This window comes from Dipodomys merriami, unplaced genomic scaffold (genome assembly GCF_024711535.1).
Source record: "Dipodomys merriami isolate MVZ:Mamm:240054 unplaced genomic scaffold, mDipMer1.0.p SCAF_2270, whole genome shotgun sequence".
Taxonomy (NCBI): domain Eukaryota; kingdom Metazoa; phylum Chordata; class Mammalia; order Rodentia; family Heteromyidae; genus Dipodomys; species Dipodomys merriami.
In genome coordinates, this window is record NW_027203683.1 from 1 (window position 1) to 60,777 (window position 60,777).

A 60,777-nucleotide genomic window follows, 5' to 3' on the forward strand; every position below is an offset into this window, starting at 1 on the left:
AGTCTGCACGCCCCTCGTTCTGTGTGTGTGTGAGTCCCCTCGTTCTGTGTGTGTGTGTCTGCACGCCCCTGGTTCTGTGTGTGTGTGAGTCTGCATGCCCCTCGTGTGTGTGTGTGTGTGAGTCTGCACGCCCCTCATTCTGTGTGTGTGAGTCTGCACGCCCCTCATTCTGTGTGTGTGAGTCTGCACGCCCCTCGTTCTGTGTGTGTGTGAGTCTGCACGCCCCTGGTTCTGTGTGTGTGTGTCTGCACGCCCCTCGTCTCTGTGTGTGAGTCTGCACGCCCCTCGTTCTGTGTGTGTGTGAGTCTGCACGCCCCTCGTCTGTGTGTGTGTGAGTCTGCACACCCTCGCTTCTGTGTGTGTGTCTGCACGCCCCTGGTTCTGTGTGTGTGTGAGTCTGCACGCCCCTCGTCTGTGTGTGTGAGTCTGCACGCCCCTCGTTCTGTGTGTGTGAGTCTGCACGCCCCCTCGTGTGTGTGTGTGTGTGAGTCTGCACGCCCCGGTTCTGTGTGTGTGTGAGTCTGCACGCCCCTGGTTCTGTGTGTGTGAGTCTGCACGCCCCTCGTTCTGTGTGTGTGTGAGTCTGCACGCCCTTCGTTCTGTGTGTGTGTGAGTCTGCACGCCCCTCGTTCTGTGTGTGTGTGAGTCTGCACGCCCTTCGTTCTGTGTGTGTGTGAGTCTGCACGCCCCTCGTCTGTGTGTGTCTGCACGCCCCTCGTCTGTGTGTGAGTCCTGCACGCCCCTCGTCTGTGTGTGAGTCTGCACGCCCCTCGTGTGTGTGTGTGAGAGTCTGCACGCCCCTCGTCTGTGTGTGTGTGAGTCTGCACGCCCCTCGTCTGTGTGTGTCTGCACGCCCCTCGTCTGTGTGTGAGTCTGCACGCCCCTCGTGTGTGTGTGTGAGAGTCTGCACGCCCCTCGTCTGTGTGTGTGTGAGTCTGCACGCCCCTCGTCTGTGTGTGTCTGCACGCCCCTCGTCTGTGTGTGAGTCTGCACGCCCCTCGTGTGTGTGAATGTGTCTGCACGCCCCTCGTCTGTGTGTGTGTGTCTGCACGCCCCTCATTCTGTGTGTGTGAGAGTCTGCACGCCCCTCGTTCTGTGGTATGTGTCTGCACGCCCCTGGTTCTGTGTGTGTGTGTCTGCACGCCCCTCGTTCTGTGTGTGTGTGTGAGTCTGCACGCCCCTCGTTCTGTGTGTGTGTGAGAGTCTGCACGCCCCTCGTTCTGTGTATGTGTCTGCACGCCCCTGGTTCTGTGTGTGTGTGTCTGCACGCCCCCTCGTTCTGTGAGTGTGGTGTCTGCACGCCCCTCGTTCTGTGTGTGTGTGAGTCTGCACGCCCCTCGTTCTGTGTGTGTGTCTGCACGCCCCTGGTTCTGCTGTGTGTGTGAGTCCTGCACGCCCCTCGTTCTGTGTGTGTGTGAGTCTGCACGCCCCTCGTTCTGTGTGTGTGTCCTGCACGCCCCTGGTTCTGTGTGTGTGTGTTGTCTGCACGCACCCTCGTTCTGTGTGTGTGTGAGTCTGCACGCCCCCTCGTTCTGTGTGTGTGTCTGCACGCCCCTGGTTCTGTGTGTGTGTGAGTCTGCACGCCCCCTGGTTCTGTGTGTGTGTGAGTCTGCACGCCCCTCGTGTGTGTGTGTGAGTCTGCACGCCCCTCGTGTGTGTGTGTGAGAGTCTGCAACGCCCCTGTCTCAGTGTATGTGTCTGCACGCCCCTCGTCTCTGTGTGTGTGAGAGTCTGCACGCCCCTCGTTCTGTGTGTGTGTCTGCACGCCCCTGGTTCTGTGTGTGTGTGAGTCTGCACGCCCCTGGTTCTGTGTGTGTGTGAGTCTGCACGCCCCTGGTTCTGTGTGTGTGTGAGTCTGCACGCCCCTGGTTCTGTGTGTGTGTGAGTCCTGCACGCCCCCTCATTCTGTGTGTGCCTGTACCGGGATGGTGCGTTGGCATGCTGTGAACACACACCTGTGTTAATGTGTGCACAGATGACTTGTGTGATCACATGTGTAACACAGCACACACGTGTGTCTTGTACACGCATGTCTGCCTGCCCGCATCTCCATGTCTTCACGCGTGTGTGTGCATGCACAGGCAGCGTGCTGTACCACGCCCAGACCAGCTGAGGAGCATCAGAGGACTGTGTGTGGCGGGTGTGGGGGTTTCCAGTAGGGCAGCCCCCTCTCGGCGTACCTGGGGAGCAGCGTGTGAGCAGACAGACCCCGCCCCGAGCCTCAGTCCCGGGATGGGCTGGTCCTGGCAGGCCGATGCACACTGGGTTTCCTGTTGCCTTGCTACCCACAGGCCAGGGCTTGCAGGAAAGCCTGAGCGCAGCCTGAGCTGTCCGGTCTACAGACGTTCAGGCCCAGGCAGTGGTCCGAAAGCCCGGAGGCCACAGCAGTCGGCCAGACAGAGGTCAGTGCAGCCCCAGTGTGCCCAGCAGGCCTGGGTGCTGGGTGGACTGCAGCACGTGGCTTCCTCCCATGCCTGTGTGCTGAGAGCGCCGGGTGCCGGGGCCCTGGGAACAGACCGGGGAGAGTTCCCAGCTCCTTTCCAGCCTGTTCCCTCTGAGGATGAGGAGCACAGCGCTGGGCGTCGGCCTCCCGTGATTCTGCGGCCTGAGGGCTCACTCCCCTCCCCAACCCTCAGCAGTGACCCCAGGGGAACCCCCACCCCATTGTTCCCACCATGCTGCCCCCTTCCCACCACACAGCACTCCTTTTTTTTTCTTTTTCTTGCCAGTCCTGGGGGTTTAACTCAGGGCCTGGACACGGTCCCTGAGCTTCCTTTGCTCAAGGCTAGCGCTCTACCACTTGACCCACAGTGCCACTTCCCACTTTTTCTTTTTATGTGGTACTGGGGAATCGAACCCAGGGCTTCATGCATGCTAGGCCAGCACTCTATTGCTAAGCCACCCTCCCAGCCCCACAGCAGTCCCTCTTTAAACTTTTATTACAATTTTTTTTTTTTTTTGTCAGTCGTGGGGCTTGAACTCTGGGCTTGGGCGCTGTCCCTGAGCTCTTCAGCTCAAGGTGAGCGCTCTACTGCTTGAGCCACAGCATCACTTCTGGTTTTCTGGTGGTTTATTGGAGATAAGAGTTTCTCGGTCTTTCCTGCCTGGGCTGGCTTTAAACCGAGATCCTCAGATCTCAGCCTCCTGAATAGCTAGGATGACAGGCGTGAGCCACCCACGCCCGGCTCCTCTTTAAACTTTTAAAAGCAGATGGGCTTATCTGCTTTCTGTGAGGATGGTGAGTGACAGGGACTGGAATGAATAAGGTAGAGGAGTCCTATAAGCGTAGCTGGAGAAGAGAGCGTGGCAGGGGAACAGCATGTACAAAGGCCCTGTGGTGTCACCTCCCAAAGACCTTCACATGCACTGCTCTGGACTTGAAAACTGCAGGGCCAGGGCGAGGCCACCCACAGGTCCATGGGCCATCCATTGCACAAGAAAACCAGGGTAAGAAACCCAGCCATTTGCCACCCACACCTGCCTGGGGTGAGGAGCCCCTTTTCCCAAGAGTTTGTCTACCTTTCACAAAGGCATAGTATGGTCAGGTTCTGGCGGCCGCTGGGCTGGCGGGAACACACACCACGTGCATCGGGAAGGGCACGCTTGCCGTAGTACAAGCTGCCCTAACCTGGCCATGTGCGATGGCGGGTCTCCGTGGCTGCAGGGCTCTGGGCCGTCCTTGTCCCGGATGCTGGCCACAGTGAACAGAGAACACACGCACTCACATCTCGCTGTACACACAGGGCGCCCGGCCAGGCCTAACCCTCTGGCCCAGACCGCTCTCCCCAAGGGAGGGACGGATGGTATCTGGGGGTCAGTGCCATTCCCACAGACGACACCCCCCACCGCGGGTGGGCACAGGACTGGAGGGAGAGGGACACACGGTGCAGCCAGGCCACAGCCCACACTTGCAAACAAAAGTTTCCATCCAGTGTGCCTCGGGCGGCACCCGGGGCTGAGATAAAGACGCGTTGAGAGGCATGAGGAAGACAGAATGTTCTGGTGGCAGTGTGGAAGCCAGGAAGGGCACGCTGTGACAATGTGCCAACAACAAGCACCTGGTAAGCCTTCCACACCGGGGGGGGGGGTCCACACGGGGGGGGGGGGGGAGGAGTCCACACGGGGGGGTCCACACTCGGGGGGGCGTCCACACTCGGGGGGGAGGAGTCCACACGGGGGGGTCCACACTTGGGGGGGAGTCCACACTGGGGGGGAGGAGTCCACACTCGGGGGGGAGGCGTCCACACTCGGGGGGGAGGAGTCCACACTCGGGGGGGAGGAGTCCACACTCGGGGGGGGGAGGCGTAAGCCTTCCACACACGGGGGGGGGGAGGAGTCCACACTGGGGGGGGGAGGGGAGGGAGGTGTAAGCCTTCCACACATGGGGGGGGGGGAGGGGAGGGAGGTGTAAGCCTTCCACACACGGGGGCGGGGGGGGCGGAGGGGAGGGAGGTGTAAGCCTTCCACACACAGGGGGGGAGGAGTCCACACTCGGGGGGGGGGAGGCGTAAGCCTTCCACACACGGGGGGGGGGGGGCGGAGGGGAGGGAGGTGTAAGCCTTCCACACACGGGGGGGGGGGGGGGCGGAGGGGAGGGAGGTGTAAGCCTTCCACACACGGGGGCGGGGGGGGGGGGGGCGTCTCCAGACCTCAGGATGCCGCCCTGTTTGGAAGTGGTGTCTTCACAGATGTCACTAGTAAGATGTGGCCACACGCCAGTCAGGCGGCTTGAACCTGGCACAGAGGGAAGTCACAGCAAGCCGAGGCCACGCGCCCAGAGTTCCCGAGACCCCTGGAGCCAGGAGGAGTCAGAGGATCTTCCTGGAAGGACCTGGGCCCTGTCCACACCTCAGCACCTGAATCACCTCCTGACTAGGGGAATGAACACCTACATCAAAGACATCAGGCTTGGGGCACGTGATGATGACCCCAGACACACTAACTAACTAACGTGCAGTAGCCACTCCTCAGCAGTTAGGACGGGGTGAAGAGCTTTGAATTCAGTCCAGTGTGCTTATGTAAATTAACGTTAATTAGTACTTCAGAACAAAGTCCGTGAAAGAGAAAGGAGTTTACAGCTCTTCTCCCTGGTGTGGGATGCAGCTCCCGGCAAAGCTCTTTGCCTAGCAAGCGCAACATCTCGGGTTCAATCCCCAGAACCAAAAAAGAAAACACTGAAAGAAAAAAAAATACAGTTTTGCAGAGCAAAACTACTCAGAAGGCTGAGATCTGAGGATTGCTGCTCAAAGCCAGTCTGGGCAGAAAAGTCCCCTTGAGACTCTTGTCTCCAACTATCTACTCAAAAACCTCTAACCACTCAAAAAAGCTCTGCGGCTCAAGTGGTAGAGCGCTAGCCTTGAGCACAAAGAGGCTCAGGGACAGCGCCCGGGCCCTGAGTTCTAGCCCCACAACTGACAAGAAAAAGAAATTGTACTCCCCAGAACGTCATTACTAAAAATAAAAACACAGAGTTTATCGTGTTGAAGGTGGAGTCTGAGTCCTGACGCCCGGAGAGGCAGGGCTGCCGGGGCTCAGACCCCAGGCTGGAGAGGAGGGGAGGAGAGGCAGGGCTGCCGGGGCTCAGACCCCAGGCTGGAGAGGAGGGGAGGAGAGGCAGGGCTGCCGGGACTCAGACCCCAGGCTGGAGAGGAGGGGAGGAGAGGCAGGGCTGCCGGGGCTCAGACCCCAGGCTGGAGAGGAGGGGAGGAGAGGCAGGGCTGCCGGGACTCAGACCCCAGGCTGGAGAGGAGGGGAGGAGAGGCAGGGCTGCCGGGACTCAGACCCCAGGCTGGAGAGGCTGAGACCCTCTTGTCACAGGTGCTTCAAGGCTGCTTTTGCCAAGAAGCACTGACTCCTTCCTCACCTGGCCCACGGAGAACAGAAGGCAGGACACTTTGGCCTCCAGCGCACCTGTGCTCTTTTTTTTTTTTTTTTTTAAATAAAAAAAATTGTATTTACTTAGAAGCATTCAGAATGTCAACAAAACAGCTGCAACTTTTTTTTTTTTTTGCAATTACAGAGTGGTATTCAGTTAACAGAACAATTATTTCGTATAAGCTGCGTCAGACAACTGAAGATGAAAAAACTACCGTCCCCATATATAACTAATTTGTGCTGTGCACCAACAAGAACCTGCTTTAAATTTCCATGCCAATTTACAACCCCCATACTGTACCAGGCAAGGTTAGTGGCTATTGAAAATACCACCAGGACAGGGCTATCTAAAGACACATTCGGTAGTGTGTTAACTATACAAAAAAAGACACTGTACAGTTTAAAAACAAATCTTACACAGCCTTACATTTCAATTTTGTTTCTTTAAAAGGAGTGAGTTGTGTACAGGGGGGTTAAATGCTTTATAGACAAGAAAAAAAAACTGCGCTAGAACCAACTTATTCATCATCATCCTCTTCATCTTCATCCTCATCCTCTTCATCTTCCTCCTCTTCTTCGTCCTCTTCATCTTCCTCATCTTCCTCCTCTTCCTTCTTCTTCTTGCTCTTTTCAGCCTTCACAACTCCTTTTTTTGCTGCATCAGGCTTTCCTTTAGCTCGGTAGGCAGCAATATCCTTTTCATATTTTTCCTTCAGCTTCGCAGCCTTCTTTTCATAAGGCTGCTTGTCATCTGCAGCAGTGTTGTTCCACATCTCTCCCAGTTTTTTTGCAACATCACCAATAGACAGGCCAGGATGTTCCCCTTTGATTTTAGGGCGATACTCAGAACAGAACAAGAAGAAGGCCGAAGGAGGCCTCTTGGGTGCATTGGGATCCTTGAACTTCTTTTTTGTTTCCCCTTTAGGAGGGATGTAGGTTTTCATTTCTCTTTCATAACGGGCCTTGTCTGCCTTGGCCATATCTTCAAATTTCCCTTTCTCTTTAGCAGACATAGTCTTCCACCTCTCTGAACACTTCTTAGAAAACTCTGAGAAGTTGACGGAAGCATCTGGGTGCTTCTTCTTGTGCTCCTCCCGGCAAGTTTGCACAAAGAATGCATATGATGACATTTTGCCTCTCGGCTTCTTAGGATCTCCTTTGCCCATGTTTAGTTTTTCCTCCGCGAGGCACAGAGTCGCTCGGTGCCCGTCCGGCTCTCACTTGCCCCTGCGCTGTCTCTATGGAGCTCAATGTACTGCAATGGCTGTGAGAGCGGGAGCCAGACGCAGCCTCCTCACTCTCTCCGCTCTGTCGCACCTGTGCTCTTAACCGGCCTCCCTGCAGCCACCTCAGGATCCAGGACGGACAGGACTTCCTGATGATTGTACAGACCTCTCTCCCCAAGCCGGGGGCCCCAGGTTAACACTGCACACCTGCCAATCTCCCCCTCTCCCTGCTGCCCCGCCTTACTGCTCTCTGACCACCTTCAGGGCCTCAACCTGTCAACAAAGACATTCAGGGATCCAGTGTCTGTAAACCGGGAGATACACCGGCCTGGGTCATGCACTCCTTCACGTAACTTATAGCTGAGCCCCGGATTTCCCCCTGTGGACATTTCTCTGACAGAGCCTTCAGCCTTCAGGTATGTGGGGCTCCCTGCCCTCTTCTTGGCCCAGGCCCACAAGTAAGAGCAGGATAAAGCAAGCAGCCCTACCTGCATTTTTCATGTTTCCTTTTGCTCTGAGTATCTCCCCTCCTGGGATTCTGGGGATGGTAGAATCAGACGGAATGACTGAAACTACTTTCATGTTTCCTTTTGCTCTGAGTATCTCCCCTCCTGGGATTCTGGGGATGGTAGAATCAGACGGAATGACTGAAACTACTTTCAAGGAGCCACAGAGCCTTGGGGGCAGACCCTCTTCACCCACATGAGGCCAATGACTTATCGTCTCCCGGGGGGGTTGCTGCCCCCTGGAGCTGGACCCATAATCCAGTTCAATCTGATCAACCAGATTGCTCCCCTCAAGTGATGAGGGGATCCTTTGGTAGAACCAGAATGGAGATCATTATTAACCTGGCCACAGGTTGCCTTGGCATTGCTGGATTATGTGTGCCTCTCGCTCCACACCACCATTCTTCCCCTATCTAAAGCTAAGGCCAGCACCCTGAAGGTGGGCTGACAAACTTTCCCCCCTCTTGCCAATCAATCTGTTTTTTGCCCTTGGTCCCCACGCCACTCTTTCCTTGGAGGACTGAGTCACGAGGCCCTTGTCTCAACCAGGCCAGGCCTGTGTCCTAGGACACTGGTTAAACAGAAGCCCCGCTCTCTCTGAACAGTCTGCCTCCTAGTCCACCCAAGGGACCACCTGGCAGCCTGGACGTCTCCCGCCTCTGACTCTGCCTGTTTGAGATACCGTATGTAAACAGACCCACACGGCGTGCGGACTCTGAACCTCACAGGTTTCCGGGCTCATCCCCAGGAGGAATGTGTCAGAACTCCCTTCCGTCTCATGCCGAGTCTGATTGTCCTGGGGAGACCAGCCAGGAATCGCCATTCACCCAGGCCGGGCACCTGGGGCATCTCTCCTTTGGGCCACGGTGCTGAGGCTCCTCTTTGCACACAGCCTTCATTCCTCACCCACCCCAGGAGTGTCTTCTCTCAGCCTGAAGCATGTTTCTTCCATCCAGTGCCTTGCTGAGCCTCCCAATTAAGAAGGCCTTGGGAGCTTCCTGCCTCTGTGTCTTTGTCCCCAGCTCCCCATCCCTTCTGCCTCCGCGGGGCCATCCTCAATCACCACGCTTGAGAACAAAGCCGATTGCTTTCTTACTGTACATCTAGTACAGCAAATGCTAAGTCATATGCGGTAGCACTTTTGGCAGGAGTGTGTTCTCAGCGATCCGATTTCACGAGGCCTCCCTGGCCACTGTCCCTCCTGTGGCTTTGAGTGTGGGATTATACCAACCTTCAAGACATTATCTCTGGGAACAGCAGGTTGGCACTTCAAAACACCCGACCAACCCCCAAAAGCTCCGGCCCCAGAGGGCCTACAGACTTGTCCTGGTCAACATCACAAAGGTAAAGCTTGCCGAAGCTACTGCACAATGTCTCCTTCCCGACGCAGCCTCTGGGGGCCGGTTAAGTCCCAGGAGTGTGGCTACAAAACCAGACCTGGGGACCACAGAGCATCAACTGCCCACAGCACCTGGTGGGGAGGGCAGATGAGTAACCAACGTTTGCTTCTGGGTTTTGTCTGTTTTCTGACACAGGGCCTCATTTTATAGGCCAGGCCAGCCTGGGACTGACATCCTGCTTCAGCCTTCCACGTGTTGGGCTTGAAGGGCTTCGAAACCGGGCACCAGGCAGGTTCTGTCACCAAGGCGGGGGTGGCCAGCTGCTTAGGCACAGGAGGCAGCCCAGCCTCCTGGAGGAGGCCCCCAGGGAAGCCAAAACAAGTAATGCCCAGGAAGATGTAAACAAAACCTTTCCTGTGTTTCTTGCCTTGCTGGAGGCTGGAGGTCTAAGGCTACAGGGGTCAGGGCTGGTTTCCCGAGACTACCACGCCTCCCTTGCGCTGTCATCCCAGAGCACTGGGGTCTGCCTGGTGCTGCCCCAGCGTGGGCACCCTGGATGTCCCCGGTGACCACAGGAGAGCTCCACTCACCCTCTAGGACCCCAGAGCCAGAGATGAGGCTCTGCCCCTTCTCTGCCTAAGGCACAGGCTCAACCAATAACCTCAACTGTTGAGACTGGACCCTGCCCTGCAGGAGGTGCGTGCTTCCGTGTCACTGCAAACCACCACAGAGCCCACGGCTGGTCCCCTCGGCCTGACTCCAGCTTTTCACACGGCCTAGCAGAATGGTGGTAGATGGCAGTCTAGACAGGAGAGGAGCTTACCCTAGTCAGATTCCTGAACACATATTCCCCTTGCTTCTCTCTCTCTCTCCGTCTCTCTGTCTCTCTCTCTGTCTCTCTCTGTCTCTCTCTCTCTCTGTCTCTCTGTCTCTCTCTCCCTCTCTCCCTCTCTCTGTCTCTCTGTCTCTCTCTGTCTCTCTCTGTCTCTCTCTCCCTCTCTCTGTCTCTCTCTGTCTCTCTCTCCCTCTCTGTCTCTCTCTGTCTCTCTCTCTCCCTCTCTCTGTCTCTCTCTGTCTCTCTCTCTCCCTCTCTCTGTCTCTCTCTGTCTCTCTCTCCCTCTCTCTGTCTCTCTCTGTCTCTGGTCTGGCTCACTGAGCTGGAAGAGGCTAGTTCTGTCCTCATTCCCTGACTTTGGTGTTTATTGAGCATTGGGCTTCAGCTGTGTGCCAAGCCGTCACCAGTGAGTTTCATGAGAGACTGTCATTGGTGTCTGAGGCGAACACACAAATGTTCAGCATCCTGGGGAAGTGCTCCTGGCTCAGGAGGGATGACAAGGGGCCGTCTCTGAGGACATTTCTTCTCTGAGAGCTGGAGTGTCCTTCCTTCCTTCCTTCCTTCCTCTCTCTTTCTCTCTTTCTCTCTCTCCCTTCCTTCCTTCCTTTCTTCCTTCCTTCCTTCCTTCCTTCCTTCCTTCCTTCCTTTCTTTCTTTTTTCTTTCTTTCTTTCTTTCCTGGTCCTAGAGCTTGAACTCAGGCCTGGGTGCTGTCCCTGAGCTTTTCTGCTCAAGACTGGTACTCTCCCATTTGAGCCACAGCTCTACTTCCAGCTTTTTTTAAATAGCTAATTGGAGCTAAGAGTATCATAGACTTTCCTGTCTGGGCTGGCTTTGAACTAGGATCCCGGATCTCATCCTCCTGAGTAGCTAGGATAACAGGTGGGCCTATTGGCACTCAGCTGGATGCATAAACACATACTCCCCTTCCTTCTCATCTTCCTACTGCCACATGACTGCTAAGGGACAAACAGCAGGAGACTTCAGAGGCCTGACAGGAGTAGTCATGGTTCTTGAGTTAGCAGGTACCTGACATGGGATTGGATCTGCCCGACTCGGCGGAACTTAGCCAGCACTGTGGCTGCAGCCTTCTGTCTGTCCCCGTCTTGTCTTACTTACACCTCCTGAAACCAGTGGTTTGGAGTGATTCTGCCTCTCATGTAGTGGTGAGAGTTCCTCAGGGTGCCTGGAGTCCCCCCGGGTGTAGCTACAGCTCTCCAGTGTGCTCAGGGTGCCTGGAGTCCCTCCGGGTGTAGCTACAGCTCTCCAGTGTGCTCAGGGTGCCTGGAGTCCCCCCGGGTGTAGCTACAGCTCTCCAGTGTGCTCAGGGTGCCTGGAGTCCCTCCGGGTGTAGCTACAGCTCTCTAGTATGCTCAGGGTGCCTGGAGTCCCTCCGGGTGTAGCTACAGCTCTCCAGTGTGCTCAGGGTCCCTGGAGTCCTTCCGGTTGTAGCTACAGCTCTCCAGTGTGCTCAGGGTCCCTGGAGTCCTTCCGGTTGTAGCTACAGCTCTCCAGTGTGCTCAGGGTCCCTGGAGTCCTTCCGGTTGTAGCTACAGCTCTCCAGTGTGCTCAGGGTCCCTGGAGTCCCCCCGGGTGTAGCTACAGCTCTCCAGTGTGCTCAGGGTGCCTGGAGTCCCTCCGGGTGTAGCTACAGCTCTCCAGTGTGCTTCCATGGGCAATGGGCCATTTCCTTGTGCTATCTCTAGGATAAATCTAGGATTTAGAACACATTCAATCCAGGAAACTTATTATGTTTTCCATTACACCTGCCAAAGCACTATTTTTTTAAAAAAATTTTTTTTGGTCCAGTCGTGGGGCCTGAACTCTGGGCCTGGGCGCTGTCCCTCAGCTCTTCAGCTCAAGGCTAGCGCTCTACCACTTGAGCCACAGCGCCACTTCCAGCTTTTTTCTTTTTGCTTATGTGGTGCTGAGGAATCAAACCCAGGGCCTCAGGCATGCAAGGCAAGCGCTCTACTGCTGAGCCACCTTCCCAGCCCTCAAGGCACTATTTCTAGGTGAGGTTCTGGGGGCAGGCACTGAATATGCCCTTATGGGAGACACAATCATACCAGAGACATCTTCCTTCCTCTACCCATGGCCGGCACCTCAGCCGCCCAGTGGCCGATTCCACACTACCCCTCTACCGAGACAGAGGCTTGTCTTCTCAACTGGAAGCTGTTAGATTCAACCAAGAAGCACTGGTGCAACAACTTAGGGCTCAAGTAACAGAGCCTCAACATGCTGGTGAGGTAAACTTTCACTCATTTTCATACCTAAGGCATCTGAAGGTAGGCTGGTTTAGATGACCTTTCAAGCCCCAGAGCCTCCCATTTACCTGCTCAACCATTTCAGAATGTGGCTTCTTATCCTCAACTTGTTGCTGCATGGTTTCCAAAGTCTGGTCCCTAGTCCCAGCAGGTGGCTTGGGTAGGAAGTCAATTCTCAAGTTTCAGGTCAGACTCAGGAGTTAGGAACTCCCAGGTGGCCAGAGAAGGATGGCTCTATTTCCCTCCTCACTGTGATCCTTCTCTCTCCCTCTTTCCTCCCTCCCTCCCTCTGTCTCTAGCTTTCTTTCTTTCTTTCTTTCTTTCTTTCTTTCTTTCTTTCTTTCTTTCTTTCTCTCCCCTTTCTTTTTTCTAGTCCTGGTGCTAGAACTCAGGGCCTAGCTGCTGTCCCTGAGCTTCTTTTGCTCAAGGCGAGAGCTATAGTATTTGAGCCAGAGCTCTACTTCTGATCCTTTGGTGGTTAAACGGAGGTAAGAGTCTCATGGACTTTCCTGTCTGGGCTGGCTTCAAACTATGATCCTCAAATCTTAGTCTCCTGATTAGCTAGGATTGCAGGTATGAGCCTGGTTTAAAAAAATTTTTTTTGAAAGTCTTGGGGCTTGAACTCAGGGCCTGGGCACTGAGCTTCTTTGGCTCAAGGCTAGTACTCTACCTCTTGAGCTACAGTGCCACTTCCAGCTTTTTCTGTGTATGTGGTACTGAGGAATGGAACCCAGTGCTTCATACGTGCTAGGCAAGCACTCCACCACTAAGCCACATTCTCAGTGCTTTTTTCTCTTTTGGTGATGTTGATTTCTTTCTGGTCTTGAGAAGCCAAAACATATTAAATCACAGAAGGAAGCCCTTCCTTCATTCCACTGAGGGGACAAATGAGGCCTAGAGAAGTTAAATCATTTGCAAAGTATTTTCAGAGGGTAGAACTTCTCCTCCCTGCCCAGTCCATGCAGAGGCACAAGGAAGTACCTAATCTTAGGCTGCAATTACAAAGTAAGATGTAAAATCCAGCTACCCACAAGTGGCTCATACCTGTAGTCCTAGCTACTCAGGAGGCTGAGATCTAAGGATCTCAGTTCAAAGCCAGCGTGAGCAATAAAGTGTGTGAGACTTGTATCTCTAGTTAGCCACCAAAAAAGCTGGAAGTGGAGTTGTGGCTCAAGGACAGAGCTCTAGCCTTGAGTACAAAATTTCAGAGACAGTCCCCAGGCCCTGAATTCAAAGCCCAGAACTGGCATACAAAAGATGTATAATCTAGTTCTTCAGTCATACTACTGTTCAAAGTGTTGCAAGAACATGTGGCTGGAGCCATAGTCCGAGACATTTTGGCTCCTATTCCTCTTCAGGTTTGGGGTAGAAATGAGTGTGCACAAATCCAATTCAGAGCACGCCATCTAGGCCAGGAACTGCATAGAGAAGCCAGTGTGTAGGTGGCAGGATTATCACACAAGTTCCAGTGGGTCCTGGCAAGCCTCAGGAAAATTCAGCTATGAAGATGAGCGTCCACTGAGGTAAACCTGCTCTGTTTCACGCTGTCTCCGGTTCCAGTCTCCCTCCTTGCTGTATCCCAAGGACAGAAGTCAGCCCAGGAGTTCTCTACCCACAAGGAAGATTCCCCAAAGCAAGACCTGTCTGGGGAAGGGTAGGGCTGTGGTTCCCAGCAATGGTGGCTGGTCCTCACAACGGTCACCCAGCTACTTGGAAATGAACCAGAGACCAGGCACCTAGGAAAATTAAGCATACTGGGAAGAAACTCCCAAAGGAAGTACCAGAGACCCTGTTCTTGGCTGGAGCTGCACAGTTGAGCATCTTTGGAGAAGAGATGAGTAAGGAAAGGGCCAATTTTTGCACTTGAAAACATTAAGAGGGCTGGGAAAATGGCTCAGTGTTAGAGTGCTTGCCTGGCATACATGAGGCCTTGGGTTTGATTCCTTAGCACCCCATAAACAGAAAAATCTGGAAGTGGTGCTGTGGCTCAAGTGAGCATTCGCCTTGAGCTGAAGAGCTGAGGGGCAGCGCCCAGGCTGAGAGTTCAAGTCCCACGACCCACAAAAGAAAGAAAGAAAGAAAGAAAAGAAAGGAAGGAAACATCAAGAGCAGAGCTTCTGCAGTGGCTGGTTGCTCTGAAGGCAGTAGGAAGGGCTGTTAGAAAGGCCTCAGAAGGCCCCAGAAGGCTGTAGGTTGGGCAGCCGAGGAGCTAGTCCCAAAGACCAGAAACAGACCAGTACCCTAACAACCAGAGGCTTGGCAGGCACCTCACCTACATTTTCGGGCCTAAGTCCCCCAGGCTGGAAGGGAAAACTGTTCTGCACCTTTCTCAATCAAAAGGAAGTTTACTCTGGAGTAAAAGGCTGTTTTCATAACAAAGCCTGGAGGGGTGGGGGACTCCGACCCCGCCCCAGGCAGTGAGAGCAGGGCCCGGGTTAGGGAGCTGCCTTCCCCGCCCTCCCCTTCCCTGGGGAGGACAGGGACCAGCCCTGGTGTTCGCGCCTTCTGGCTCTGTGTCCTCAGCTTGAACCTCAGGGCCTGGGGCCGGGGCGCTCCGTGGTGCCTCCTCCCGAGTGTCTTCATCTTGGTAAGACAGGAGTTAGACGTGAGCAGGGGTCTCCCCGCTGCCCAGGCTGAAATGGATCGGTCTTCACATGCTTGCAGGCTCCCGGACACGGGTGGCCGCGGTCAGGCTCCGCACAGCGCGGTGGGCCTGGGCGAGGGCCCCGCGCCGCTGACGGCCGCACAGCCAAGCCCAGGCACAGCCAAGCCCAGGCACAGCCAAGCCCAGGCTCGGCGCCTCTGGGAGCCCGCAGCTCGTCCGGCCTTCCGGTGGCCGCGGCTTCGCTGCCCGGCCGGGAGCAGCCGCGGTGACGGGCGCGGGCCTCGGCGGGCCTGGGGCCGGGAGCAGCCGCGGTGACGGGCGCGGGCCTGGGGCCGGGAGCAGCCGCGGTGACGGGCGCGGGCGCGGGCCTCGGCGGGCCTGGGGCCGGGAGCAGCCGCGGTGACGGGCGCGGGCCTCGGCGGGCCTGGGGCCGGGAGCAGCCGGGGTGACGGGCGCGGGCCTCGAGCCCGGAGCAGCCGGGGTGACGGGCGCGGGCCTCGGCGGGCCTGGGGCCGGGAGCAGCCGGGGTGACGGGCGCGGGCCTCGGCGGGCCTGGGGCCGGGAGCAGCCGCGGTGACGGGCGCGGGCCTGGGGCCGGGAGCAGCCGGGGTGACGGGCGCGGGCCTGGGGCCGGGAGCAGCCGGGGTGACGGGCGCGGGCCTCGAGCCCGGAGCAGCCGGGGTGACGGGCGCGGGCCTCGGCGGGCCTGGGGCCGGGAGCAGCCGCGGTGACGGGCGCGGGCCTCGGGCCGGGAGCAGCCGGGGTGACGGGGCGGCGGCGCCTCTGCCGTCCGGAGTCGAGGCCCAGTGCGAACGGGGGCCTTGGGGCCCCGCGCCCTCCCCCGGCCCGGGCCGCCCGGCCGCGCGTGCGTGTCGCCGGTCCCGCGCCTGAGCTGACCGGAAGCCGGCAGCGCGCGGGGCCTCCACCTCGGCCAGACGCCACGCTCTGGGTCTGAGAGTTCGTGGGTCGGGCCCGGCTGTCCCCTGCGCGGCGATGACGCCCCGTGGGCGCCGAGGCCCCGGGCCCGGAGGAGGCGGTGGGCCCGAGCCCCTGGAAGGCGGGAAGCCGAGGCGGGGCCACCGCGAGCTTGCCGCGGGTGGCCTGCGCGATGGGCGTGGTCAAAGGGGGCGGGGCTGCCCGTCAAAGCCGCGGCGTCTGACCGCAGGGGCGGGGCCTGTGGCGAGGGGGAGCTGCCCGGAGCGGAGGGGCAGGGCCTGATTTGACAGGGTGGAGCGATTGGCTGATGGGCGTGGCCAGGTCTGGATGGGCGGGGTTCCGCGGAGCCGCCAGGACGAGGAGGGGCCTGGAGGTGGGGGCGTGGCCAGGTAGATCGCGGCCCGGTCAGTGGGGCGGAGGCCGCGAAGAGGTTCAGGGAGGAGGACCGCGTAGGGGGCGTGGCCTTGCGGTGGGGGCGGGGTCACACGGAGTGAGCGGAGCGGGACCCAGCCGGAAGGGCTGGTCAAGGGCGGGGCCTGGGTGGGGCGAGGCCGGGCGGGCGGGCTTCTGCGGCAGCCCACTTCCTCTGGAGCCTCGGCCCGGCGGAAGTGCGTCAGTTGTTATCCGCTCCGGGCGCCGCTGCTCCCGCGGCCGCCTCACGATCCCGACGCCCGGGAGCTCGGCCGCCCGCCGCCGCCGCCGCCGCCCGCCGCTCGCCGCTCACCATGGGGCGCTGCCTCCGGGGCCCGGCCGAAGGCCCCTGAGCGCCGTCCGTCCGCCAGCGCGTCGGGCCGGGGGCCCCAGGCCGCGCGGCGCCCGGGGCCGAGAGCCCGCGCCCGGCATGCCCGGCCCGGCCCTCCGTCCGGCCCGGCCCCGAGCCCGCGCGGCGACCTCGCAGCCCGACGGCGCGGCGTAGCAGGCGGCGCGGGGCGCCAAGGTCACCGCCGCGGGGCCGCCATGGAGGCCAAGGTCCGGCCGAGCCGGCGCTCGCGCGCCCAGCGGGACCGCGGCCGGCGCCGGGAGGCCGCCCGCGACGCCCGTGCGCAGAGCCCGTCGTCGGGCGACGAGCCGGAGCCCAGCCCCGGCAAGGAGAACGCGGGTCTCCGCGGCGCGCCGGCCCCGCGCCCCGCGCCCCGCGCCGCGCGGCCCCCGAGGCGGCGACGGCGAGAATCCAGCTCGCAGGAGGAGGAGGTCATCGACGGCTTCGCCATCGCCAGCTTCAGCACGCTGGAGGCCCTGGAGGTAGGTGGGCACGGGGGAGCCCCAGGCCGCGCGCCCCAGCCCCGGCCGGAGGAGTCCCGGGGCCCCGCCGCCCCGGGGGTGGCGTTGTTGCCTGCTGATCTCTGCGTCCCCAGAGCGCGGGGCAGCTCGGCCGTGTGGGCTGGGAGGCGGTGGCTCGATGACCACTTGGGATCCTCCCGTTGAGCCCCCCTGGCTCTGTTCGAACTTCTCTTGTTGGGCAGCCCGCTGCCGGGAAGTAGACGGGTGAAGGCTGTTGGTGTCTGGCTGAATTGTCCTGGACGATACTTGCGGAGCACATACCAACTGCCCATCTTGTCTGAACTCGGGTGGGCGGGAAAGGAAGTGAAGCACTGCCAGGAAGATAGCAAGCGGGATGGGAAAGGAGCTGCTGGGTCCCACAACTCAGGTGGGCCGCCATGCTGCCAGGCCCTGGGACACCTCGAGGCCTCTTCCTGCCCTGCTGGCCCCCAGGAACGCAGAGACCTCCATCTGCGTGAATACTTACTCGGGAGTCCTGCTGGGCTTTGGGGACCAGGGATCACTGTCCAGCCCTCCTCACTCCCTGGGGGCCTGACAGGTGGCCAGGGATTCCAGTTTCCTGGGTAAGCTTTGGGGAAGGGATGATGCTCACTTCATGTCCCTAATGGAAAGTTCTTGCCAAGCTCAGGCCGACTCTGGAGTCTTGCTGGGTCTGTAGAGAGCCACAAGATTAGGTGCTGACAGTCACGGGAAGTAATCTTGGGACCACGTTGCCACTTTCTGTCTAGACAGTTGGCTGGACAGAGATGTGAGGTGCCTGTGAGTGGAGGGCCAAGCAGGGTCTGATAGCTTGCACTCTCCATGCTATCCAGTGGTCTGCACTGTGCACACCTTGGAAACGAGAGGGGTCCTGGACACACAAACCAGGGGTCCTGGGATAATCGGCGGGATAGCCCATCTCCAGCATTGACCCGCGCTGATCTGAACTGAGGAAAAAATGGCCCAGCGTTTTCCGCCTTCATGATAATTATGGTGGGAATTTTCTCATGTTATAGCCAGGCCTTGTGCTCTTTCTCTGTAGCTTACAAGACTGCCAGCAGTGTCCCATGTTCCACATGTGGGACTGCATACCTGCCCCACCTCTTCTTTCTGCCAGGAGGGGAAAAAATAAAAACTAACCATGGCCCAAGCTTTGGACACTCAGCACTTTCTCATCCCTTCTGCTCTTCATACGTTATTCTCTGTTGGGTGTCTGGCCTCACAGCCACCTCACCTACTGTCCTGTGCCTGAGTACTGTCTTCTGTGGTTGTAGTTTAGCCCAGGTGTTGCTTTGAACCTCATCTGGAGTATCCCTCCATCCCTCCCATCCCATGTACTTTGTTCCTTGTTATCCCCATTCTGTGACACCACTGGTGTCCCCTTTGCCTCTCCCTATGAGAGCTCATTAGCTGGAAGAAAATAGACTCTGTTCCCGTTCCTGTCGGCTCTCAGTGCCCAGAACAGAGCTCAGTTCATAGGGAGTACCTTGTGCACATTTATGCAGCTAAGGAGGGTGTGAGAGAGGAAAGGAACTGCCTTTCAGGAAGGCAGGCTACTAACTGTCGAAGGTCAAAGCAGCACGTCGTCGTCATGAGCTGAACCCATTTGGATTTAAGTGCTCTAGCCGGGTGGCTCACTGCTCCCCAGGCTGTGGACAGTTGGCCTGGGGGACTTCTGCAGGCTCAGACCAGCCATGCTCCATGCCTGTCTGAGCTCACTTCAGAAAAGTACAGGACTTCTAGGCAAGTCACAACGTTCATTTCGGCCAGAGGAGGCTTGGTCGGCCTTGTTTCTTACTAAAGTATAGTGATTCCCTGTTCCCCCTACCCCCACAAGTCCAGATAATGCATAATCACATTCATTGTAATAACTGGTTCAGTGATATTCACTCTGCCAGTCCGTTTTTATCAACATGAATTTATCTTTTTTTTTTTTTTTTTTTGTTGGTCGTGGGGCTTGAACTCTGGGCCTGGGCGCTGTCCCTCAGCTCTTCACCTCAAGGCGAGTGCTCTACCACTTGAGCTACAGCGCCACTTCCGGTTTTCTGGTGGTTTATTGGAGATAGGAGTCTCACGGTCTCTCCTGCCCGGGCTGGCTTTGAACCGCGATCCTCAGATCTCAGCCTCCTGAGTAGCTAGGATTACAGGCGTGAGCCACCAGCGCCCGGCTATGAATTTATCTTTCAAATGACCCTAAAAGGAGGCTGGTCAGCCTCACTCCACAGATGGGAACATTGAGTCATAGTGCATTGAGTGCTAAGTACACAGCCTGCGCAGTCAATGTGTGCTCCCTGCGGCGCGCATGTGGGAAACTCAGAAGGAAGATGCCGGCTGCATGCCCAGGGGCCACAGTCACTCCACTTCAGACCTAGGGGCTATTCTAACCTGTTGGTACTGTTTGAGTATAGCCCCAAAGGCAGCTCATCCAACCTTTCCAGGTACAGTGATAGGTGTGAGCCGCAAAATAGCAGGTCAGATCTAGGAGAAGTGAGTTTTATGTATAGAAGTGTCTGTTGCCTTTGAGCCCCTTCTTATGCGGGCCCCTTGCTCCGGGTTCCTGGAGCCCACATGGCCCTCATCCCTCTACGTGCCCTGTGTTTGCCCTGTAGGGGAGCGGTCCCCTCTACATACCCTGTGTTTCCCCTGTGGGGGAGCGGTCCCGCGGTCCCTTTGTACTTGAGTGGAGGCCAGCAGGTGCTCCCCCAGTGTTATGGCAGAGGCTGTCAGCCCAGGGGGCCTAGTTTAGTTACCCACTGGCTCAGATCAGAGTGTTCATGGTGGTGGTACTGAAGATACGTTTGCAGGTAGATTTCACAGGTGCTTTGCAGGCCTGAGCCTTGTCCCTTTAGACCTTCTCCGTTAGGGTAGGAAGGTAATTCAGGACTAAAGTAAGGAAACAGGGACACTTGGCCAGTTTGTCTCTCTTTCCTGTGACAACTGTGTCCTAGTTGTACCGACAAGAGGTAACTGAGGGCCCCTGCTCTCCCCTCTCCCCCAGGCAGTGGGAGTGAACAGCAGGAGCAGCCATTGCTCCTGCCTAGGGAGCACTTGTGCTGAGAGGAACTTCCTAGGTTGTGCCAGACACAAGGAGCTGACCTCAGGCCACAGAACGGGTTATGCTGGTACCTGTATCCCCTGGGAGGCAGGCCAAGCCCTGCTTCCAGCCCCAGGCAGACTTGTATCTTCCAGGCTGACTGGTCCTGCATAGTGCCTCTCCCCACCCCCCCAGCCCCCCTCCCTGCCTTGATTCACAGTGCTGTGATCCAAGCGCTGGGAGGCAGCCTTTGCTTGGAAGTACTTGTGCTACTGGCCTGGATAGAAACTACTTTCTGGTTTGACATTCCTGTAATTGTTTCTTAAAATTTGTTCTTAATTGTTCTATTTCAACCAGCAGACTAACTCACCTGATTCAAAAGTGAAACTGTGGAAAGATGAAATGGGAAAGATGGATGAAAAGGTGACTTTGAGACACCTGCATAGAGTTCCTGTGTGGGGACATAGCCAGGTACAGCTGTACCATCCACCTAGGGAAGGAGTCATTGCCTGTATCCTTGTACTGGGGGTAAAGTTGGAAAGGAAAATGCCTAAAATACTAGCTGTAGTGCATTTATGTATCTCTCCATTCTCAGGTCAGCATGTTACTTTGATAACCCACAAAAATCAGCACAAAACCTCAAGAATTCCACATTAGCTGGATGTCAGTGGGTCACGCCTGTAATCCTAGCTATTCGAGAGGCTGAGCTCTGAAGATTGTGGTTGGAAGCCAGCCTGGGCAGAAAAGTCCCTGTGAGACTCTTATGTCCAATTAACCACTCAAAATCCGGAAGTGGTGCTGTGGCTCAAGTAGTAGAGCGCTAGCCTTGAGCACAAAAAGATTCAGAGACAGTGCCCAGGCCCTGAGTTCAAGCCCCACAACTGACCCCCCCCCCAAAAAAAAGAAAGAAAGAAAGAAAGAGTTAATTCCACATTAGCCTTTCCAACATGCATCCAGTCCCCACTTCAAGACTGTCCTGGGTGAGCTGGCTCAGGCTGTGACTAGCAGAGCCTATCATCCAGCAGCAGACGGGACCTCTGGGGGCAGGGTGCAAGCCAGGAGCCCACAGGTTCTTGGGGGGCTGCTGAAATTTGGAGGTGCCCTCCCTGGGCTGCGTTCTGGAGGTTCTGGGGGTGGGTGCTCTGAGGGGATGGTACACTGGAACCTGGCCATCTTACGTGGACAGGAATGGAGCTGCAACATCAGGGTATCCGGGCTCATTATTAGTGAGGAAAGCTCTGGCAAAGGGCTGTTTTCCATTTAGGAATCTGTCTCCTGATCTCTAGGTGGGGAAACTGAGCCCCGTGAGGCAGTGTGCTTTGGCCACAGTCATGGAACTGCAGCCTACAGCCTTGCACAACCCAACCAGAGGAGCTGTTAGCCTCAGCCCCTTCAGAAAACCACAGTGGGTAGAGACTGGTCCCTTTTTGTGTGTGTGTTGTCAGTCGTGGGACTTCAATCTGGGCCTGGGTGCTAGTTTATTGGAGATAAGAGTTTCACGAACTTTCCTGCCTGGGCTGGCTTTGAACCGTGTTCCTTAGTTCTCAGCCTCCTGAGTAGCTAGGGTTACAGGCGTGAGCCACCAGTGCCCGGCTGGTCCCTTTTGAGAGAGTAAATGGACATGGCATGTAAAAGCCAGAGCATCCCTGGTCTCTAGACGGTCATTAATGCCCACCACATCCTGAGCAGCCCATGTAGCACCAGATTCCCTGTTGGAGCCTGCAGCTCTTGGCCTGACTTGGCTAGCACTGTGGTAGAACAGGGCCTGCACCTGTTCTCTCCCCCTCCCCCCTTCCCTGTGGCTCCCCGAGAGGTCTCACTTTCTCCCCGTGTGTACTGCATCCCCAGCAACCCCCTGCCCTGTGTTGCGGCCTGTCCTTCTGACTTCTTGGGCCTGTCACCTCTTGTCTGGGATTTCCAGAGCTCGCTGGGTCCCTACTGTGGCCTTATGGTTCCCCCTTCCCCCTTGGGCCTTGGAATTGGTCTGCTGTGCCCCGAAGGTTCTTTCCCCAAGCGTGCCTGTGAGCTGCACGCCTGACTTGACTGCCTGTTCTACTTGAACTCTTCCTGTCAGGCCGTGGTTGCCTGGCAGCCAGCAACTTTCTGCTGTGTCCAGGGGACATGTCTGTTTTTAGAGGGGAGGGTACTGAGTTGCAGATACAGATGCTCTGTATTTATGAGCTTCCCTAGGCATCCTGGCTTGGTCACGTGGTCACTTGAGCCATTGCCTGAGAAGATGTGTAGGAGATACACTCCAAAGAGAGGCGTTCCCTCCTGATTTTTTTTAACCTTTAGTGTATTTAATTAATCATTTTTAAAAATCTTTTTGTGCCTGTCCTGGGGTTTGAACTCAGCATCTAGGCACTGTCCCTAAAGGGCTTCTTTTGCTCAAGGCCTGGTGCTCTACCACAGCTCCACTTGGGGCTTTTTTTTTTTTAAAGAAGTTTATTGAAAATTAAAGTGTCATTGACTTTCCTGCCCAGGCTGGCTTCAAACCACAATCCTTAAATCTCAGCCTCCTTAGTAGCTAGGATTACAGGGTGAGCCACGAATACTTGGCTTGTTTATTTATGTATTTATTTTCAGATTTATTTTATTTTTAAATTTGTGCAAGTACTCAGGGCCTTGTGTTCTTGCTGGCTTTTTCACTCAAGGTTAGACTACCACCAGCTGAGCAATGCCTCCCACTTCTGACTTCTACTGGTTAATGGAGTTACCAGTCTCCAGATCATCGGATCTCAGCCTACTGAGTAGCTAGGATTATAGGCTGGAACAGGCTCCTGGTCACCTTGGTATTTTGTGTGTGTTTGTTACTCTTGAGTAGAAACTTTGTTGCACTTATGTTCTTTCTTTCTTTCTTTCTTTCTTTCTTTCTTTCTTTCTTTCTTTCTTTCTTTCTTTCTTTCTTTCTTTCTTTCTTTCTTTCTTTCTTTCTTTCTTTTTGGAAGTAGTGGGACCTGAGCTCTGGGCCTGGGCGCTGTCCCTCAGCTTTTCAGCTCAAGGCTAGCACTCTACCACTTGAGCCACAGCACCACTTCTGGCTTTTTCTGAGTATGTGGTGCTGAGGAATTGAACCCAGAGCCTCATGCATGCAAGGCAAGCACTCTACCACCGAGCTACCTTCCCAGCCCCACTACACTTTATTTGCTAATAATGATTACTACTGTTATTACAAGAATTCTATTTGCCTATGTGTTATCTGCACCAAAGTAATCCTCTGAGTTCTCTTTCCTACTGATAGCTCCTTGAGGGTTCTTTCTCCCTCAGGCCCCTGTTGGCCAGTACTGTAGTGCAGGGTTTCCGTCCATGCCTTCCTGTATTTGTTAGCACTTCCAAAGCTGTTTGTGAGCATCCATACATCTTGGTTGAAGAAGTCTTTCCTGTTCCTTGCTTCTGGTTACGGTGTCTCCGGTGGACATAGACAAGGAAGCCTCTGTCTGGGCCTTGCTCACTGAGCTGGGTTTTCTCTCCTGTGTCCGCAGCTACCCTCACACCTGGGGCATAGTTGTGCGTGGCCTGGAGAGCAAGGTCCCTCCCATTCCAGATTGCTGTGGCTGAAGTTTGTTTGTTTTTTTTTTGGGTCCGGTTGTGGGACCTGAACTCTGGGCCTGGGTGCTATCCCTCAGCTCTTCAGCTCAAGGCTAGCGTTCTACCACTTGAGCCATAGCTCTACTTCCGGCTTTTTTCTTTTTGCTTATGTGGTGCTGAGGAATCGAACCCAGGGCCTCGAGCATGCAAGGCAAGCGCTCTACCACTGAGCCACCTTCCCAGCCCCTGTGGCTGAAGTTTCGCCACCACATGCCCACAGGGGTCTGTGGCTATCTTGTTCCACTGGCTATTATATTCTTGTTGGGAGCCACTCTTGTCTTTTGTTGTACTCTGTAACAAAGTGTGACACACCTGCTTTCTCAGAACTGACCAGAGAGCTGGGCACTGGTGTCTTACACCTGTAATCCTACTACTCAGCAGGCTGAGTTCTGAGGATCCCGTTTTGAAGCCAGCTGGATAAGAAAGTCTGTGAGCCCAGTACCAGTGGCTCATGCCTATAATCCTAGCTACTCAGGAGGCTGAGATCTGAGGATTGCAGTTCAAAGCCAGCCTAGGTAGGAAAGTTGGTAAGACTCTTATCTCCAATAAACCAGTAAAAAACCAGAACTGGCACTGTGGCTCAAGCAGTAGAGCACTAGCCTTGAGCTGAAGAGCTGAGGGACAGCGCCCAGGCCCAGAGTTCAAGCCCCATGACTGACCCCCCCCCCCAAAAAAAAAAAAAGGAAGTCTGTGAGACTCTTACCTCCAATTAACCACCAGAAAACAGGAAGTGGAGCTGTGGCTCAAAGTGGTAGAATGCTAGTCTTGTGCAAAAAAGCTCAGGGACAGGCCCAGATCCTGAGTTCAAGCCCCGTGATCAAAAGCAAGAACTGGTCGGTGTTCTCAGATCCTGGTGTACAGCCTTGTTCGCTGGTGACTGGTTAAGATGATTTTTGGTGGAACAACAGATAATGGGGGAGACTGGAACAGTTGGCCAGAACAGGTGAGGGCTGATCAAGGAGGGGAGAAACACAGTCTGGATTTTCAAGATCAAGTGGTCCCTTGAAGAGGGGATCTGTGGGCTGAAGCCAGGATGGAGAGAGTCCTGTTGTCTGGGCCAGCACTGTCCATGTGAAAGGCTCAGGTCAGTGCTGCCTGGCGCAGAGCCCCAGGCGCCCAGGAGGAGCCCCGTCTGCCCAGGATCCGCGTGTCTCTTCCATCTGGGCTGACCCTCAGCACTTCTCCCCTAACTCGTTCCCTCAAGTAACCACAGGCCGCAGAGACCCTTCCGCCTCCCCCAGGCCAGAATTCAGGCCCAGGGTTGGGCTCGGACCCACTCTCTCTCATCTGCTAGGACGACCTGATCCCTTCTTAGTGAGCAGAGGGCAGACTCTGACTCCTCCCATGTTGCCTGTGGCACTGTCCTTTTCCCCTGTGTAAGGGACAACATCCAGGGAGCCTCTGGGTCCCTGAGTCAAGGCCGGGCATTCATTGCATGTGTGTGTATGTGCAAGTCTATGCATGTATGTGTATCTGTCCTCCAGATATCTCAAGGGCTGACACCACTGCCCAGACCCCAGGGCTGCAGGATCCTGTGATGTGTGGAGGGGGCACGTGGCACATGACAGGGGTGGCTTGTGGCTGACCTGCCTCCTCTTTTCCTGCAGGCTAGGTGGGCTGCTCTTTGTAATAACAAAGGTTATGTGACAAGGTGGGGTGGGGAGCAGAGGCCCGCAGCTGATAAGAGCAGCTTGGGCTTGCCACCCTGAATATCCTACCTGTTTGTAGCTGAGCATCTGTACATGACCAGGCAGGCTAGCAGAATCCAGTTCTGTCCTCATTCCCTGTCTTAAGTGTTTGTTGAGCATCAGCTGTGTTCCAGGCCTACTCACCAGTGAGTTTCAGGAGGGCAGTAAGGAAGAGGCTGTCGGTGTCTGAGGAGAACACACAGGTGCTCAGCATTCTGGGGAAGTGCTCCTGGCTCCAAAGGGATAGAAATGAGGCTCCCTGAGGACATTTCTCCTCTGAGAGCTGCAGTAGGCTTTTTTTTTTTTTATGTTGCTGTTGTTCGTTTGCTTGCTTGCTTGTTTGTTCTGTTCCTGGGGCTTGAACTCTGGGCGTAGGCCTGTCCCTGAGCTTTTGTGCTCCAGGTTAGCACTCTGTCACTTGAGCTTCAGCTCCCCTTCTGGCTTTTTTGGTAGTTTAGTGGAGATAAGAGTCTCACAGACTCTCCTGTGATTCTCAGATTCAGCCTCCTGAGTAGATAGGATTACAGACATGAGCCACTGGTGCCCAGTTGCCAGGAGCTTTTTGGTGTATCTGTGGAAAGCTGAAATGTGGATTTTTAGTCCTCAGTGCTGTGCTCAAGATTGAGGGGGTTAGGTGATAAGCCAGTGCTGGGGAGTGTGTCAGCTTGCTGTTTGCAGCATGGAACAGGTACACATGTGTGCGTGCAGGCATCCGGATACCTGGCCAGCCTGGAAGATAGCGTCTTAAAGTCAGGCTATACAGGGGGAGGCACAGTTTCTTGGCTTTGGGAGCAAGTAGCCAGGACGTGGAACCACACATGCAGCTTAGCTGGAGGTGGTGCCTGCTCACTTGGCTTCTCCAGCTGTAAAGAGGACAGTGGCAGCTTTGTGTTGCTGACTCACAGCCTCATGGAATGGCTCCACCTCAAACCCAGGCCAGTTCCCCATAGACGATGCTGCCAGTTACAAGTGAGTGCTCAGATGGCAGAAACAGGAATGCTGGCATTCGTCGGATGTAGTACCACCCCTGGTGCCAGGTGCGCCTCTAGGACTTGGGATGCGTTAACTGTCCTATCCTCAGCAGCCACTGAAGAGGATGCTGTTGTTCTCATCCTGCAGGCACGTGTGAGATACCGTCCAAATCTACAGTGCTGGTAATTGGTAGTGTGAGAATGCAGGCCTGGCTCCCTCCTTCTGGGCAGGCCCCTCTCCCCACCCCACCCCACCCTCACGATGGCCCTCCATTCCCCCAGTTTCCTTACGTTCACAGTCTAGGCCTCCCTCTCCCTCAGTAACACGAAGATTCCTCACAGGACCACACTGTCCAGTCAGAACCCCAGTCTTGGGCCTGAAGTGCTAATCCTATCTCCAGCCAGACCTTGCTTTCCTTCTGCCCAACACTTCGTGTGCCCCACATTGCCTGTCCTTCCCACATTGGGGTTGGGATGCCCCTGAGGCCTGTACTCCTAGCCCAATCCCAGGAACCCCAGCCACTACTCAGGGGGAGCTGGCCCCAGTGCGGGTGGGGCGGCACGGCAGCCACACAGTGCCCCTTGGCATGGACGTGCCTTCTCCACAGCCTCAGACACTTCTTCCCTGTGAACTCCCAGAGGAATCTGTCAGACACAGTGGAGGCGCATATGCCAGTTCTTTCCATCTCCCTGCTCCATGGCTGGGCTCTGCCTGTGCTTACCTCCAGGCTCAGGGAAGGCCTTAGTACGTTTCCCAGCAGGGCAGCCATTCTTTCCCAAGCTCCTGGACTTCTCAGCTAGCTGGGCCTAAGAGACAAATGTCTGAGCTCTGTCTAGACGATTGGTTCAAATCTATAGGTTTCCCTTACCATACACTTGTATAGTCCTGTGTATCTCTGGGCCTTGGTTTCCCCATCTGTGGGAAGGATGAAGAGGTAAAATATGCCTCCTCTCCTGCCTCCTGATGATGGCTCAAGGGTTCTGGAATAGTCTGGAATCCTGTTCCCCTACACCTTCCTTGTTTGCCCTTGCAGCCTTGCTCTGGGCTTCTCTTTTCTCTAAGCCGATCCAGCCCCAGTCCTGCTGGACCTTGTGCCCACACCTTGCTGGTTAGTACTGGTGGCAGATGCAGGGGTGGCCCAGCTTCAGGCATCATCTCTGCCTGTCCCATCCTGGCTCACCCTGAGTCTTGAGTGAGACACTTAGGTGGCTACCTCTGTGCTCCAGAAAGGCTCTAGGGAAGCAGGGTCGTCCACCCAGCCTGGTGACACCTGAGCAGCAGCTGTGCTGTGATTGGGAGGGGCCTAAAGTGGGACCAGAGTCAGACCTGAGCCATCTCACTATGGGGATCCATGGCCTCGGGCCTTGGGGGTGTGGAGAGGCTGTGACTGCGGGCAGATAGATGGGTGTCCGTGGCCCCACCGTGGACCCCTGCTCCAAGGCCAGGGACGGTGAGTCAGGTAACACAGGCCCCAGAGTGGATTCTCCATCTCAGAAGTCCTGATGTACAGAAAGGGCCCCAAGGGGCCCAGTTCCCAATAACAGATGTTGGCCATGTATACTGCTCTGTTCCGTGAGGCCAGCTACTCAGAACCCAGTCTGCAGCCTCAGCTGGCCTCCTCTGTGTCCCCCTCCTGGGACCACCCTGCTTGTCCTGACTCCACACCTAGTGCACTCCCGTTGTTCATCTGAATCTAGATGATCTCATTTCTTTCTCCCTTTCCTTTTTTTTTTTTTTTTTTTTTGGTTGTTGTTGTTGTGCTGATCCTGGGACTTAGCTTAGATCTCAGCCTACTGAGTAGCTAGATTACAGGCGTGAGCCACTGGTGCCCTCTGGATACCTAAACACATATTCCTCTGCCCGCCCCCCCTTGTCGGTCATGGGGTTTGAACTCTGGGCCTGGGCACTGTCCCTGAACTCTTCAGCTCAAGGCTAGCACTGTACCACTTGAGCCCCAGCACTACTTCCAGCATTTTCTGTTTATGTGGTACTGAGGAATCGAACCCAGAGTTTCATGCATGCTAGGCAAGCACTCACCACTGAGCCACCTTCCCAGCCCTTTCTTTCTCTTTTTAGCTGTGGAAAAGCTCATGTGTTTAGATCATGCAGAACCTAGATCCACGAGAAAGCCGGGTAACATGGGTCAGGCCTGGAAGGCTACCTACCAGTATTCCACCCCTGCAAATTGTCACCCTTGGGGGATTTCCTTTGTCCTGCTCAGCCTTGAGCCAAGAGAAATTCTGCCAAAAGAAGATGCTGGGATTGAAGGGCAAGTTGGAAGTGAAAGAAAAAAAAAAAAACTATATTAGGCTCAGAGCACAGAGACTGGGCTCAGACCCCAGAATCACTTGCCTGGATGGACATTGACTGAGGCAGCAATCTGTAAAGGTCCCCGTAGGGCCAGCAGTGGCTGATTCAGATACCAGGCCACTGTCACCTGTGTTGCCCCACCTGACTTTGGCTCCTCTCTAGGTAGCACTGCCTATAGCCATCTACGTTTTCTCCAGGTGATCCCTCTAACCAGATGGTGCTAGGCACAGTGCAGGATCTAGACAGAGGTTTGAAAGAATGAAGGCCTTTCACAGGGCCTCGCGGGGGAGGTATGTGAGTATGCAGTTTACAGCAGTACCAGCTACGCCTAGGCCTCTGACACTCTGATGTCCTGCCCCAGTTGTACCCCAGCCTAGTGGTAGTGTGGGCAAATGTGTCACTGCTTCATGTGGCAGCCCTGCTGGGTGGTGGGTATGAGGGTGAAAGCCAAGAGCCAACAGCAGAGTCGTAGAACTGGGACATAGCCAGCGTGGTCTGGCAGCCTTTGGAGTAGGTGAGGGGTTAGTGAGGCTGTGGGATGTGGCTCTGGAGTGCATAGGACACATAGTAGCCAGTTGACATTGGGTGCATAGACAGGAGCAGGAGGGTATCATCACCCGCCACATGGGTTTGGGTGGAGAGCTGGGATTCATTCCACTTTGCTTGGCTGCGGGGACACTTTGCCCCTCACCGGGGTGGTGGGTGGAGGCTGCCTTTGGAGCTCTTGTGCTGGGACAGAGGCAGATGAAGGCCTCGAGACATCTGATTGAGCATGGTACATTGTCTGGGTGGAGGCACACCACAGTCCAGAGAAAAAAGCAAGGAGGAAGGCAACTTCAAGTGAAGTGGCAGGTGGGGGAGCCAGCCATGCGTGCGAGAACAGAGGCTAAGGCCCTAGGGGCAGATAGGAATGAGATTGGAGACTGCATGTTGTCCAGGTGGAGATGCATTTAGGCCAGGTAAGAACTGGCAAGAGGGGCCTACCAGGTGTGAATCTCCTCCTGAGCTCAGAAGTGTGCCCCCTCAGGGTCCTCCCAAGTGATGGGCTTTCCCTATCTCTCCCTGCAGAAGGATATGGCCCTGAAGCCACAGGAGCGGAAAGAGAGGTGGGAGCGTCGCCTCATCAAGAAACCCCGGGAGTTGGAAAGCTGCCCATCTGCAGAGCCCAGCGAGAACAGGCAGTCCCTGGAGATGGGCAGCCCAGGGCAGGACTTGGATCCTCAGTGTGATGAAGGGGCCAGGAAGGTTCCGCTACAGCCCTCCAAGCAGGTGAGTGCCTGGTCCCTCCCCTTGGGCACTGTGACTGGGTCTTCCCCGAGGCCGCGCAGCACCTGGACACTAAACCATCAGTGTCTGACCTGCCTGGCAACACCCTCCATCGTTGTCAGGCTCAGGGCAGATGAGCAGGGGCTAGGCTGGCTGTAGCGGTGCAAGAACTCGCCCCGGCCCCGCTGGAGAGGCCTGCTGGGCCAGTGCTGCTGCCCCTCCCAGGGTGTCCAGAGTAGGTGACAGTGCCACGTGGATAGGCTGGCCCCGTCTCCCGCTGCGCCTGTCAGGTTCCGCCGACTGTAGGTATCCAGGGTGCCCAGGCTGTCTGTAGGAACGTGGAGGCTGGGCACAGTTCTAGGTACAGTTCCGGGTCCCAGGCTGTGCATGTTGTGCTGTCTGCCAAACCTTGGCAGGGGAGAAGGGCTGTTGAGGCACAGGACTTGTGGTTAGTGGTCCAGGTGCGACCAGGAAAGAGGGCTGCTTGCTGGATGGGTTAGGGCTGAGACCAGGAAAAGACTGCTAGGGAAAGTAGAGGTTGGGCTAGCGCTGCCCTGAGCCCTGGGCCAGGCCCGGGCACGACTCATCGCTGCAGCCGTGTTCTTCCTGGAGTCCACACCTTTTCTTCAGAGAGGGGCTCAGAGTGTTGCAGGCTCTACTTTGAGCTCTCTTGGGAACTGGGCTCTGCCAGCAGCATGTCTCAGGGACCTGGGCTGGACGGGGGGTCTGCAAGCACACCTGCCCAGGTGGACACATGCTCTTTCTTCCATGCAGGTGTGCTCCCCAGAAGGGGGGCCGCTCCCAGCCAGCCCTTGGCACCAGAACAGTCCGGCCCAGCAACAGCAACAGCGCCAGCCCAGCCAGCCCAGCCAGCCCCAGGGGCCCCTCCCAGCCCCGTGTCAGCGCTGCCAGCCCCGTCGGGCATCCCCGGACCCTGGGGAACCCTGCCAGCCACAACAGCCACCCCTGGGTCAGCACAGCTGGCCCCAGCGCTCACTTCTAGGCCTGAAACAGCCTGGCCAGCCCCGGCGGTCTCTTCTGGGCCCCGGTCAGCACTGCCGGCCCCAGCGCCTGGTTCCAGCCCCAGATCCGCTCTGCCAGGACCAGCATTCACGCCTGGCACAGCCCTGCAGGCCCCTCTGGGCCCTCCCAGGCCCTAGGCTACGCAGCCAGCGCCTGCGGTCCCTGTCTGCTCCAGGGCACCGCTGCCGTCCACTGCGGTCCCTGCTGACCACCTGTCACCTCTGCCGCCCACTGCGGTCCCTGTTGCCTCCCTGTCACCCTTGCCGGCCCCAGATGGCCGAGTGGCATTGCTGCCGGCCTCTGCGGTCATCAGCTACACCATGTGTTTGTGGCCGGTCCTGTGGGGCTGCCTCCGTTCAGTGCTGCCGGCCCCTGCGGGCCCCGGTAGCCCAGTGCCGGCAGTGCCGGCCATCACAGTCACTCTTCATCATGCACCCATGCCACCAACCTGCCAGATCCTTTGTCGGCCAGTGCTGCTGCCCCCGGCAGGCACTTCTAGCCCATCGTCGGCATAGCCAGCCCCAGAGGTCCCTCCTTGGCCACCCCCACCACCCCCAGCCGTCGCTGCTGAGCCTCAGACAGCCCCAGCAATCAGTTGAAGGCCCAGAGCAGACTATCCCTCCCAAACCTTCCCTGCTGGGCCCCAGACAGTCACACCAACAGAAACGACCCCTCCTGAGCCCAGAGCAGCCCCAGACGCCTAAGCGGTCACTCATGGGCTCAGAGAATCCCTGCCAGCCCTTGCGCTGTCTTCTGGGCCCAGGCCAGCCCCGAAAACCGCAGCCATTGCTTCCCATCCCTGATCGCCCTTCGCTTCTAGGACAGCCAGGCCTGTCCCGTCAGCCTCTCCTGAGACCCCTGTGCCAGCCACGGCGGCAGTCCTTGCTAGACCTGGTGCCCACCCGGCAGTCCCAGCCTTCACTCCTGACTCTGGGCCTTCCCTGTCGGCCCCTGAGGTCTCGGTGGACTCGATACTCTGCCCCAGGGGTGGTCCGCCATGCTCCATCTGTAAGCCCTGGAGCCTGATGCCCACAGGTACTTCCCTGGATGAATTTTGCAGGCCACCTTGGGTGAACCTTGTTCATGGGGTCCTTAGGGCCAGCGTCCCTAGCCCAGCAGGCTAGAGATGCTTTGCTGGACTGACCTGAGGCAAGGACCCCAGCTGTGCCAATCAGGAGAGAGGAGATGTACCCAGAATCTTACCACCTCCACCGCCACCACATGTCAGGGCCTCTTGGTGTCACCGTTTCCCCGTGTGTGTTGCTTTGTGATATACACCCTCTGGGAAAGGACACACAGCCACCCTCAGGGCTGGAAGCCCATTGAGCCCCTCAGCAACTCTCTGTGCCTCTAAACTGCTAACACTGTCTCTGCATCTCTGAGTCTTCTTACGTGTGTAGGTATGCAGGTATGCGTGTGCGTGTGTGTGTGTGTGTGTGTGTGTGTGTGTGTCTGTGGTGTGCCAGGGCGTGTTGACATGTGTGATGGGCGAGTCAGCCCAGGACTCACTTTCTGGCCTCTGCACCCTCTGCCTCCACGTAGATAGCCTAGGTGAACTGGCCAACAGGCGAGCTCTGCGGACCAGGTTTCAGGCCACAGCGCTCTTCTGGAACCTGCCTGAGGAGGGTTCTCCAACTGCAAGATGGGTGGGACCAGGTCTGCCTCTTGGGGGGGCTGCCTCGGCCCAGTGGGGGCAACAGTAGAGCAGCTGCCAGAATCTTCAGGGCAGGTTCCGCTCTCTCCAGACCTCGTCCTTGGCTGTGTTTGGTTCTGTTCTTGGCTGCCCTCATTCAGACTGGCCTTACCTGTAAAGGTTGCTCCTTAAAAGGCTGTCCTATACCTGCCTGTTCACAGCCTGCCACCTGTAGTGAGGGTTACCTACTCCTGCCCCAGAGCCCTCCCCTGCCCCAGAGCTCCACTCAGGTCTCCTGGAGTCTGCAAGGGTGTGCTCAAGAGGAGCTGGTGTCCAGAGGATGGGGGGCTTTCCTGAGACTCCCTAGGCCCTGCGGGAGCCCACAACGTGCTGTTCACAGGCAGACGACTAGGGATCCCCGGTTCTGTGCCCATGCACTGCTAACGCTCAGCTTTTTCCTTCCCTACTTGTGAGGACCCTAGGCCCTGCAGCCTGGCCCCATCCCCCAGCCATGGCAGCTCTGAGCCTTGCCCACCCGGCTAGGTCCCCTTTCTGGTGCTCACCTAAGGCCTCCATCCCATGAATTCAGGGCTTGTTTTTTTGATTAAAGAGAATAAAAAGTGCCATGTGATTATTTTTAATAGTAGCATTTGTAATTTAAAAAGAAAAAACTGTCCTCTAACAGAGGAGCTTCTACGACTAGATTTGGCTCCTGGTTCATTCCTTCTCCGCAGAGGAAGCTCCAGGGAGCCCGTCCTGTGCCCCTCTGGCCTGGCTAGGGAGGGCCGTCCACTCGGTGGTGCTCTTACTTCAGCCTTGGGGGGGAGCACCTGTGAAGGTGGAACCCAGGTTCCCTCCGAGCCTGCCCCACAGGTGGCCAGTTTTGTGTTGTTTAGCAGTGTCCACTCAACAGGGCTGTGCTCCCTTTGGGTGTGCATGGGGGGACCTAGGATTTGAATCATGGCCCCGGCAGAACCTGACTTGTCTGTCCACCTGGGGGTGGGCTGGGGAGAGTTTCTCTGGCAGCTGCCACTGACACAGTTGGCTAGCTCTGTTGTACCAAGAGTAGTGAAGCATGCACCGTGCCTGCCCCTCCCCAAAGACAGGGCTGGTGTCGTCTGTATGTGCGGGCCTGAATGAGTCAAGAGGGCAAGGGCAGAATGGCCGCAGTCCTGTGCATTTGGGGCTGGCAGTGTCCCCTGGTTGCGACAGTGGACAGCTCTTCAGGGGGACAGGCGGAAGCCTCTGCAGCCAGCTGGGCCCCTGTGACCTGAGCGAGTGAGCCATGCAGCGCCAATTGAACCCAGAGCAACCCTGATCACAGTGGTCATAGCTTCCCACGTCAAGGCTGGACCATGTGAGCCATAGCCTTGAGATATTTCCATGTGACAGCCAGTGACCAAAGCCACCTCCTGCCCTTGGGGTGGGAGTCGGGAGTAAACAGAACTAACGTGGTGGGGCAGGGTGTGGCTGGGCATGATGGTACATGCTTCTGGTCCCTTACACTCAGGAAGCTGAGGTAGGAGGATTGTGGTTTATGATCGCAGGCAAAGTTAGTGTGAGACTCCCAAAAACAGTAAAAAAACAAACGGCTCGGCTAGGCACTGATGGCCCAATCCTGTAATCCTAGCTCCTCAGGAAGCTGAGCCTGAGGATTGCAGTTCAGAGCCAGCCCAGGCAGGAAAGTCCATGAGGCTTTTTATCTCCAGCTGACCACCAGAAAACTGAAAGTGGCACTGTGACTCAAAGTGGTAGAGCACTAGATTCGAGTGAAAGAGCTCAGGCACAAGGCCCAGGCCCTGGGTTCAAGCCCCATGACAAACAACAACAAAAGCCCAAAGGGGTATCTTAAGTGGTACCTGGCAGTCCCAGGCCCTGACTTCAAGCCCCAGTACCGCCAAAAGCAGCAGCCAGGAGGGTCGTGGGGCCAGTGGTTACAGGGTGACCCACCTCACCTAGGGCTCAGCACCGGAAGTCTAGGCAAAGTTGGATGCCTGTGAGAGTCAGCACTGTGCTAAGCATGATGACCAGAATAGACACAGAAAGCACCATGGCTAGGCCTTAGGGTGGCTAGGCCTGGGGGCATACCAGGCAGGGGGTTCCCAGCAGAATGGTGAGTTCATCCCTGTGCTGCATGAGACCTCAGGGAGGGAGCAATCAGGGCAAGGCCCAGGGCCCTGCACTCAGTCTGGTGAGGAGCCAGGCCGGCCAGGACCTGCGCTCAGCTTCGTGGCATCTGTGCCAGGGTTTAGGGAATACATGAGAAGTTGGGGCTCAGGCCTAGGAAGAGCAGGGTGGTGAGGCGGGGCAGCAGAACACTTGGGGATGGTCACAGCTCAGCTCCTTCCAACATCATGCTGCTTGGCCTAAGACTGGGGAGCTTGGGCAAGTCTCTAAGCTGAACTTCAGGGGTAGAGCCCCTGGAAGGCTCCTGGTGGGTGACCATTGTCTGTAGCAGGCCCAACAGTCTCAAAAGGTCTCAGGGTTGGAAGCAGAGGTTCATCACTCTGGAAGGAGGTATGCGTGGAATGGCTGGGAGGCCAGAGCACGCGTGTCCATGCACATGGAACATGTATGTGCAGCATGCTGTGTTGCTTCTCTTGTGTCGCTCAGCCTGCTTAGAGGGGCTGTGAGGTCCAAGGGGCCATGTATACCTACGCAAGTGCACAGAGCAGGAGGGCAGATGCTAGAGGAACGGCGTGGACAACAAATGGTGTAACCCATAGGTTTTATGGGCATGTATATGACGGTATGTGTGTACTTCGTGTGACTGGGTCTGTGATTGGGATTATTTCTAGGATACAAGACTCAGCTTGGCAGAATTGTATGGGGAGTAGGGCCTTCCGACGAACAGTCATCTAAGGAAGAGCAGCAGTCCACAGCTCATCCCACCTGCAGGGCTCCATTATTGAGTCGGAATGGGGACCTGCCTCCATGTCCCATTGGAGGGAGGGGACCCCTCTCTGTACTGTGAAGCAGTGTCCTGCTATTTGTAAGAATGGGTATTCCGCTCATCCTTCCTCCCCTGTGTCCTTGGGCAGCGAGCAGCCCCGCAGCTGTACTCAGCAGCTTTGTACCAGATCTTTGGTGCATGTAGTGACTTTGGTCCAACCTTTCTTACACCCCCCCCCACCCCACCCCCCAGTCCTGGGGCTTGACCTCTGCGCCTGGGCACTGTCCCTGAGCTTTTTTGCTCAAGGCTAGCACTCTATTACTTGAGCCACTGTGCCAATTCTAGCCTTTTCTGTGTATGTGGTACTGAAGAATCGAACCCAAGGCTTCGTGCAGGCCAGGCAAGCACTCTACCACTAAGCCACATTCCCAGCCCTGGGTCCAGCCGTGCGGGTAGTAGGCAGGAAGACCTCAAACATGACTGGCATTGCCAGGGTTAGCACTGGGGTAAGAGGAGAGAAAGCCTGGTGGGGTCTGGGCAGGGACAAGAGGAGTACTGGCTCCCGAGGTGGCTCAGGTTCAGCTGCACTCTGGCCTCTGCCCTGAACGCAGACCTGAATCTCTTCTCCCTGGGGCCCTGTCTGCGTCTGAACGGCCCTGGTTCTGTGTGGGCCTCTGCAGTCTGCCAGCCTCATGAGGAAAGGAGTGTTGAACTCCTGGAATCCTGAAGCCCTTGGGGGTGGGGCTGGGGGACTCTAGCCTGACCTCGGAAATTGGCAGACATGGGGAGTTCTGGCGGTCCCCAGCCAACCAGACTGGTTCCTGGATAGGTTTCAGGGCTGGCACGTGCTCGTGTCAAAATGACTGGACTCTGACCACAGACTTGGCCGAGCTCTACAAGTGGCTCTAGGGAGGTGGGAGGCGGCACCCGTCAGGCTCCTCCACATGGCCCGTAGTGTCCCTCTGGCTGGAACCTGTGCTCTCAGCGTGTTTGTAAGGAGACCACGCACACGAGAGCGCTCAGCCTCAGCAGCTGGTGGCAGAGGCAGCTTGCTGTGTAAGTGAATGTCTGGGATGGCACATTCACACTGGGGCCTGGTATTCGTCATTTCCCTCACTTTTTTTTTTTTTTTTTTGGCCGATCATGGGGCTTGAACTCTGGGCCTGGGCGCTGTCCCTCAGCTCTTCAGCTCAAGGCGAGCACTCTACCACTTGAGCCACAGTGCTACTTCCCGTTTTCGAGTGGTTTATTGGAGATAAGAGTCTCACAGACTTTCCTGCCCGGGCTGGCTTTGAACCATGATCCTCAGATCTCAGCCTCCTGAGTAGCTAGGATTACAGGCGTGAGCCACTGGTGCCTGGCTCATTTCCCTCATTTTTGTGCAGGTGTGAAGTCATTTTCAGGTTAAAAGGTACACACAAGCAGTGTTCTGGGCCTAGCCCTGCCTGGGTACCTCCCCTCCCCAGGCCTGTTTCCTGTCTATCAAGTGGAATTGAAGGGGCTGGGAAGGTGGCTCAGTGGTAGAGCGCTTGCCTCACAGGCATGAGGCCTGGGTTCAATTCCTCAGCACCACAGAAAAAGCCAGAAGTGGTGCAGTGGCTCAAGTGGTAGAGCGCTAGCCTTGAGCTGAAGAGCTGAGGGACAGCGCCCAGGCCCAGAGTTCAGGCCCCACAACCAAAAAAAAAAGTAGAATTGAAAATAGGTTCTTGTCAGGGCAAGCGGTTACCCATGCAAAACTCTGAGGCCAGAAAATGCCATTCAGCTGGCCTCACGTGCTTGTGCCCAGAGCACTGGGTCAGCTGTTTTACAGACAGCAGGTTGAGGTTCAGAGGAGCCACCGTGAGGGAGTTGTAGTGCCAACTGAAGGAAACACTGGGCACCGAGTCTCGGTAGTGTCCTTATGACAGCTTCCTAGGGAGCTGACTAGGGAGGAGCTGCCCAAGTTGGGCAGCCTTGGCAGGAGGAGAGCCAGGCTGTCGTGGGGGCAGGAGTCCTCATGTTCTACCAGGATATCTTTTAAGTTAGGGGCTTGAGAAAATGAGAACAGCTTGAATAGCACCTTGAGTGCACTTCATCAGAGGCGTTTCTCTCCCATCCCATCCCATGGAACCGGCCAGTCAGTGAGCTTCCCTGCTCTGTAGCGCTCTGCCCCCTTGCTTTCCTTCCATCTGACTCCAGGTCCATGGCTTGGAGATGGGGGCAGGGGGCCGTGTCCACCACCCCCAATGGCAGATTAGGCCCTAGAACCTGTGGGGCCCAGTGGTTGAGGGAGGCCTGGGGATGGAGTAGGATCAGGTCAAGTACAGTGTTGTGTGTACCAGGAGCCCTGCTACAGATAGGTAAGGGCAGGTTTGCCTGAGGCTGTCTTTCCCTGTCCCCAGACAAAGGTTGCCATGTCCAGAGGGGGTGACCAGAACAGCGACGAAGACAGTGTCCTTGAAGCCACCAGCTCCCAGCGGAGCAGCTCCCGAGACCAGCTCAGCGACGTGAGTACCCAGTGCACCCCAGTATTACAAGTGGAGTCCTGCTGAAGGTCTCACTCCGGGCCCTAAAGTTACATGGAGGGAGCTCATGGGCACTGGCCATTTTGTGGTTTCGTACTGATTAGGGCTTTCCCGCTGAAGTTATCCATAGGGACGCCAGTCTGGGACTGACGTTGGCCACAGCAGGGTGGAGGTCTGGCCGTCTAGTTGTGGGTGCATAGGTTGGAGGTATAGGGCAGAAACGTTCCTGCAGTGATCTCAGTTGGAGGCACACCTTCAGGGTCACTGTGAGCCCGGGACGGCCAGGCTTGGGCTGGCGCCCGACGAGCACAGCCAGGATTGCTAGGTTCTGACTCCAGACTTTGCACAGACCCCTCCAGGGCTGGGGTGGAGGCAAGGAGCTCTCCAGCCCAGAAGGCAACCACGTGGACACCCACACCCTGCTCCTGAAGTGGCCATAGAATAGTGAGTTTTACAGGACAAGATTGAATGAGACCAGTCTCATTATCATCTAAATGAGGGTCTGGGGGTGCAGCCTGCAGCCCTGAGGGGGCATAATTGTCAGGCTCTGATCTTGTTGCCATAAGATGGGAAAATAGGCTGGTAATTGTCTAGGGCTGTGGGCTGCCCTAGTTAGCATGCCTTTAATTGCTGCCCAGGATGAATGAAGACACATTCTGAGCACAGCCAGCTTAAGGCTGACAACTCACCAGTCACAGTCCCACCCCCACCTCATTAGCCAAGGCCTGGGCCAGCGTGCCAGGGGTTCCGGTAGACTCTGTCTGACAGCCCCCTCCCCTCCCCCCGCCCCCGTTGGCCCGGCCATGGCAGCCACACGGTGGGATGGGCGGAGGGGGTGGGGAGGGGTGGCAGCTGAGCATGCCAGCCCTGCCTCCCTCCGCTGACCCTCCTCCAGCCTCTGCGCCCGTCCCCTGACATGCCTGCTGACGTCGTCCCTGCCCCGCCCAGGCACCAGCCAGCTGCATGCCCCTCTACAGCTCAGCCCTGTGCCCGTGCCCTGCTGGCCACAGCCTCTTCCACATGGCTGCATGTGTGGCTTTGTCCCAGTGGAGCTTAAATGGCCACTCAGACCATGCTGCCAGGCCCTCACCTGGACCTCTCATGACCACCAGCTGCCTTTCAGCCTCCTATTGTGACTTTCCTTCAGAGTCTTGGTCCACTGCAACTCCAAGAAGCCTTTCTGTGGACTTAGGCAGGGAAGGGGCACTGAAGGAGAGCCTAAGTTCCCACCTTAGGCTGCACACGTGGGTGGGAGGTAGGGCCTGCCTTCCAAGGTCTTTTTGCTTCATGTTGGGGTGATGGTCAGTGTCCTTGGCCTCTGGAGGGGCTGAGGATCGTCCACAAGTGTCTCTGTGTGGCAACCTCTACAGGATGGTGCCCCCTCCTCAGCCTCCTAGAGGCCAGGAACAGCTACAGGGGCTGTATTGCTTTCAGAAAGGTCCCGAGGTAGGGCTGGGAAGGTGGCTCAGTGGTAGAGCGCTTGCCTTGCACGCCTGAGGCCCTGGGTTCCATTCCTCAGCACTACATAAGCAAAAAGAAAAAAAAGCCGGGAGTGGTGCTGTGGCTCAAGTGGTAGAGCGCTAGCCTTGAGCTGAAGAGCTGAGGGACAGCGCCCAGGCCCAGAGTTCAGGCCCCACGACCGGACCCAAAATGAAAGGTCCCGAGGTATCCCTGGTACGACAGCCAGCCATGCCTGGTGTCCTCCCTCAGCGGGGTCTGGTAGTCTTGCCCCAAGTCCGCCGGCCTGTCTCGGGTTGCACAGCTGGAGCTCAGGCAGTGGGCGCTTGGGCTGGACATCAGCTGGACGGCAGGCTGTTACTAACTGTCTCCTTCTTCCTCCTGCAGAGCTCAGCACAGGCCGTTTCCGGGAGAGGCTACTCTGTAAGTCTCCCAGCTCCTCCTTCCTGCTGCCCTTGTCCCAGCTACGGGACCACCCCAGCGCGCCTACTTAGCAGCTCTCCACCTGGTGCTCCACCACCCTGGGACTTGTCCTTCCAGAGCCTGGCTGGTTCATACCCAACAGCTGTGGGGCCAGGGGCGGGTAGACATGTCTGGCAAAAACTGGCAGGGAGCATACTGCCCAGGAACACTCTGAGGGCCGGGTTCCCTTCACAGGTGCCAGGAACTGAGGAGCCAGGCTCCCTGTGGGTGGCAAGTTCTGGCCTCGGGTTCCACGGGGACCTGGAAGGTGTTCCGTGTCGAAGATGCCATCTGGGATGACATCCAGGGAGCGGCACCACTTGTGGGAGATGGGTTGGAGATGGGCATGCAGCCTGAATGGTGGGCTGTGGCGGTGGAGAGCAAGGTGCATGCTTCCTTCATCTGCCTATATCTGCAAGCACACCCAGGCCCGCAGGGGGCCTGACACCCTGCTCATTTGCCGTGTGGACGGCCTCAGAAATGGGAGCTGGAAGCCGGGTGCCCTTGGCTCACGCCTGTCATCCTAGCTACTCAGGAGGCTGAGATCTGAGGATCGCAGTTCAAATCCAGTCTGGGCAGGAAGGTCTGTGAGACTCTTATCTCCAATAAACCACCAGAAAACCAGAAGTGGTGCTGTGGCTCAAGTGGTAGAGCGCTCGCCTTGAGCTGACGAGCTGAGGGATAGTGCCCAGGCCCAGAGTTCAAGCCTTACAACCACCACCACCAACAATACCAGAAAGAAATGAGAGCTGGACTTGTCTGTTACGTTTGAGATGGCAGTGGCTCCTGGCACTGGTACTCATGGGCCTTCAGGAGTGGCCCCCATGCCTCCTCATGGCTTAAAGTGTCAGGAGAAACATTAATGACATCATAAAACCCAGAGCTCCATAAAAGCCGTTTCTACAGATTTACAGCGTTTTGGCTCTTTGCAGGCCAGGGCTTGGACCTGCCTGCCTCATCTCTGCAGCCTCTGGTTTACTGCCAGCTATGGGGCCTGCCTGGCCACTCTAAATCACACTGCTTTTATGGAGTATGTAATTAACCCATTAATTGCCCAGTGGGACAGCCCCTACAGCTTCACCCTGGGGCTCCTGCTGGGTACTATATAGGAGACCAGGGGTGAGCCAGAGTGGGGACCCTGGCTTACAAGCTTAGTGAACTCTACAGAGGCAACTTGCCTAAACCAAGAGTAGAGCTTCATCTGGTCCCTCCCTCCCATATCCTATACCCCTGCTCCCTAGTCTTGCACCCCTGTTCCCTTCCTAGGATGCGTAGTACTTGGGCTCCTCTTAGACCCCAGCTGCGATGGGCCTGGGCATGACCTAGGGTGTGTGAACACCTCTGGGCAGTGGTCCCTGGAGGTGGCTGTCCACGGGGACCTTCCCTCCTTGGTAGTGTGAGCCGCAGGCAGCCTGCCTCTGCCTGTGCATTGGGATGGCAGCCCCTTGAGGGTGGTTGGGATGCGCTGGCTGTGATGGGCTTCCCCCTTCGCACAGGTCTTGTGAGCAGTGCTGTGGTCAGAGCTGTATCAGATACTGGGCTGAGCAGTTCAGACCCAGGCTGCTGTGTGGTGGCCTGACGCTGGCCCTCACCAGGCCAGGCCAGGCCGAGCTGTCAGGAACCACCTGCAGGCGGCAGGGTCAGCCATCTGCATTGAGGAGGCTCCTGGGCAGAGGCGGTGAGATCAGAGCCCCATCTCCGTACCCTAGTTTCCTAGGGCCCTGGGCTTTCCGTGAGCAGGAAGAGTGTGTGTTTACATGACAGTGGCATGTCAGCTGACCCAAGCTAAATGAGGGCCAGCCTTGAGCCCTGGAAAGGTGCTCAGTCACCGGGGGGGTACATCCATGTTCTTCGGGAACCTAAGTGGTTCCCACCCCTCCCAGTCCCCCAGGACAATGGGTCTTCCAGCCCTGAGCTGCTATTACATCAGTCTGTCTTAAGTCTCCATTTGTCATTCAGGTTTTGTCTCTCCCAAGCCCTGCTTTCCCTATGTTTTGAGCTAGCCAGCTGCTTACATTTTAACCCTGTGGCTGCTGTGCAGAAGTGACAGATGGTGGCAAGAAGGGAACTCCTGGCTGATATATGGCTACGAGTTCCATCTGAGCCGGGTGCCCTGAGGTGTGTATACACAGAACCCTGGCATATGCAGGTGTGTATGTCAGCTCCTACATACATGATGGGCTTCCAGGGTCCTGCTGGGAGCCACGGCAACCCTGGCCAGTCACCAGTGATCAGCGCTGGCCCCGTGGCCCTGACACCTGCAGGTTGTCCCTGAAGACATCTCTTGTCCTCTTGGCCTGTGGGCTCAGATGCGAGCCAAGCTCCAAGCAGACAGCAGGGAACAGTGTCCAGCCCTCCCTGATGGAAGTCCCAGGTGGTGCTGGAGGACCCAGAGTCAACCAGAATGATCTGGGCCTAGATAATTCTGGACAGAACCAGCTGGTCTGAGTTCAGGGCAAGTTGTAATTCAGCCTCTTGGTTAAGACTTCTTGGAGGGCGCTCAGGCCTGGAGTGCATGGGCGCTGACGGTGTGCATAGTTACATGTGTGTTTATGCCTGTGTGTGCGTGGTGGAGGGGCACCCATCCCTCTGTGGAGTTCGTATGTGTCTGGGTATGACTCTGTGCCTGTTTGGAAGTGTCACATAACAGCTCCCTTCGGGTTCTATTTGTGAGACTTTCTCCGTGTGTGTGTGTGTGTGTGTGTGTGTGTGTGTGTGTGTGTGTGTGTGTGTGTGTGTGTGTGTGTGTGTGTGTGTGTGTGTGTGTGTGTGTGTGTGTGTGTGTGTGTCCCCATGTCCATCCATGTCTCTATGTCCTGGGGGCCATGTATTCCTGCATGTCTGTGTTTATGCACACACGTGTGCCTCTCTGGCTTCTCAGGGCTCCATGTGTGTGTGTACTTGTGGCCACATGACGTTGTGTATTCCTGCATGTCTGTGTTTATGCACACACGTGTGCCTCTCTGGCTTCTCGGGGCTCCATGTGTGTGTGTACTTGTGGCCACATGATGTTGTATATGGGTATGCTTGTGTGCACCCCTTGTAGGCTCAGGCCCAAAAGTACCTCACAGCGCACAGCCCCCATCTTGCCCTTCCTTCAGTTCCATCACATGGAGTTCAGGCTGGGAGGGAGGGCCAGGCCGCTGCAGGCTTCCTGTAGTAGTGTGACTGGGGGCAAAGACCCTGTCTTAGGAGATACGGGGTATGAGGAGACAGGGAGGCGGGCGGGGGAGCTGAGAGACGGATGCGGTGGCAGGGAGCCTCTCGGGGTCTGCAGCAGGACGGATGTGCTTGGCCGAGGCCCCTGCCACACCTGCCAGAGAAGCACCTCTCACGCCAGGTGCAGTTAGCTGCGATAGGTTGACGGGCTTTGAAGAAGTTATGAAGAGCCCGCTTACCTCCTAGCACGCCCCGCTGCTCTGCTCTGCCCCTCGTGTGTCCCTGCTGTGCCCTGCACTCAGGGTGCTGACCAGCCGTGTCAGCTGGGGACACCCTTGTCTCTCAGGAGGTGCGCGGGTAGGGGCTCTGCAGTCCCCACAGGTACGTGAGGCCTCTCAGAACAGTTAGTGCACTGACCATCCCAGGAATGGCTCCACGGAGTGTGGGAAGTTCAGGAGTTCATGGCTGCCCCTGGCACCTGAGCCCCCTGGAGCCTACCGCTTAGCCTGGTACCATCAGTGCTGCTTTCCTACTATATCCTGTGTACTGCGCTGGCGTGGTCCTTTTCCCTGGACATGGGCCTCTCTATGCAGCCTCTCTTCACGGCCTGAGGAACTCACTGTAGGCTGAGCCTACAGCCCCCTGAGTGCCTCCAGATGAGGGATTGTCCCTGTAGCAAAACCACAGCCTTGAACTGGGAAGGTGGCTCAGTGGTAGAGTGCTTGCCTAGCATGCATGAAGTCCTGGGTTCGATTCTTCAGTACCACATATACAGAAGAAGCTGGAAGTGGCGCTGTGGCTCAAGTGGTAGGATGCTAGCCTTGGTGGGTGAGGGGAGGGGGTGGGTAGAAGTGCCTCAGGAATGGTGCCCAGGCCCTGAGTTCAAGCCCCAGGACTGGCAAAAACAACACAAAACAAAACACCACAGCCTGTGCACATCCGAGGTATGGGGAGCCGGCTGAGAGGTTTGAAGCCTGTGAGATGGTCTGAAGCCTGAGTGGGCAGCACACAGCTCCCTGTGAAGTACCCCCTGGGCTGAAGGAGGGGCAGATTCCGTGTGCTCCTCACCTCCCCAGGCCTGTCAGGGTGAGGCTGGTGGGGAAGACGGGTGGGCAGCCAGGGCAGCCAGGGGGAAGGCTGCCTCTGTAGAGAGGGGCGGCAGGCCTGTGGGCCCCAGGAGGCCCTTGCCAGCCCTGAATCTACCCTGTGTGGTTGAGCCCCAAGGCTTGGAGGGGTGGGCCGCTGGATGAAGGTGTCGCACAGCTACCCAGTGTAGAGTACAGACCTGCCAGAGCTCTGGGTGAGACCCATCGGTCCCTAACTCTTCACCTTGACGCCCCTTCCGTCCCCATCCCATGGCCTGTCCCTCCACTGAGGAAAGCCTCCACCCTTCCCACTGGTCCCAAGTTGTCTCCCCAGCCTAGTTCTGGGTCAGGGAAGGGAGGACAGGGGCTTGGGGTGACCACACACTGCCCCCTCTGCTGTCTGGAGCTTTCAGACCGAGGGTGTACCTGGCCTGCCCTGCACATGGCTGGGCTCACGGCTCCCTGACCTCCTGCCTTCCATCAGAACCAGTTGTAGCCTGAAGTGCACATTCCAGAATGCTAGAGCACAGCTGAGCCTCTTTGGGCCAGGACTCCTGTGGGACGGCTGCCCTTTCCCATCCCACCATGTGGAACTGCATTTCCCTAGCCAGTACTAAGATCACGGAAGAGCAAGATCCAAGACATGCCTGGATCTGTGAGCAGCTGGGTTCCAAGCCTGGCTCTGTCCCTTTCTGCCAGGCCTGGGGCTCCACTCTGACCCCCAAGCCTTGACTTGCCCATCTGCATGCATCCTGGGAAAGCACCTGCTTCCCCAGCACAGCTCCACTTACTGGTGGCTGACAGCAGAGTTGGGCAAAGGGGCAGAGACAAGGCCTCCCTGTGTTGGAGAGAGGGCAGAGCCACATTTCCTGATAGTCTTGCTGCTGCCTCCCAATTTGTTCCTGAGCTTGGGGCACATCTCAGAGAGGTGTGGTGTGCACTTAGGCAGCCTGGCTGGGGAGGGATTCTAGAGGCCATGCTACTACGGAGCCCTGACCAGAAGCGTGGGGGAGCTTCCAATCTCCGCTTGCTCCTGCCCCTCCAGCCATGTCCGACGGCAGAGTGAGCCGCCGCCGCCCTGGCTGCTGGTCACACACCCGCCGTGCAGGCTGTCTGCGAGGCAGGTTTGTGACATTCATTTTGCTGCTCCTTGGGACACTGGTGAGCAGTTGTAATTGGCACAGAAGCAGTGAACCTCTACTAGTCTCTCTGGAGCAGAGATCCACCTTCTCATCTGAACCTCTGCCACAGGGGAGCCTACAGGCTGCAGGGTGGCAGGTGTGGGTCTGGGCACATGTCCCGCCCTGAGCTGTCATCTACCCCCAGCGTGGCTGAGTGCCACCCTGGCCATGGTATGGCAGACACGTGACAGTGGCTCTGCCCTCCCACAGGGGCTTCAGAGGCCAGGAAGTAAGTGCAGCCGCGTTGGGCTAGAGGGCAGCCACCTCCAGGAGTCAGCGGCGGATGTGGCAAGGGCCTCCAGACAACGCGGGCCTTTGTGTTCGGGTTCTACTGAGCGAGGGAGTGAGAGGGAGACAGGTGGTCGGGAGCCATGCGGGCAGCACACCGGCCAGGCTAGGTAATGAAGAGACTGTACCTCACAAGGTTGGGGAATGGGCTTGTTCCAGCCGCCCAAACACAGCGGCTTGGCTGGCTTGCCTCTGAACAGGCCCCGCTGTGGGCTCTGAGATGTTGTCGCCAGGGACTGGACAGGAACTGCCTGATCTAGGAGGGAGCCACTCCACCTCGAGCTTTAGGATAAGAGACTGTGACATGCAGACCTGTGTATTCCCTGACAGCACGGGGTGGGCACATTGTGAAGTGGAGCAAGTGTTCACACAGACACTCAACTTTTGAGGCATTTTCGGTTGTCTTTGGAAGCTCGCCGTTACCTGTAAGAGCTGTTGCCGGCTTTGCAGATGTAGGAGCTGAGGCACGGGTGTGAGCCCTTTGGCCCGGTCGCCGTCCTGGAAGGGGCAGGCCGTCGTGGTGGGGTGGTGGAGCCGCCCTTTCAGCTGCCCCACTTTGCCTCTTGAGACAGAAGTGAGCTTTGCTGGGACACAATGGCTGCTTTTTTTCTTTTTTCTTTTTGTCGGTTGTGGGGCTTGAACTCTGGGCCTGAACATTGTCCCTCAGCTCTTCAGCTCAAGGCGAGCGCTCTACCACTTGAGCCAAGCACCACTTCCGGTTGTTCTCTGGTGGTTTATTGGAGAGGAGTCTCATGGAAGTCAGGTGCCGGTGGCTCACGCCTGTCATCCTAGCTACTCAGGAGGCTGAGACGTGAGGATCTCGGTTCAAAGCCAGCCCGGGCAGGAAAGTGTGAGACTCTTATCTCCAATAAACTACTAGAAAACCAGAAGCGGCACTGTGGCTCAAGCGGTAGAGCACTCGCCTTGAGCTGAAGAGCGTAGGGACAGCGCCCAGGCCCAGAGTTCAAGCCCCATGACCGACCCCCCCCCCCCAAAAAAAAAAAGAGTCTCATGGACTTTCCTGGCTGGGCTGGCTTTGGATGGCGATTCTCAGATCTCAGCCTCCTGAGTAGCTAGGGTGACAGGCTTGAGCCACTGAGGCCTAGCAAGATTGTTTTTATATTATGACTCGGCTTTGCCATTAAGTAACTTCTACCCCATGTGGCAATAAACGGAGACATTAGCCAATGGCTGGACTTGAGCCTGCATGCCTAGTTCCTGGTCAGGGTCCTCTCCGTGGCAGCTTGAGCCTTCAAGGGGGTCTCCCAATAGGGTACCCCAGTGTCTCCAGGTTGCTAGAAACCAAGGTGTCACAGTCATCCCGCTTCCCAGGTCAGCCCAAGTTCAAGGAGAGTTGGAGGCTAGCCCTGCTCATGATGCGACCCCGCTAAGGACCTCTCCCTCTGTGCCCTGCCCTGCTCACGATCCGACCCCGCTAAGGACCTCTCCCTCTGTGTGCCCTGCTCATGATGCGACCCCGCTAAGGACCTCTCCCTCTGTGCCCTGCTCATGATGCGACCCCGCTAAGGACCTCTCCCTCTGTGTGCCCTGCCCTGCTCACGATCCGACCCCGCTAAGGACCTCTCCCTCGTGCCCTGCCCTGCTCACGATCCGACCCCGCTAAGGACCTCTCCCTCTGTGCCCTGCCCTGCTCACCATCCGACCCCGCTAAGGACCTCTCCCTCTGTGCCCTGCCCTGCTCACCATCCGACCCCGCTAAGGACCTCTCCCTCTGTGCCCTGCCCTCTGCTTCACTAGGCATTCCCTGACTGGAGCACTTTCCTTGTCAAATACTCTGGAACTAGCCACACCCAGCCTGCATGCTCAGGGCGTCTACTAGTAGTAGTGTCCATGGGCACGTGCAGCAGCTCTCGGGCTGGAGGCTCTGCTGCTCCCCTGGACATCCACAGTGTGGCTGGGCATGTGCAGGGGGAGCTGCCAGGCTGCTGGGAAGCTTGGCCTCGAACCTCAGCCATGGTCACCTGCTGAGCCCACTTGGCAGGACACGGAGTGGTGTCATGGGGCCTCCAGCCCCGCAGATAGGCAAGAGGGTCACCAAGGAGACGGGGCATGCTTCCCAGAGCAGCTCTGACTCCCTGCTCCCTGCCGTCATCGGTAGCCAGTTCCCCTGTGTCCAGGTCCACTCCGCTCACAAGCCCTGACACCACTCAGATCAGCCCAGGGCTGCCTGTGCCCCAGAGCCTCCGCCCTGACTCCCCCACCTTACACCTCCAGGCAGCATGGGCCAAAGCCTCCTTCTGGTGACGGTTATAGGCTGAGACTGGAGAAGGCCTTTCTGTCCCAGCAGAAGACACCGGGTGGTGGTTCTGTGAAGGTGACCCCATAGGAGAGGGAGTGAGGCCAGAGCTTGAGTCTGCTGAAAGCTGAAATTCAATTATTCAGAACAGGCCAAGCTACCATGACACAGAAGGTTAGGGATTAATGTTAACAGGGTTTCTGGTTAAGGTTTTGTGTTGATAAATAATTCATGAGGTAGTTAGCACTCGGAGTCTGACAACATGAAAATATATTTAATACAGTCGACTCTGAGAAAGGTCAGCCACGTACAGCAGTCCTGGCCATCTTTTTTATTCATTCCCTGACACCAGCTCGTTAATTATCCCAGTCAGCCGGGACTGCACAGAGAGGTGTTAATGAGAGAGGGGTGCGGGGAGCCTGGGAAATTCTGAGGATGAACGCTGGTTCGTCAGCGATGGTGAGGGGCAGCCAGGTCTGGGGAGCAGGGACCCCAGCACAGGCCCTGCACTTGGTGATGGTCACCTGTCCCCAGCTTGTAGAGTATGGTTGTAGCTGAGATGAGATGATCTGGAGGAAGGGATGTGAGGGAAAAGGAGAAGTGGGGTGCAGAGAGCGCCACTAGGCTCAGCCTGCAGGGGGTAGGCCGGGCAGCCGCGGACACAGGAGCCCACCTGCCTGCGATGTGTGCCTACAGCTGTCTATTCACATGGCTGTCTGAGTGTGCCCGTGCATGCCTATGACACTATGCTTGTATGTGCCCATGACTGTGTACATGACTGTGTGCTTGTGCATGCATATGATGTGTGCCTGTAGCTATAAGTTTGTGTGCACACAACTGTGTACATACAGTTTTGTATGTATGTGCCCATGACCTTGTGACTGTGCGCCTCTCTATGTGTGTGATTGTGGGTGCGTATGACAGTTGGATGTGCATTCATACCTAACTACAGTCACATTGAGGTAGGCAAGACTGGGGGACAGTTGTTCTTAAGGCTACTGTCTAGTAGCGTGAGGTGGACAGAGCTGGGACCGTAGGGTCTCCAGGCAGGGCTGAGGAGCCTTGTGCCATTACTTAGGTTCGAACCCAGAGGTCATTTAGCCCACAACACAGTCAAAAAGAAGAAATGAATGGAAGCAAGAAATGTGCTAAGGGAAGCTTCTTGTGTTCTGTGAGTGTGTCAACGCCAGGCCTGAGTTTAGGAAGCAGGGCTGGTAGAAATGGCCAAGGAGCCGGTGGACAAGAGCGTCTGCAGCATGGTTCCAGGCGCCTGCCACGCCTGTCCACGTGGTCCTTGTTACCTGTGCAACTGTGGTCCAAAAAATACTAACAATAATAGCAGTTGGGTTCAAGGATCTGGTGATCCTCACATGTTTCCAGCTAAGAACATTCTAGAGTGGTGTGAGAGGCGAGGTAGTCCTCCTTATACAACTGACTTTATCCCTGTGTCCCCATCTGTGACAGTCAGGACTGTCCACCCTTTATGCCGTAAGTGGGGCATCATACGGCATCATATGTCAGTTCACACATCGTCCAGTCATTTTGTCCATTGGGTCATTGTGTTCACAACAGGGCCCTTGGCTCGGGGGTGAGGCTGACAGCATTGCTGGGTGGATTGAACTTTGTGTAGGAGCTGAAGTGGATAGCATTGCTAGGCTGGAATCAAACCCTGTCTACACTGACTCGTGCACGGATGGGGCTCTCACTTCACACATAGCTCGGAAAGGCCTCTGCTGAGCACTGGCAGAGAGAGAAAGGGACCAGACTGGCTGGAACTCTGACGGAGCTTTGGGGAACTGCCCACTGTGAGCTACGGTGTCTGCAGAAGCCACTGGAAAGACCAGGACCAGGGTTGGGAAGGTGGCTCAGTGGTAGAGTGCTTGCCTTGCATGCATGAGGCCCTGAGTTTGGTTCCTCAGCACCACATAAGCAGAAAAAGCCGTAAGTGGCGCTGTGGCTTGAGTGGTCGAGTGCTAGCTTTGAGCTGAAGAGCTGAGGGACAGCGCCCAGGCCCCACGAATGACCCCCCCCCCAAAAATAAAAAGACCAGGACCACTCCCTGTCCCCACAGCCCTGTTGTAAAGGGGCCTCAGGCTTCAGTCAGGACTGGCAAGGGCTGAGGCACACATATACCCTGTGGCCCATTTGGGCTCTAGTTACAGGTGGGCCAAGCAGTCTTACTGTCAGATGCCCTTAGGCTATTGGGCTGTCAGTAACTTAATTGCTCGTTAATTGGGTAATTAATGCTTTGTTTTGCTGTAAAGCCTGAACACCATAAAGAGTGAACTAGCTGAGTAAATCGGATTGGAATCTTGCTGGCTTCTCTGCTTACCTTGTGTAATTAATCAGGTGCAATTTTAATGGCTGTAGACATTGAGGGTTCAACCCCAAATTCCAGCCTAGATCTGGGACTCTAAAATACTCAGCCAACCTCTTAGCTTTGCCCAGTGAGCCTCCCCCGATCCTTTATGCCTCAGTTTCCTCATCGGTGACCAGGTCAGTTTGAGGTGGGCCTTGAGTGGTGCATGTGGCCTCTTCTGGGTTCGTGCGACACACAGAGCAATGCAGAGAGGGAGGGAGAAAGACATGGAGGTCAAGTGTGTCGCCAGGGCTTCTCAGGAAGGGTCCAGATGGCCCCACTGTGGCTCTGCCCTCCCCCAAACCGCTCCTCCTCAGCTCCTCTCTCCCCTCGGTCAGCGGACTCCATCTCTTCTGGTCATGCGCAGAGCCCATCTCTCCTTTCCCTCCCAGCAGCAGACACCTGTACCTGACATTCTCGCTGGCCCTGCCCCTACCCTTAGTCTCAGGCCACAGCCACCTCTTCCCTTCTGACCAGTCTTCACTGTCCACTGCCTCCCCCTCCATGTCCTTCCCACAGCGCTGTCTCCTGTGTCCCTCATCTGCTGCTCCTCAGGCGAGCCTCTGTCCACCATGTTCAGTCAGGACCCCCTGTCTTGACCCCTGTGTGAAAGCATGAGAGGCAGAGGTCTGGAGTCCTGGGTGCCATGTGGGATTTGGGTCCTGGTTAGTCTGTGGAGCTGCTCTCACCCTATCTGGGGAGCCGCCCTGCCTGAGCGCCCGTGGCCTCTGCTTAGCCGCCACACAGCTTCAGAACTGCCTCTTCAGGGCTTACAGAACCTGGGAGGGGCTGTCAGTAGTGATGCCCCCTCCAGGGGCCATCCCCTGGCCTCCAGAGGGCTCCCTCAACCCGCCGCCACTAGGCCTGCTGCCAGTGATCTGTCCACAGCAAATCCCTAACTGCCGGGCGTCCTTTTACCTATGAGGTGAGCCAGCAGTGCCAAGTGCATATGGCCACAGCACCAGCATCACACAGCCCAGAGCATGCTGGGAGCTGACCTAACATACGTCCATAAGTGCAACCCAAGGCCCCAGCTAGCTGGTGTTGTGTCTGCTCTCAAGACAAGGCTCTCAGAGTGGAGACACCTCTCCATTAAGTGTGAGTCAGGATCCTCAGCCCTGCAACTCCAGCACAGCTTCTGGCCTCCCTGCCCAGGATGGTCATAAGCCCTGGGGCAAGCGCCAGACAGGGGGGCTGTACGTGAGGCCAGCGGCAGTCATGGGCAGCATGCCCCAGCTGCAGAGAGTGAACGCATTGTCCCCCAGCCTCACTACAGTGGTTGACATTGTGGCCTGGCAGGAAGCAGAGGTGTGGAAGCCATGTGCTCCTTGCAATACTAATTTACACATCAGGCATATGTAGAAAGACAAAAAGTGGGTGTTGAGATGACCTCACAGTCTGGTTATCAGAGCATCTTGAGAGCTTGCCCTTGACGGAAGACCAGTCCTCTTCAGCTGGCAACGCAGCTGTGGGATGGGCGCACAGAGAGCGGTGAGGGGGAAATAGGAACCCGCCTTGCCGGCCAGGTCGAGCCAGATCACCCTCACATCCTCGTAGTAAAACTCTAGCTGTCTTAGCAAATGGTCTAGTTGGAACATGCTCTGCACTTTGAGACTGAGCATATGTTGCATAAATGAAGGTGAGCACCTTAGTGGCATATATCAGCACAGGAAGTGGATCTCCTGGGACAGGGGTGACTGTGGCCCTTGCTCCTTCCAGTGTCACTCCACCAGACTATTCAGGAGCTGGAGTGCACCTGTGGGAGGCCAGAGACAGCCATGCATCTGAGCAGCCATGTGTCCCCCATGAGGCGATGGCAGTCAGCAGAGTACTCAGCAGGACGCGGGGAGGACGTGCAGGGAGAAGCCCTTATGGCGAGATGCCGAGGTCACATACACCAGGCCTGGACGTGGCACACACGTCAGGATACGTGGGCTCGTGGCAGGCACACTAAGGTACTGCTACACACAAAGAAAGGGGCTGTACAGGCTCTCCTGGGTGGCCTTGTACTCGTTAGGAAATCCCTGTTCGTGTAGAGGGTGGAGCATCTGCACCCCTCGGCCCCACGGGCCTGGCCCAGCAGGGGCTCAGGCCCCCCTTGCCTGGGTGCAGGCAAGGCTGAGTGGAATATACCAACTCCTTCCTGCCCAGCCTTAGTCCCGCTGTGTTTGATGTTGCTGGCTTCTTCATGGTGTTTGGTATGCTTCTCGGACCTCTGCAGGGGCCCTGTGCTGAGGAGGGTAAGCCTGCAAGCCTGACCCCATAGGCAGCAGTGTCTCTTACATGGGAAGAAACCGCCCCACCCTTGCCACCTCCGCCACCATAGTCCTGCCCTGGCTGGAGTGAGGACGCTGGAGAGCCAGACCACCAGGGCTGTCCTTCAGCCCTGTGCCCCTGCCCGGCTTGTGGACCCATGGGGCCGGACGCCCCCGCCCCCTCACCTCCAGGCCCAGCTGCTGAGCTGATCACTAGGAGTGGCAGACCCCAGCAGCAAGGTCCCCTGCTCATGAATTTTCATGCCTTTGTTTGAGCAGTGGGACACAGGCAGCCCTCTGAACACAGCTTCTGAGCAGTAATTAATGTTCACACTGAGAAGAAAAGGCGTGTTTCTATTGCTGCTTAATAGCCATGCTGAATTGTGTCTCTTGATTTGTGGGGGTGACAAGCACCACCGCCACTCCAGCAAGCAGCTGGCTGAGCTTCTGGAGGGGCGTGGAAGCCTGGGCGGCAGAGACCTGTCTTACAGAGGTGTGGGGCAGGGGAGGAGCACCGTCAAGTGACAGGCTCAGATACCTGCAAGGGGAGTAGGGGACACGTTAGAGGGCAGGATCTGTGTACACAGTGCCCTGAGCACTATCCAGACCATCCTAGTGCTTTGAATCACCGTCCCTGTTAGACGCATACACTGAGGCACGACGGGCTCCAGGGACGGACCCACAGCTGCTCAGTGGGCGGCACAGCAGCACCGTGGCTCGGCCTCCAGCCACAGTCCCCTCCCCCTTAGCCTGAGGTATCCATGTCCATACCCTGGTCTAGATCCCAGGGGTCGCCTCCCTCAGGCAACTCCCAGAACCCTCCTCACCCTGGGGATTATTGTACTCAATTCAGTAGCACTTAATAGCATGAACTCGTTCGGCCTTGCCTGGGCCTCAGGACGGTGGTTACCTTTGACGCTTGTGGGACTGGGGCGTGTTCTAGCCTAGGCTCCCTTGTTGATGTATGTTGAACAGCCTCTTTAAGCTGCCTGTCCCGGCTGCTCCAGCCTTGGACTCAGAAGTCACGGGTGTGTTTCTGGCCTGGGTCTGCGTGTCCTTCTGCTAGTTCATGGGGTCCTGGTACAGCCATGGCTGAGGCAGGACTCAAGGGCTGAGCACTGGCTCCAGGCACCCAGATGACTGGCAATCTTCATCCTGGCAGGTTAGTGGGGCTTCAGTGTCCATAAAAAAGCTCTCATTAAGCAGAGATGCTTCAGTTGGCCTCAGCTGAGGTCCCAGAATCCCGAGGGTCAGATCAGATAGAGCAGCCAACAGCCCCTTCCCCCAGTATCTCTCCACAAGCTGCCTGCTCCCGCACCTCGCCGGTCGCATATCCCTCCTGAGGGGTCACTCATGTCAGCAACTCCACCCTCTCCCCGCATGCCCACCTGTCCGGTACGTCGCAGCCCCTTTGTCTCTGCCCTGCTACCTTCCTTCTAGGCTCCCGCTCCCCTTTCTCTACTACCCCACCCCACCCACATGCTGTTCTACCAAGTCTTGCCTGTCACACAGATTGAGGGACCCAGGGCACCTTTCATGAGCCCTGCACCTCAGGGCCACAGAGGGACACAAAGCCAGGCTAGGGCAGGGACCTGCCGGACAGTGCTGCTTTTTTTATCAGCTTCCTGGGAGGGGTTTGGCCAAGAGTATGGCCAGGAAAGACCCCTGCCACCTACAGCAGCCAGAGCTTGGTGCAAGGCTGTGGCCTTGTTCCTGGCCCAGCTGTTTCACATGCTATTGTTAGCCGAACTGGAAATGGTGCGTCTGGCTGCAGTGAGTAGCTGGCAAAGTGCATTTTTATACAACTCTGTGAACTTTGTCATTGAAAACATTATAGCCTTCAATTTGGGGGCCTAGTGGAAGGTAGTATAATTTGATTACCTATATTAATCAAGTAGAGTACAACATATAAAACCAGCAGTGTACACGTCTGACTGGAGCCGGATCACCCTCTTGTGCGTCTTGGGGAGATTTATTTCCAGCAATATAATTCATTTGACATGAACGTATCATAATTGCAGTTGCTGGGAAGGGTTTTTTTTTTTCTTTTCATTCTTTTAAGGGAAATTTCATTGTTCCTCTAGCACTGTGTCCTTTCCAAGGCTCTGCTTACTGAAAACGGAAAACAAAAATTGCTTTTATGCATGGTTGTGATCTTGCATTAACCACTGGCATGCACTCTGAGACCACTGTGGGTCAGGCTGCCTTTGTCCTCCACACTCACCTTCCACCAGAGGAGCCTCTGGAGAAGTCCCTAAAGCTGAGAACAGAAGAAGGAGCAAGGGCTCTGAGGGTGGCAGTGCCTCTCGTCAGCCTTCCTTGGGCCTGCTGGTGTCTGCGGAGGGCCGTCGCCACGCTGCCCTCTCCTGGAGCTGGGGCGCCCACGCCAGAGCGGCCGCAGGGCCATCCGGGTCACGGCAGCTGTGCCTTCCATATCCTGTTCTGAGCGGTGCTGGCCACCACAGCCTTTTCCCTGGCCCATCGGAGGCAAGATGGCCGCTGGCGTCCCTTTGTGCATCCCCCCGCTCAGCTTGCTAGCATTTGCCTCTCCGGGAATCTGGTGAGGGGCCCAGCTGAGGAGTGGCGCGTCTCCTGTGGTGTGAAGGCTCCCGGCTCACCCCTTTCTCTTTGTCTTCCCTACAGTGTGACAGCGAGAGCGGCGTGGACGACAAGGTGAGCTGACTCTTTCCTCCCCCCTCATGGATTCTCCTGGGCTCCCTGTGCACCCCTCCATCCTGACCAGAGCAAGCATGAGCCCTGGGGGCTCTGCAGAAAGACCCAGAATACGTGGGGTTCCCCTGTCAGAGGGGTGGTGTGGGAGTTGTGGCTCCTCCGGTGTCGGGACTCACATGATAGAAGGCGTGTGCCATAGGCAAACGCCCAGGCTTCTCGACGGTTCCCTGAAGAGTCCTCCAAGAGCGCCCAGGCCGAGCGCCGGGACGGGCCCCCCCTGCGTGGGTAGAGGACGGGGCTTGGCCAGGCAGCTGCAGGAGCTTCCAGAATGAGACTTGGAGAGGGTAGCCTGTGGGTCACGATAGGCCCCTGCCTTTCAGGTCACTGTCAGGGTGACCTGCCGCGGTTACAGCTTCCTGGATTCCTGAGCCCTTCAGGTGGGGAGGTGAGCACCCCCTGGAGGTCACACCCAGGGGCAGCCGGGCAGCCGGGGCAGCCTGGCATGGGTTCTGGCTGGTGCTCTCTGCAAAGGAGGGGCCGGAGTGCAGGTGACCTGAGTGCATGCAGTGTCCTCTGGCAGGAAGGGGGACACAGCCATGGGCACACGAGAGGGTCAGAAGCTGGACACTGGCTTTTGTTTGATGAAAGCTGTCATAAACAAGAGGTCTGTGTGTTGTGCTAAGGTGTATGGCATGCTTGTAGTCACATGTCTGACCTGGGCAGGAACTGCCACAATGGAGGTCTTGTAGGACAAACACAGGGTGACCTGGTGGGCTTGGGTTTGGGCAAATTCAGGGAGTCTAAGTTGCCCAAGAACAGGTACCCTGGCAATGCAGGGACTGTGGCCCATCCAGTCCCAGGGGAGGGAGCTGTGTGTCCTGTGCTGTCACCCAGCTGACTTCTGATCCCTCTGGCGGGAAGTATCAGGGACACAGCCCTGGGGGTCCCTCTGCCAGCGGGGAGCCATCGAGTCCTGAGCTGTGGCCCCTGCTACCCACAGCCAGTGCCCGGCGCTCCCCCTGGTGGCCGCCGCTGCCGCCTGAGGGGCTTGGACAGGGCTCGCAGTTCAGCGGGTGGGGTCCCTGTCCTGACCTTGTTAATGAGACTAGATCACACGTACCTAGGAGGTGCTGAGCCAGCAGGTCCCTCAGCACTTCTTTCCATCTAAAACCCATTTTCAGAGCGTATGCTCTGTGCAGCTGGGGGCAGGGGGGAAGGGAGGGAGGGAAAGAGGGAGAAAGACAGAGGCTCTGAAGAGAGCAGACAGGAGGCAGGTGCGGAGGGCTCAGTGACTCCTGCATACCCACTGGCTTCTAGAGGTCTCCTAGACTCCAGGCCACCACCCTGTGGAAGACAGGTAACAAGGGTGCCACTCCTGCACTCAGCCGCCCTCGGTTCGCTGTCCGGTCCTGAGCCCAGGACTACGCCTGGGTGCTGTGGTCCCCTCCTTTCAGGAATGCTCTGTGGGAAGTGCTGCGTGTGTCCTGTGGGCTCACTCCTTACAGTCCCAGGGAGAATGGCGGGACAGCGCCCTGCCTGTCTCCAGGGTTGGCAGGCATGCCCATGCATGTGGGAGGGGCCTCCTGGGCTCCTGGCTGCATGGAGGGACAGCGGTCAAGACAGGTGGGAGAGCCAGCCTTCCTTCAAAGACCTCCAGGAGGAAAAGCAGGGAGAATGAGCAGAGGCCTAGAGGGTGGCCAGACGGCTTCCTCCATGCTTCGGCGTCCCTTGTCGGTGAGGGCCGTGGTGAGATCTGAGCTGGCCTCACGGGGGCTGCAGGGAAGCCGACAGCAGACTCCTCTGTGGGCTCTGTCAGGAGAGGAGGCAGCTGGAAGGGGTAGGGGCCCGCAGACGCAGGACAGCCTGTGCTTGTGGGGACCTTGGAGGCTCCTCGTGACCAGGAAACTCATACTTTACATGCAGGCCAGCTGATTTCTTGTATTCCTTGGCACACAGTGGCCCAAAAGAAGCTAACCGTGGACAAGGCCTTGGTGATGGTGTCTGGACCTGTAGTTGGGCAGAAAGCTCAAGCGTGCAGGGGCCCTGGCACAGACACGCTGGGCACAGGGCCAGCCCTGAGATGTGAGGTGGAGCTAGAGACCCACCTGGGCAGGGGAGCTGCTCTGCTGGACTCACCCCTCACCTTCCCGCCCAAAGAGCAAGGCTGCCTGTGCCTTCCAGGCCACCCCACCCTGAGGATCTTCTTGGTTCTGCTCTGGCTAACATACAGACACTCTGGGACCCTCAAATAGAAAGATGGCTGGGAAACCTCTTCCCTGCACCTGCCCAGCAGGTCTCCCCATCACCCAGCCCAGTGCCGTGGGGGCCACCCGCCCTTCCCACGGCTCTACCACAGTAACTGAAGGAAACGGGAGCAGTACCAGCAGGCTCAGAAGCAGGGTGGCCAGATGGCCCCTCTGAGAGGCAGTGGTTGGTATCTGATGGCTCTTTTATTGGGAAAAATGTAGGTTAAAAAAAATGTGTGGAGCTCATCAGTCAGCCTGCTGGGCATTCAGTCTGAGTGGCCCAGCCAGGTGCTGTCTGGCCAGCCTCCAAGATGTTTGTCTGTCTGCAGCCCATCTGCAGACACCCACCAGGTGATGCTCTTGCTCTCAGGCTTGAAAGGCTCCCAAGAGGACCCCTTCCTGAGGAGCAGACCCACGGGTGCCTCTGTAGAATTGGATCAGAGTGGTGCCTGTGGCCTGGACAGAGAGCAGACGTAGGCCCTTGACCTCCGGGATTGCTGATAGTTATGTTGGGATAGACAGGCTGAGCAGCCTCTACCCTGACCCCTCCCTCTCTGCCAGCTCCCCTCACCTTCCTCCTAACCGCCTCTCCCAGAGGGAGCCCTGTGTCTGACTAGGGTCCTCTCTGAACCTGTCTTCTCCGCTCTTAAGCAGGACTCATCAGTCACACTTCCCAGACGCTTGTTCTTTCCAGCTACACAGGGGAGGCACCGCGGGCCGCGTGGACACAGGTGGACAGGTGGGCTCAGCATCTAGGGCAAAGGCCCTGCAGTGTGGGCTTTACTCCTCTTGCAGTCCACCGGACGCTGTGGTCCCAGGGAGTAGCTGCTAGTGGCTCCTCAGGAAGCAGCCCATGTCTCCATGTGCACAGCACAGTGTGCTTCCGAAGGTGCAGCTCCCAATGGAACAGGTGGGGCTAAGGACAAGAGTGACCAATGCACAGCAAGTACACCTAGACATGACATCTCCAAGGTGACAGTCTTACTGTCAGGAGAGACATCTGAGGAACAGAAGGTCCCCTTGGGAGCCCAGACACTCAGAGGGAGCGATCAGGTAGGGGAGATACGGAAGGCCAAGGAGTCCAGAGCCAGGTGGTGACAAACCCCCAGCTCAGGTGGTCCAGGGGCAGGATCTTTATTGGAGAGAGGGCCCTTTCCTAGTGCCTGGATCCTTGAGTCCAGGGGATGTCCTCACGGGCCTTGTGTGACTCCTGTCTCAGCCTTCATGGCTCTAATGGGCATGGACACCAGACAGGCAGTAGTTGCTGAGAGGGCTCTTTGGTAAGCACAGAGGTGCACAGGCTGGAAACAGCCGCTGGCGTCCCGCAGAGAATGCCGGGTGGATGCATAGGCAGCAAAAGACCCCAGGAGCCTGCCTCAGCTTGGGGCATGGAGTAAGGACATCCTAGGAGGGACTCTGGCCCTGCTGTCCCAAGCACATGAATGATGTGGTAGGAGCTGGCGTTTACTCTGCGCTGTAGCCAGAAGCTGAGGCCAGAGAATTTAATTGTCCCAAGTGCAACCCTCAGGGGTTGAGGAGTGATAAGGCCTTGAGGGTTTTACACCGAGCAGGTGCTAGCAAGAGGTGGTATCAGAAGCACTAGTGTGAGCTGGATGCCAGTGCCTGGCTGCTCTTCTCCCTTGGGTTCTATACCGGCACCTTGAGTTGTGCATAGTCCACACACTCCTCCAAGTGCTCTGCCCTGAAGGTGTATTTTTTTGTTTTTGTTTTTTGTTTTTTTTTTGGGGGGGAGGGTCCACTCATGGGGCCTGAACTCTGGGCCTGGGCGCTGTCCCTCAGCTCTTCAGCTCAAGGCTAGTGCTCTACCACTTGAGCCACAGTGCCACTTCTGACTTTTTTCTTTTTGCTTATGTGGTGCTGAGGAATCGAACCCAGGACCTCATGCATGCAAGGCAAGCGCTCTACCACTGAGCCACCTTCCCAGCCCTGAAGGTCTACTTTCTAGTCTGTAAGTGGGGCGGGGCATGACTGGGTGCTGAGTTTCAGCTGGCTCCTCTGTCCACGCTCCGGATGTTGTTGGTAGTGAGCTTTTCCTGCCCTCCCACCAGCTCAGAAATCCACACCTACGGGACGCGCAGTTATAACTACACTTCTAGCATGCTGTTGACTGACAGACTGTGTGGAGGACAGGGAGTCCACACCCTCAGCCAGGACTCAGGAGAGCATCAGCATCCCGTTGCTGGTAGCTCACCTGCTAAGTGGCAGCCTGCAGGAAGTGGGCCCTGCTTCCGATGGCGGCAATAATAGAATCACGGGGCGTTAAGGACACCCGGTTACTAGCTGAGGCCACGGTGGGTTAGGAGCACGTCAGGACCATGAAAGTGGTATAGCCAAGAGACGGCCATGTGCTCCCTGCATCCCTCTTTCCGGGTGATGATCATTCGGGAACCCACCGTGATGGCACAGAATGATGACAGATGCAGTTATAATGTCAGATGTTGAACTATAGGCTTTGGATAAATGTGCCTCTGAACACCACCCTGAAGTCCCTAAGTGGATTATATATATTTGGTTTGGAAGCCTGATATTTAATATCTATGTGCTCTGGCGGCTGCCTTTATTTCTCTTGATAATCTATTCCCACTCCACTTCCTTCCTGATTCCTAACCTCATTAAATCTCTCATATCACAGCTACGTTCCTTCCTAAACAAGATTAAAGACAGGCTTGTCCTAGGTCCTGAGTCTGATTTTTCCTGACACCAGGGCAGGGGCTGTGAACAGGGCGCAGGTGGTGCCCGACCCTGCTGTGTTTTAGCCGCTTTGACTCAGGGCCTGAGGTGGTCTCAGGAGTGGCGGGAAATGAAAACTGTTTGTTACCTCGGGATTCTCCATTCTCCTGTGGTTTGGGTGTGTGGGTAGAGGCGCTCCCAGGGAGATGGTCAGAGTCACGCTTGAGCCTTGTAATGCCTGTCAGATTGAGACCTTCAATAGAACCAAATCTCCCTCTGCAGCAGCCACTCACTTTCTGTTTCATCTTACCGGCTCCTGGAGCCCAACTTCTGCCAGGGCTTGCGTCTGCCCCCCGGCCCCCGCTGGAGTGGGAAGAGGGGAGAAAGCCTGGCTGAGCCCTCGGGTTGCTGGGCTGTATGTCTGGCCTTCCATCTATAGAAGGAGCCTGAAGTGTCAGGCTCAGACTTCAGGCTCAGAACTGTCCACACCAGCGAAACCAGTACTGGGTGGGTGCATCCTCTCCCCAGCGCTCCCCTGGACGCCTGTCCTTGTCCGTGGATGGTGGTGGCTAGGACGGCTCCAGGACTTGAGAGCGAGGCCCAGTACTTGGTTGGTGGAGGGCACAGCAGGATCTGGGATGGCTTTGCGTCCGCCTTTGGCGGTGTTAGATCGCGCTCAGCCTGGCACTGGTGGCCATGTTTTCTGTACTGTAGAGATTTCCAAAGGTGTGGCTATGCGCTGTGAGTGTGCATGTGTCTGTGTGCATGCGTGTGCACATGTGTGCGTGTCTGCACGTGCATGTGTACATGTGTGCATGTGCGCACGCACGTATCTGTGTGTGCGTGTGTCTGTGTGTCTGTGTGTGTCTGTGTCTGTGTGCGTGTGTCTGGGTCTGGGTCTGTCT

At 56.8% G+C, this 60,777-nt stretch overlaps 2 protein-coding genes across 2 annotated transcripts; one reads left to right on the top strand and one right to left on the bottom strand.

Annotated features, from left to right (window-relative positions):
• Positions 1-6,297: 6,297 nt before the first annotated feature.
• Positions 6,298-7,194, bottom strand: LOC138835092 (high mobility group protein B1). Its single transcript, XM_070033771.1, has one exon. It carries the CDS (start codon positions 7,038-7,040, stop codon positions 6,393-6,395), a length of 648 nt encoding a protein of 215 aa, XP_069889872.1. The 5' UTR covers positions 7,041-7,194; the 3' UTR covers positions 6,298-6,392.
• A 9,013-nt stretch (positions 7,195-16,207) lies between these two features.
• LOC138835093 (microtubule-actin cross-linking factor 1, isoforms 6/7-like) lies at positions 16,208-32,985 on the top strand. Its single transcript, XM_070033772.1, has 3 exons — positions 16,208-16,829; positions 29,508-29,708; positions 30,480-32,985. Exons 1-3 carry the CDS (start codon positions 16,545-16,547, stop codon positions 31,752-31,754), a joined length of 1,761 nt encoding a protein of 586 aa, XP_069889873.1. The 5' UTR covers positions 16,208-16,544; the 3' UTR covers positions 31,755-32,985.
• Positions 32,986-60,777: the final 27,792 nt, after the last annotated feature.

Excerpts from the sequence above, each read along its gene's own strand:
- LOC138835092 (XM_070033771.1), bottom strand. The coding sequence starts at position 7,040 with ATGGGCAAAGGAGATCCTAAGAAGCCGAGAGGCAAAATGTCATCATAT.
- LOC138835093 (XM_070033772.1), top strand. The coding sequence starts at position 16,545 with ATGGAGGCCAAGGTCCGGCCGAGCCGGCGCTCGCGCGCCCAGCGGGAC. Across the intron at positions 16,830-29,507 it reads GCACGCTGGAGGCCCTGGAG|AAGGATATGGCCCTGAAGCC; the intron begins GTAGGTGGGCAC and ends CTCTCCCTGCAG. Across the intron at positions 29,709-30,479 it reads CGCTACAGCCCTCCAAGCAG|GTGTGCTCCCCAGAAGGGGG; the intron begins GTGAGTGCCTGG and ends TCTTCCATGCAG.